Genomic DNA, 72089 nt, shown 5'->3' with positions numbered 1-72089 from the left:
ATACAAAGAACTTAGATGGGAAGCGTCAGAAAATGATCCATCCGGTGAGAAAAGAAAAGTCGCACGTAAGGTTTTATGGCATTTTCCACTAAAACCCAGGTTGCAACGTTTATTTATGTCATCTAAAACTGCAAAGCATATGAGATGGCACTCGGTCGTACTAAGGATGGTTATATGAGGCACCCTGCTGATTCCCCATCTTGGAAAACTTTCGATTATCAGCATACAGATTTTTCTAAGGATCCTCGTAATGTTAGGTTGGGATTGGCTTCCGATGGATTTAATCCATTCAAAAGTATGAGCTCTACTCATAGTACATGGCCGGTGATTTTGATACCTTATAATTTACCGCCTTGGATGTGTATGATACAGCCATATTTAATGTTGTCATTGTTGATACCAGGTCCACATGCTCCTGGTAATGATATTGATGTATATTTACAACCTCTAATCAAAGAATTGAAAGAATTGTGGGAGATGGGGATCAATACATATGATGCATCTTGCAAACAAAACTTTCAATTAAAAGCAGCATTATTATGGACTATCAGTGATTTTCCTGGCTATGCAGTTTTATCCGGTTGGAGTACTAAAGGAAAATATGCATGCCCTGTTTGTCATAAACACACAACTTCACAACGGTTAAGGCATAAGGATTGTTATATGGGCCATAGAAAATTTTTGGATCCGGCTCAAACTTTTAGGAAGAATTCTCGAGCTTTTAATGGAAAGGAAGAACATGGGAGAGCTCCTGAAAAATTGATGGGGTCTACAATTTTATTTGAATTGAAAAATTTTCAAATCAGATTTGGAAAATTAGTTGATGATAATCTAACATTGCCATTCAGTTGGAAAAAGTTGAGCATTTTCTTTGATCTTCCTTATTGGAAAGATAATTTAATTCGTCATAATTTGGATGTCATGCATATTGAAAAGAATATTTGTGATTGCATTGTTGGGACATTGTTGAATCTGGATAAAAATAAGGATGATTATACTGCACGCTGTGATTTACGTGACATGGGTATAAGGCCGGAACTTCATCCAGTTCAGAAGAAAATGGTAGATTTTATTTGCCTCCAGCTTGCTTTACAATGGACATGAAGGAAAAAGAAATTTTTTGTAAAGTGCTAAAAAAAGTGAAGGTACCGGACGGGTATGCAGCTAATATATCTAGATGTGTGAAAGTGAAGCCGCCCAAAATTTATGGACTTAAGAGCCATGATAACCATATTTTGATGCAGCAGTTGTTGCCATTAGCTTTGAGAAAAACATTATCGAAGGCAGTCTGCTCTCCATTGATTAAATTGAGTAGGTACTTTCGAAAGTTGTGCTCTAAAGTCCTTTGTGCTGAAGAATTAGTCCACATGGAGATGGAGATTGCTATTATACTTTGTCAACTCGAGAGAATCTTTCCACCATCTTTTTTTGTTATCATGGTGCATTTATCTATCCATTTGGCCACCGAGGCAAAAATTGGAGGGCCAGTCCATTATCACTGCTACACTGATAACAAAGGAGACCCATCTAGTAGTGCAGCAGCTAATATTATGGTAAGTAAAATCTTTCATTATGCTGTTTACTTGCTTTAAAATATATTAGAAAGATCTATCCATTACTTTCTAATCTATATTAGGATTGTACAAATGTAATCATTGTCTTACTCTTTACACTTTTGCAGCTTGCAATGAATGAAAAGGTTAGTCAATTGCCTCCTGATACTGAAGATCCTATTGGAAAAAATGATGTATTTGCACAAGTAGTTGGGCAAGACAAGCATGGGCATGTACGGATGTATGGTTTTGGTATATGTCCAACTGATGTGTGGGGTGATGAACCTAGTCGAAGTGGATCTCAGCGACTAATGTTGGATCAAAAACATGAAATATTAGAGATGAAGGCAAAATTTGCTTAGCAAGAGGAACAAATTAAAGATCAAGCAAGAGAACTTGCTAACCTGAGCTTATTTAGAGCAACAAAATGGTCATAACTTGCTGAATCAATCAAGAATCACTTCAACATCATCTAATCATATCTCAACCTCAAGTTCCAGTCTTAGACCTCTTAAAGTAAGTTTTTTAATATATTTGTTCGGTAATGCCAATCCTCTTTGCTTGATAATGATCTGATATTTAGGCATGTTGTGGTATTACAATATGAAAGCAATTTTAGTTTATTTATTTTTATTTTTATCTCATGTTACTCTTTGCATGAATGACCAAAGATTACTAAGATGATGCTGACCAAAGATTACATTTCTCTGTGCTGTGTTTATTACTTGAACTGTAATGTTGAAGCTTTTAATTTCTCCAATCTGACTGAAGCGTAGAGTTGATGGAAATATGCTAACTGAGTATCCCAAAGGCTATTCGATAGACATTTGATATGCGCTGCTGGCTGTATCAACATTAGTAACACTTTTGCTGTTTTGCTTGAAAGGGATTTCCTTGAAATGGTCCGACCATGTAGATATGTTTTGCTATTACAGTTTGAAAGCAATTTTAGTTTAGTTATTTTTATATTTGTTACATGTTACTCTTGAGTAGTTGTGGACTTTTGTAGAAGTATGGACTGGAATTTTGATGTGACTACTTTGCATATGGTTAGTTTTCTGATGTTTCGAGTTTTGCATTTTCATGTAGGAGGGAGACTGGATTTCTCTTTTTAGCTTAGATGAGCCAACAAAAGTTGTGGCAATTGGACGGCTTCAATCCCTTGATCCTTCTACAATAGTTGGAGGCCAACCACTAGGTTCGAATTGGTGTGAAGTGCTAGTTCAAGTTGTGGTTGAACGTGATGAGCATTTGATTAGGCCTTATGTGCCTTTGCAGACAATTGCTAATTCAATTGGTGCTCCTATATCTTGGCCAACAAAACTAGTATGTTTTTCCTTTTCTAGCTTTCAAATTATGTTAACTGTTAATATCTCATATGTTTGTTTCATTCGATAATTACGATAGATTTTAATACATAATATACTTATGCTATAGGTAAAAATTTGCGAAAATTGATGTGCTGAAATTCAAAAGTGGACAAGGTGTTGCAGCATATGGATACTTATCCACTTATATGGAAGTGCTCTAACTATAAAAGGACAAAGTGTTGCTGCACATATTACAAGAAGTTGGTCTACTAGCGGTTTAGTTGATTTTAATTTATCTGGTGCTATTTAGGTGAAATCGTGGCAAACAATTAGTAGGCCATTCTAGCTGTTTGATGAATGTTAAAACAAATATGATGTTTTTCTTTTCCAAGGATGAAAGTTTAATTGGTTGGTTGGAAAACTACCAGGAGTTATAAGTACTTTAATTGTAATCATTGGTTATGGTGACAATTTGAAAGTGGATTTTCCATCAAATATTGCTGGTTTTGGTCATTGAATGTGAGATGTCCAATATGAATGTACGATTATATTGACACAATAGGAATGTTATATTCATAGCAGTACCTGTGGCTGGGCATAAAAAAGAAAAAAAAAATCCAGTCTATTGAGGCACTTGAAAGTGTCACGATAAGGGTTTTTCGTAATAGAAATTTTCTTGTTACATAGCAGGTTTTTGAGGCATTTTAAAACACTTTTAAAGGTTGATATAGAGGCATTTGCCAGTATCTACATTAAGCTATATAGTGGCATACTTGCATGCCTTAATAACAACCATTTTGTGACAAATACTACTATCTCAAGAACGGACTGTTAAGGCATTTTTAAGTGTCAACTTAAAGTTAAGATGGCATTGTTTTGTGCCTCTAAAAAGTTGAGTTCTTGAAAGTTAAATCCCAATTAAGGCATTTTTTGGTGTAACCATTATAACCTTGTGTTGGCACTTCTAAATGTCTGAATTGTTTCCTGTGTCGTGGCACTTAATTGTGCCTTAAAAAACTTTTGTGACATAGGTTTTACATGGCACACTAAATATGTGCCTCAATATATTAAATGCCTCAATAAAGCGTGACTTGTGACATTTTGATGCGCCTCTATAAGCAGTTTTTCTTGTAGTGAGTAATTCCTTATACTCCCTCGTATTAATTTACTTACATGAAAGTCTGCTTTAATCTTATTTATCCTCATTACAGTATTTTCTTACAATGCATCTTTAGGAGTCTGCACGACTGCAACGTATAATTAGTCATCAAAAGGGAGGAATCTACAATTTAGGTTCGCAACTAAGTGTAACAGGATGCATCTTTCATACAGTAGAAAGAGTCAATAACTCAATGGAATATTGGGAATCTCTTTTCCTTTGGAGAACTTTCAAAAATAGACGAATGATTGACCTTAACTCTCTTGAGTTTTGATGCTATCAAATTCGATAGAAAGTCTTTCTAATCCAAGCATTACATGCTAAACCTGGCTTTATGGATAAATAGTTACAAATAAAGGATTGGCTACAAGTATACAACCTTAGCCTTAGGGCACTACATGAAATTTTATCTATTTGATATTCGTTTTTGGAGTAGATCACATTATGCTTATTGATAATAGGGTCGAGTTGACTTGAGCTTGACCCATCGTCATTCAAATTAAGAACTGAGCTTTCTTGATATATGGGCCGAGTTGAGTTTGAGCTTAAAATCTAGGCTCCACAATTAAATGAGCTAAGTTTGTACACCACTGAGCTTAATCCAATATAAGTCCAACTCTTACTTACATATTAAGCTATGAAAAATGTAAATATAATTTTGCAATATATAATAGTATTTACAATATAGCTTCCACGTTCTTTAAAAATTCAATTCAAAGTTTATAGTCCTAATTAAGATTAATCTTGTGTTAATCATGTAAATAATATATTACACTCAAAAATTTATATTTTTAGTGATATATAATATTTAAAGAATGGATGATTTAATTTGGACTAGCTCAGACTTAAGCCCGAAATTTGATAACTTAAATGATTGAGCTTGGGCCCTAGTATTTCAAATCCAAATAGGTCAAGTTCAAACTGGATTATTATGTTTTTAATTTGGTCAAAATTTAGACATTTCAAAACCCATCCCACTGGTAGAGCTGTTAATCGTGTCGAGTCAAGCTCGAGCACATGATAATCGAGCTCGACTCGAACCTCTAATCAAGCTCGCTCGATTAGTAATTCAAGCTTCACAAGCTGTTCAAAATCGACTCGGTGTACTCAATCGAAAACTCGAGCTCGAGCTCGAACTCTAGTTTAAAATCGAGCCGAGCTTTTCGAGCTTGAGCTCGTTTGGGAGATGAACATTAAGGCAAGACAGAAAGAGGAATGAAAAAATTAGGGTTAGAAACGGGAGAATGAATTAGGTAAAAGTATCAAACACACAATAAAATGATGCTAATGACTCTACTATTTGAGCCTATTGAGCTTAAACGAGCCGAGCATAGCTCGACTCGTCTATTAAACGAGCCTAAAGTTTAACTCGAGCTCGGCTCACGGGCTACCTGGTTTGATTAACATCTCTACCCATTGGGCACAATTAACAGGCTTACTTTCCTCAGGCATATTGTAACTCTCATGGTAGACTGTAGGGCTGCATACGAATAGAGTTGCTCGCAACTCGATTGCGAGCAGTTCGAGTCAAAACTTGACTCGAGTTCGGTTAATATTGACCTTGAGTCGAATTCGAACTAACAAAATCGAGTTCGAATTCGAAATTGATTTTAAAAATACTCAACTCGTAAGTTAGCTTGATTACATATATATAATTTAATAGTGAAATTGCACATATATATATATATATATATATCCATAATATTTTATTATTTGTTAAGAAAAATTCCTATTTTGTTCATTTTTTAAATATAAAATAATTATTTTTAATTTTTTTAATTTCGAACTCAAGCTTGTCTCAGCTTGAATTTGAGGTCAAGCTCAAGCTTTGCATTAAGAACTCGTTGAGCTCGAGTTCAATTTTGAGTTTGATAAAATTAAGTCGAAACTCGATTCGATTAGACCAAAATTCAACTCGACTGCTCTCATTTGCAATCCTAGTAAACCCTAATTTTTAAACTTATATTGACATTTTCTTTAAATTCTACATCATTCATTTGGCACGAGATGATAAACCATAGTTCGTCTATCTTAATGATAGCTATATTATGAATGATAGCTATATTGAGATGGACTAAATTTGCAAATCTTTGAAGATTTTGATAGCAATTAATTAGATTATACCTTCACTATCTTTTGTTTATTATAACATGGATTTGAAACCACTAAAGTCGTAGTCACTAATTTCCAAAATTCAACACTTTGAATGTTCATGGTTGAATCTGATTATAAATTTTTTTTTCAATATTCCATCTTCTTTACGGCCATACTCACATTCTTTAACCTAAATTTCTCTATTAAACATTTAGGCAAATTCTTTTATAGTTTACTCAATAAATACAAGTGGCATACTATTTGGGTAATTTTCACATCCTAAATACATTAGCCATGACAAATCATAAAAAACAACTCGGGTGTGCATTTAGGTATCAATAGACCTCTGGGGCAGATGGCAACTTGTGTAAAAAGTTTGGGGTTTTATTGCATTTAACCCTTTCATATATATTACTATATTTTTTTTGTCCTACAAAATTTTCTGGAAATTTCAAGGTTTCCTATCTTTTTCATAAGCGCTGCTTTTTCTTTCTCTTCCTTCCCTATCAGGTAAGGCGAAGCAATTCGAAATCCTTTTTGCTGTAAATTTAACTGATTGATTAGCTGTTCTTAGTTGTCTTTTTCTTTCGCTTTTGTTATTGTTGCAATCTTCCTTGTATATGAGTTGAATTTTGATTTATTATCGTTTAATTAATCCTATTTTCCCATAGTTTTTAGGGCTCTTTTTTTTGCCCAATTTTATCTTCTTTTTTTTCAATTGATGAATTAATTGTGTAATGGAGTTCTTGAATTCTTGCTGCAATTCGTATAAGGATTTTTTTAACATGCAACAGAAGCAAGTTTCTCTTCGTCTTTTTTTCCCCCGTGTTTTCGTCAGTGAATTAGATAGCTCCCGGGGGCTGGGGGGGGGGGGGAGGGATAGTATTCGAGATTTTAGTGGGTGGAGAACATAGGTATTTGTAGGGATTCAGTAGCAATATTCATGCTGTTTTAGTTATTCTGGAAAAGAGATGAAAAGTCAGTAGAAAGTGCTTCTTCACTGGGAAATTATAATCCAAGCTCGTTTTGGCGTTCTATAGTTGGATGGATAGGGTTCTTGTGCTTTTTGCTTTCTTGTACCGTGAAGACTTTGAACCGGCTGAATTGAAGTGCAATGCGGTTACGACCAAAGTTCAATTAGCATCAAATATGGGAAAATGGAAAAAGAGGATAAAGAAAGAAAGAAAATTATGTGAGGGAGCAGAGGAATGTAAAATAGTCTCTAGTAAAAGTTTCTGTTTTCGAATTTATTGACCCCCCCCCCCAAAAAAAAAAGAAGAAAATGGGTTGGTTCAATGGATATGTATTAGTTGGACTCAGCTATAAGTGGCTAAAAGCATTTAGTCGTTTAGCGAAGAAAATTGTTGCTCATGTTTATGATGTCCCAAATTTGGCTGTTTGATTTAATTATTGTTTCTGATACCTATTCCTCTTAGATAATTTTCTTAAACTATACCTTGAGGGATGTTAGTTAGAGTCCCTTTCGAGTTTCATTGCTGGTTACAAAAAAAATAGTACTACCTAAAATTTATCAAGCTTAAAAGATTGTACTTTCCTTCTCTTTTTGAACCAATGGGAAATTAAAGAATGCTTCATCGGCTTTGCTGTTTTCTATTGCATAAGATTGAAGTTATCAATGACAGGTGTCAATCTGTGTGGCCAAAATAGTAATAAATCTATACAAAAGCAGATTCTTAAGAAGTTTCCTATAAATCAATTCATGGTCCATATGATATCTGAAACCGAGGATGGATAAGTTGCTTCTACTTATGTTGCAGATTGGTTGGGAGGATCATATAATTGGAAAAAATTGCAGCCTCTTATGCATGCAGGCAGATAAGGCAGAATAGCTTCTAGAAGAATAGTATATAGCAGCTGTTCAACTGCTATAATATTTAATTTTACTTATCGTTTTGATATATATACACAATTAAACTAACAAGTTATTGACAATCAAGAGTTGAAACAGTACCTTTTGTCATGTCTGTCTATTGAGCTTTAATATTTCTATTCTTATTACCTTCTGTGCATCAAATAGATTAAAAAGTTGGCCAGTTTGTTTGTTTATCAGATTTTTAAGCCTTGAATATTTTGTAGTTTTCAATCATAATTACAAAATGTAACTTTTTTTGTGTTGCATCTTGACTGACAAATTCTTGTGGAGGTACTTTGCAACTTCTTCCTTTACTGAAGTCCTTTTGATGTACGTCTAAGTTATTTCTTTTCAATTATCATGCATATCTAGTGTTAACTTTTTTTTTTAGTGTTTTATTTTTCATTGCAGTAGTTCACAGAAATATCAAGTTGAAGGAATGTTTAAGAACACCTTTCAGTCTGGATTTTTGTCCATTTTATACAGCCTGGGGTATGTGGAATTTAACTTTTAAATGGATTTCAGTTTATCATCAATCTACTCTTAACCCCAAACTGCTTTTATCTGTCATGTTCATTAGGAGCAAGCCTTTGCAGATATGGGATAAAGAAGGTGAGTAACTGCAAAAACTGTTGTACTTCATCTCTCAGCAGTAAAATATTACTAAAATTTTTGGATTGATTACATGACCGTCTCAGGCTCTTGTAGATTGCTTTTAGAAAATTAGTTCTGGTTATTGTTCCCCTGTGGAGAGCTATGGAATTGTACCATGGATTTTGATGTCACAAATTGCAGATTTAGATTTGTGTTTGTCTATCATTGGCATGCTCAACCTCCATAAATAAGTGGTTGTGTTTGTTCTTTTTTTAACACAGCTTGTCTTAGATTAGTGTTGAGATGCTAGCACAGGGAGCTATTTTACTAGATGCAAACAGCTAGTGTGTTTACTAGGTACAAACTGTGTGAGAAGATCCATCTTTAGGATTCTTTATCTTTACATTTTTACATCTCTGTCTTCATAGATATTGTAATTTTCCAATTTCTTGTAGTTGTCAATGGCCAGATCAAGCGTATTCAAGATGAAGACATACAGTCCAATGTCCTTGAGATTGTAGGATCAAATATTCAATCAACATATATTACATGCCCAGCTGATCCAAATGCAACACTTGGTATAAAGCTTCCATTTCTAGTTATGATTGTTAAAAATCCGAAGAAGTACTTCACTTTTGAGATTCAGGTGCTGGATGATAAAAATGTTCGCCGGCGATTTCGTGCTTCAAACTATCAAGTGTGTAAGTCTTTCCCAGTGGTCAGCAGGTTAATAGAATAAACTAACAAAAGCATAACAGCATTGTGATTTGAAGAATTGTCAAAGATCTAAAAGTTTTGTTGAAAGATATGTTGGCCAACTAACATGAAAATGGAATTAATTTTTCTACTTTTTTTAAAAAGTATTGTAATCTACTATTTGGAAAGGTGTATTCTTATTGCCTGCTGAGTTCAAGTCATACCAAAGATGGAAATAATCTTGGTGCTTTATTTTGTGTTATGTAAGTAGTCTGCCCTCTACCTTTGGGCTATTGACATGGTTAGAACAGAAAGGTGTAAAGCATTCATGTCTTGCCAAATTCTACTTGAATTGTAAGGGCAAATGACTTTTCTGGCCTTTGGTGGAAACCATTTGGCTAAACTAATGTCCTAGCTAGGTTGACACCATCTGGTGTTAAGATGTCATGTGACACGAATTGATGCATTAGTAGTATTGTTAGTCCTGTAGTGACTTAATTCTTAACTTTTGCTCCACATTCTTTCTCAGCATGTTTACCTCTTGCCTTCTTTCTTTTAGATTTTTTTATCATTTCATATTACAGTAAGGATTTATGCATATCCTTGTATGAGTCTCACCTATGCATATGATGGACTCATGGAATTTTTTCATTGCTGGGAATCAGGGAGCAATGTTGTTTTGATGAGTTTGAATACTGAAGTATCCATGCCAGCCAGACAGGGAAAGAAAAACCCGAATAGAAAAGAGGGACATATTCTGAAAGAGGCAAACTATAAATAAATATTAGAAAATAATAGATTTTGGCGGTATCTTATTTGTGTTGGATGATGGAACAGCTTTTGTGCAATTTTTTTTATCTTGATTTTTGGTTCTTATGCTGGATTACTTTTGTTTTGGAGGCTAACTATGGAAATTTCAGAAATGTTGCTGAAACCTAAATGAGATTCTTTGCGTGAGTGAAATGAGAAGAGACTGAATTTACATGTCCTTTTTGTAGGCGGTTACCAGGGTGAAACCATATATCTGCACCATGCCATTGAGAATGGATGAAGGCTGGAATCAGATCCAGTTGAATCTAACTGATTTGACAAGACGAGCATATGGAACCAACTATGTTGAAACTTTGAGAGTTCAGGTTCATGCCAATTGCCGCTTGAGAAGAATTTATTTCTCTGACCGGCTGTATTCCGAGGAAGAACTCCCACCAGAATTCAAGTTGTACCTTCCGATGCAGGTAAAATTTAGCTACAGTTTGCATCACTACAGTTTTCAGATTTGATATAAAACCTCTTTTCATTGTAAAACTTAAAGATTTTCATGATGCTTTATTTTCAGAAAGCCTGACATGCTATTCAGAGGGTCATTGGTGCTTGACAATAGGTTGGACAAATGCTTCATGCTTCCACTGCGCATTCTGCTTGTACAAGTTTTAGAAGTTGTGTGTGATGAGTTCATCGGGAGCTTAGGTATTAATACAACACGTTTAGTGTTAGTGCCATGATGCTGGTCTTTTATGTTCCAGTTGCTGTTGGATGGACTTTGAAATAGATGGTAAGGATTTGAACTTGCTGCTGTTATATATGTAATGCTATGACTTCATGAATTACTCAACCACTTTACTGGAGAGCCTGGTGTCTGGAAATTAAATCGTCTCATCAAAGTTTGGCGAGTGCTGATTAATGTTCCCGTGAAATACTTGATCTTCATGGGAAAATAGACTTCTCTTTTTGTAATCAATCATCTGATATTGGAAACATCGTGCACACAACAGATCGTTGCTAATTGTGGCAGCAACAAATCAGGTTCTGCATCTGTTTTACGATGACCAAAAATTTTTACCTGAACTTGACTTGTATTACTCAATGAAACCAGTGTGAGGGTTTCAAATGTTTGGAATGGAAAGGTACATAAACTGCACGCAGGAGCTATGCTTGCAGCTTTCCTATCTCATTGAATCTGGTGCTTTGAGTGGCAAAAGTTGGAGTAGGGAATATTGGTACAATAACTGTTGCAGGTTGACTACATTACGTGAAATAGTTGTGGTTTATAGCCTTGAGGTACATCGTTTTTTGAGATTTTGATTATGCCATTTTGACGCAATACAACATGGGTTTTTTCATGTTTGCATGTGGTGAAGTACCAGTTGGTGTTTTTTCCCTATCCTAGCACGCAAAGGTTAAAGCTGCTTTCAGTGCTTAGTGCAGTAGAACGTTTCCGAGCATGGATATGACACACAGATTATATGCACTGCTGCAGGTTATGCACCCAATGACGAAATTGATGGTGGGACTTCTTTGTGTTAAGTTTCCTCCATCATTTGCACAGGTGCTTTTAATATCAACAACAGATGAATACATCTAATATCGTAACATTGTCTAATGAAGAGGGCAATTTTGTTGTGACGATATCTTTAACTACTAGTCTAGTATTTAAATGAGTACGTTGACAAGGATGTTCCGACAATAGCTTAACTGAGTGATTTGAAAGTATATTAATTAAGGAGTGTGGATCTTGAGGTATGTCCTCTCTTCGGGTGCTTCATGCAAATAAATTTGGGACTTAGTATTTAACCTAACTGAACCCTCCAATCTGGATTGCAAGTGAAATAGGCATTGACCTGCTTAACTAAACTTAATTGTGGCCTTATGTAAAATATCACTGTCCACATTTGTTCTAAATCCCAACAAGGTCTAAGTAACTCTCTCCAACATTGTCCAATTAAAATTTTGTGTCCCAAATCAGATACCTTGATTACCCTGACTAATTTGAGCAAATAGCGCATAAGGACCACTAATTCTCTATCTTTTTCCTTAAAATTGTCACTCGCTAGGAAGAACAGCATTTTTTTGACTCCTTAATATGATGTAATTTTCCGACAACTTCATTCATGTGCATCCGATCATTTGGCAATTTTTCTGAGCATTTGAGCCAGATTTTCAACAGGGAAATAACACAATCCATGTCTCTTCCACCATCAGTTTTATCCCCCCAGGAGTCATTCTTTTGTTTCCATCTGCTGCTTTAGAAAGAAGCAAGTGGTCCACGATCTCATAAACTTGTCCGGCCAAGGCCCTATTAACATAATTATGTAGATCTAGCTCATCCATGAACATATCACCTGTTGGCCTTTTCCTTGTGATCATCTCTAGCAAAAGAATTCCATAGCTGTAGACATCCCCCAGAATTGATGTCCCAACACCCATTCCGTACTCTGAACTTTTGGTTTTAGACATATAATTGTTACATTGTACGAGTAAAACTTAAAAAAAAAGGGAAAATTATTTAAGAGACTTAAACTGAATAAATTGTTATATTGGAGTAAATTTAACATAGCTACTAAGTACTAATTCGTAAATGAGACTTAATTAAAACTTAACATAGCGAAGGGTCCACGATTTACCAAACTTGTTTAGGCAAAGGCATCTTAACATGGTTATGCAAATACTGGTCATCTACAAATGTAATAGCTGTTAGTCCCCTTCCTGAGAACATTTCTAGCAAAAGCATGCATAACTGTAGACATCCCGTTGAGAAGGCAAGTTCACAATTAATGACATAGATTTTATTGTAATCAGAATGTAATTAGGAAAGATTTTGTAAATTGATAGCATAGCATAATTTAGCACAATTATAGGAACTAGCAGAAATAGATATTGTAATTCTATATAAAGTGTATTATCCTGATTCAATGACTGAAAGAAACATCCCTTTTTTTCAATCATCTTTTCATGGTATCAGAGTTGTGAATGATGTGCCTTTTTGACAGTAAATACGGAATAATTTACCTTGGATTGTACAAAACCTACAGATTGAATAGCTGTAGAGAATTTGGCAAACCATTAGCAAGAGGCTTGTTTCAAACCAAACAATGACTTGTTGAGGCGACATACAAGATTCTCCCCGTCACTGAAAACCAGGAGGTAAAGACATTTAAATATCTTCGTGAAGATCGACATGAAGGAAAGCGTTATGAACATCAAGCTGGTGAAGAGACCAATTTTGAGTTTAAGTTTTAAATATATAATTTAAAAAATATATATTTATCAATATAATTTGATTAGGGTGATGTATTTGAGTAAAGTCAATTTGATTTCTTTTCTTATTTGATTTTTTTTGTATTAGTTAGAAATTAGTTTACAAATATATTTCTTTCTCATTTTTATTAGAAATTGTAAATTTTAATAGATTTTTTCGAGTAGCACAACCCGAATCCGAGACCCGTCGGATCTGGATCCGAAACATACAGTAGAAGATCCGTCGGATAAATGGATTGAATCCAGGTCCGATATGATATGCCGGATCCGGGTCCAGAATAATGAATTCTGGCCCGGACCCCGACCCGTTGACAGGCCTACATGGAGCCAAGTAAAACTTAAACTTAATATTGGTCTTTTCACCATCTCAAGGTGAAAAGACTTAATAGTACTTAGTACTTAGTCTCATTTACGAATTAATATTAATTTCACCATCTCAAGGTGAAAAGACTTAATATTGGTCTTTTCACCATCTCAAGGTGGATTTCTTGAAAAAAAAAAAAAAAAAACAAAGGAAACAGAGCAGGCTGTCACCCTTGAGCAGACTTGCTGAAAAATGCAGGTTAGAAATAGAAACGCTTAGATTTGTGATTCTGACTTCCAAATTCATGTCTGTCATCATTCGTAAAATCTTTTTTTTTTTAAATTGGTGTATATGCCATTTTCCAAATTGATAGAAGGTGATACGTAAAGGACCAATAACCATTTTCCCTTCTTTTTAGTTTGTTTTTGTCAAGCTTTATAGTAGTCATATTGTGGGCTATCGTCCCCCCCAGCTACCAATACCATGGTTTGAACAGAACTCGCATAAGCCGACCGACAGATTCTAGCATACCAACATTCTTGTGGTTGGTGTTAATTGGGAAGATAGGCTTCCTGTTGATCATCTCTGGTAGATGAACACATTAAACAGCAGGATGACTACGGAGTTTCCTTGTACAATCAGGTCTAAACAATGGCCCATGGTCATTAATATTTAAGACATCGCACAATACAGCTTTTTTTGACCTGGTAAGAAAACCTTTAAACACTTCACATTAATCCTATTGGAAAGCACATAATTCAGGAACTTCCTTTTTCCTTTTTCTTTTCCTTTTTTTTTTTTTTTTTGGATAAATCGCAACTATCCACAGAGATACACTCACTTTGGCACCATGAGGTATCAATGATAAATTGGCTGGAGATAACTCCTGCTTTGATTCTTGGTTAATGAAACTGAGGTGAAAATTAGCTAGTCGAATGAATGATCCATAATGCAAAACATTTGGAATTGAGCTTCTAATTGTGCCTTCCCATAGTACAAAAGATCACGGTGGATGGACTAGATTAGATATCGATAAATATGTTTCATCTCTGGTCTCCTTTATAAATTACAAGTTCATTGTCATGGATCGTATGAGTTCTTCATTAGTGAACTTTTACTTTTCAATCCCACCTTTCACATTTTGAAAAGTTTTAGTATCAGGACTTTGCGTTATGGTCGATATGCTTAAGTTCTAAGTTGCTGGCTATTTCTGTATTAAGTTCTGACAACGAACGTTTGCTCATTTTCCTCGAAAGTATACCAAGAAAAGCAAGTCCCATTAGTTCCAATTGTTTGGGCTGTATAAGCAGAACTACAAGAACTTGTAAGGCTGTAACAGCTCAAATATGTTCCCAGTACACAAAAGCTTTTACCATTCAATCATCAATTTGCTGCAAATTAATCCATCTTTGCTTTTACAACTAATGGAATTTCCAAAAACCATGTGGGGATTCCGGTCATCAACATTAGCAAACATTTTTCTCCTACTCTTGGTTGCCATGAAATTTCCAGTAAACCATGTTTCAGCTGCTAAACAATTTCAAAATGAGACTGATCGCCTTGCTCTGCTTGAATTCAAGCGTCAGATATATGATGACCCGTTTGGAGTGCTGAATTCCTGGAACCATTCACAACACCATTGCCAGTGGCAAGGAGTCACATGCAGTACCCTACATCAGAGGGTCACAGCCTTGACTCTGAGGGATAACCACTTGTCTGGAACTATATCTCCACATGTCGGAAATCTAAGCTTCATGAGGTTCATCCATCTTGCGGAGAATCAATTCCAAGGTGAAATTCCCAAAGAATTTGGTCGCCTCTTCAGGCTAAGAGTCTTGAACCTGTCAAGCAATGCACTCGGTGGAAAAATCCCAGCAAACCTGAGCTACTGCTCAGAGATGATTGTTATTAGCCTAGAGAGCAACAGGCTGGAAGGGAAAATTCCAATTGATCAGCTGAGCAATCTGAAGAAGCTTGAACTTTTTTATCTTATGTCAAACAATTTGACAGGAGAGATTCCCTCCTCCATTGGGAACTTATCATCACTGATCAGACTCGGTCTCAGTTTCAACAATCTGGAGGGAAACTTACTCATGGAGATGGGGCTCTTAAAAAGGTTAGCTATATTAGCCGTTTCAGGAAATAAACTATCTGGGATAATCCCTGCCTCTATCTTTAATATTTCAGCCATTGCTGTCATTTCAGTATCCGCCAATTCCTTTCATGGCTACCTCCCAAACAACATAGGTCTCACCCTACCAAATCTGGAAAAATTATATGTTGGCGTAAACAAGTTCTATGGAAAATTTCCAACTTCAGTCACCAATGCTTCTGGGCTTGAGATACTTGATCTATCCACAAATAAGTATGAAGGCCAAGTTCCAGCTAATTTAGGAGATCTGACAATTCTTCATAGATTAAATCTTGAAGATAATCTCTTCGGTCGTAATTCTACCAGAGACTTGGATTTTGTTGCATCACTCACCAACTGCAGTAATCTACGCACTTTTTCCTTGAGTACCAATAATTTTGGTGGTAAAATACCTAAAATCATGGCCAATCTCTCTAATCAACTCATTGAATTGCTCTTGGGAGGAAACCAACTGTCAGGAAGTATTCCAGAAGGATTTGGAAATTTTGTCAACCTATATAGACTTGGCCTTGAACTCAACTCTCTGTCAGGGATTATTCCAAGAGATTTTGGCAAATTACAAAATTTGCAAGGTTTGCGTCTAGACGAAAATGGGTTTTCAGGACAGATAGTCTTTCCTCTATGTAATGCCACCACTCTATACTATCTGGACTTATCATTTAACCACTTTGAAGGGGGCAATATATTTGACAATGTTCTTATGAACTGTCAAAATTTGCAATATCTGGATATATCTCGAAACAACTTTACTGGAATTATATCACCACATTTTTTGCGTACGCACTCATCACTGATGTACATGAAAATGGGTGAAAATTCGTTTGGTGGTTCTCTGCCTCCCGAAGTTGGAAAGCTCAAAAACTTGGTGGATTTCGTTGTTTCCAGGAACCAATTTTCTGGAGATATACCCATATCATTTGCTGATTGTAAAAATCTGGAGAATCTTTATATGCAAGCCAATTTTTTCCAAGGAACAATTCCACCAAATTTGGCTTCTTTGAAGAGCATCCAGCAATTGGACCTTTCAAGTAATAACTTGACCGGTCCAATACCAAAAGAACTTGAGAAGCTTCAATATTTGAGATACTTAAACCTTTCCTATAACGACATTGAGGGCGAGATACCAAACACAGGAATTTTCAGTAACGCGAGTCAAATATCATTGATTGGCAATCACAAACTCTGTGGTGGCATTCCAGAATTAGAGTTCCCACCTTGCCAAGTGATTAAGGGGAAAAACAGAGGAAAGTTCAAGGTTATCATATTGCTGTCCATTGTTTTACCAGCAACGCTTCTGGTTCTCGGTGCATTGTTGGTATATTTCTTGGTACATGGAAAAAGAGAAAGAAGAATGGTGGCCGGATTCTCTAGTATGCAGATATTGTTAATTTTCTAGTCACTGACAAATTTCCTACAGGATGGCCTAAGGCAAAGAGAGACAAGTTGAGGAGCGATGCAAAGTTCTACATTTGGGATGATCCTTACCTCTGGAAGCGGGGTGCCGATCAAATCATCCGTAGATGTGTAAGTGAAGTTGAATTTCAATCTATTCTAGCATATTGTCACTCTTTTGCATGTGGAGGTCACTTTGGACCGAAGAGAACGGCTCGTAAGGTGCTAGAGAGTGGATTCTATTGGCCAACTCTATTCAAGGATGCCTACTCATTTTGTAAGTTATGTGATAAGTGTCAAAGAGTGGGTAATATCTCTCGTAGGGGTCAAATGACTCAAACCCCAATGATTTTTGTTGAAATTTTTGACGTTTGGGGCATTGATTTTATGGGTCCTTTTCCTTCGTCCTGTGGTTTTTTGTATATATTGCTTGCTGTAGATTATGTTTCGAAGTGGGTAGAAGCAAAGGCCACCCGCACTAATGATTCCAAAGTGGTTGCAGAATTCGTTAAGTCTAATATTTTTGTCCGCTTTGGGATGCCACGAGCAATTGTAAGTGATCGGGGTACTCATTTCTGCAACAAAATGATCGCTGCAATGTTTAGGAGATACGGTGTCTTGCACAAAGTCTCTACATCCTACCATCCTCAGACAAATGGTCAGGCGGAAGTATCGAACCGAGAGATCAAATCAATTCTAGAAAAGATGGTCCGACCCGATAGGAAGGATTGGAGTGTGAGACTAGAGGATGCACTATGGGCATATAGGACGGCATACAAGACACCCATTGGCATGTCCCCTTACCGATTGGTATTTGGAAAACCATGTCATCTCCCGGTAGAGTTTGAGCATAGAGCGTTTTGGGCGGTCAAGCAATGCAATATGGATATCGAGGAGGGCGGAATTCAAAGGAAGTTGCAATTACAAGAGTTGGAAGAAATCCGAAATGAAGCGTACGAGAATGCAATGATCTATAAAGAGAAGAATCGGATCTTTCATGACCAACAGATCTCTAGGAAGACATTCGTCTGCGGGCAAAAAGTTTTACTATACCACTCCAAATTGAAGTTATTTCCAGGTAAGCTACGTTCTCGTTGGATTGGTTCCTTTGTTGTAACTAATGTCTTTGATTATGGTGCAGTGGAGATCCAGAGTCTGAAGACGGAGAAGAAATTTGTGGTGAATGGTCATCGTCTCAAGCCTTATTATGATGAGGCTCCAGTTGAGCGAGTAGAGATGACGCATTTGGAGGACCCAATTTGCTTGGTTTAAGCAAATTATGGGTTATGTCTAGTCAAAGACATTAAAGAAAGGCGCTAGTTTGGGAGGCAACCCAAATATTAGTTTTGTTATTTCTAGTTGTTTTGTTCTTTCTAGTTGGTTCTTTTGCATTGGGTCATTTACTCGTTGGGTAGTATCAGTACTCATATTTCCTTTACTGAAATCAGGAAGTGAAATCTTGGCGCGCCCACGCGGCGTTGGTGTCTCCTGAGGTCAGGGGACGAAGGCCAATCTTGGCGCGCCCATGCGGCGTTGGTATCTCCTGAGGTTAGGGACGTTTCGTAATCTTGGCGTACCCACGCGGTGTTTGACGACCTGAAAAAAAAAATCCTTCTTTTTCTTCTTTTCTTTTTCTTTCTTCTTTCTTTCTTTCTTTCTTTCTTCTTTTCCTGTTTTTCCCTTTTCTCTGGTTCCTTCAACCAGAGCCGCCGCCGCCCCAGGTCTCCTTCCTTCCTCCTGCTCCACCGACGCCATCGCCGCTCCTCACGCGCGCCACCTGGAGCCCGCCGCTCCCTCGCGCGCGCTACCCCAGCCCGTCGCCCACCACCCGCAGTCGCTGAGCACCACCAGATCCAGCTGCCGCAAACTCTTCTCTCTCACAGCCACCACCTTCATCGCACCACTGGCTTCGTATGCACGCGCCTGCTTCAATCTCTTTCTATTATTTTTTTTTATTTTCTTATTTTATTATTGCAGTATGTTTTTATTATTTTTATTACAGTACGTTTTTGAAAATTTTGCGTGTTTGAACTACCTGACATTTCTATTCATCCTTAGTTGGATACTTCTGTGTTACTTTGCTTGTTTCTTTTTACTTTGCTTGATTTTTATTTATTTAGTACAATTTGGAAAGAATGGTGAAACCACGATCCCGACCCTTTGACCTCCGCTCCGCCTCCTCCAACTACAGGTGCTAATAGCTGGCACCAGCTTCAGGGGAGTTTCGTTGTCCTTCTTCTTATTTTTACTGTTTCATTATCACATTGAGGGCAATGTGTGATTTAAGTGTGGGGGGGATTTGGGTTTAGTTTTGATTGGTGTTTCTTTAATTTACTGCCTTTCTTACTAGTGTTTTGATGAATAAATATGGCAATTCATTCGTTTATTGCTGGTTGTGATTTATCCTATGAATTTTGTTTAGATGGCAAGTAAACGCATGTTATCTTGGTGAATATCATGAGTTTAATGACTTGGTGCAAATTGTGATTAACTTGTTTAGGCAATTTAAATATTTTATTAGCAATTGTTATGTGGATTGGGCAATTGTTGATCTTAGTTCTCCATATTAGGAGATGACGTGGGCCATGATCTTTAATTATCTGGTATTCTGATACTTTAATTGTGATTAATAAATGACTCTACTCCGCTAGTGCCGTCACCCAATAACCGGGAGTCTTCACCACAAGTGTCGACTTTCGCGTCAAAAAGTGGCGATATCTATGAGTAGTTAGTCCTGAAGCTGTGAAAAGTTGAGTAACTGGGCTCTTTCATCTAAAAATGTCAGAGTTCACGTCAAAAGACTTGAATAGCTTGGGACTGAGCATTTTTGAAAAAAAAAAATTAATTGTTAAAAAAAAAAAAAAGAGAGAGAGAATAAAATAATGTGTAAACTTATGATCATATTGGCCTGCCGATCCTTGTTCTTCAATGTTGAGATTTTGATTTTCAGTTGACCCAATTGCTAACTTTTGCTAGTTTAATATTTTAATTTCTTAGACGAGTTAGCCATGAATTGGACGAGTCTATGATTTCAGGAGCTAATCGGGAGAAATATGTCTTGACACTTAGCCACTAAAACTTGATTTTGGGATAAGCATAGCTTGGCAGTAAATGAAATGAGAGTTAGCCATTGTTGAATTTAGTTGTTCCCATGCTTGAGGACAAGCATGATTTAAGTGTGGGGGGAATTGATAGGATGTTAATTGTTAGTAATTTTATTGTTAATTTTCCTTTTTATCCTTGCCAAATATTGCTTTAATTTGTTTTAATTGTCAATATATATTTATATTTGGTATTTGGATATAATTTCAGAAATGGGAGCAGAAACCTCTTGAGAAGATTATTGTGGAACTTTGCACAATTTTGGTGCAAACCAACGTAGAAGAATGGAATTGCATTTGGGAATTCAATTTGGCTAGACAACATGTCAAAGTTAGTGGGGACCGCAAATAAGTTGTATTGTCTAAAGTGTGCTTTCTTTGCACATTTTTTGTTTGCTCTCTTATTTGTGAACGTGTGCACTTGGTCAAAGGGAACCGACAAACCATAGTTGGCTTTGCTTTTGTTTTCGGTGGAGTTGATTAGGTAGGGAAGGAATGTTTTTCTTTTGTGAGCGTGGAGTGAAGTTTGGAATTGGCTTGTTTTTATGCGGGGGAGAGCCGCACATTTCGGGGGTGAGTTTTTCTTCCTCTCTTCCGTCTGGGAAGAGGAGTTTTAGTTTTTCTCTCCGAGGGATGTTCCAGAGGAGAGAATAGGGAGTTGTTTTGGTTTGTTGAATTCTAGTGTGCAATTTTCTTATTCTCTTCCGAGAGCTTTGTTATTCACTCTCTCAATTATCGAAGAAAGATGATGTCTTTAAATTCAATTGAATTGTGTGAAGATTTTCTTATGAGGCGTGGCTAATTTTCTTCTCTAGTCAAGGATCAACGCGAAGACGCAGTCCCAAATATCTGTGAGATCTAATTAATTTTACATGTTCCTTAATTTGTTAATATTTGCATGTTTTCTATTTTAATTTCCATGGGATTATTTTGTTAATTGGATATCAAGGGCCCGATGTGCAATTTGACTTTTTAATCTCTTGTCAAATTAATCAATTAAATCCGTAATTGTTTAGTTGGTTAATATTAGTGGCAACTAGTATTTTCACATATTAGGAGAACATGCAATCTGATTTAAATAACCCTCGTAGCGTGTTATTAATTTGGGTTAGGCTTTTCTAGTTTTTAATGCAATTAGGAAATTAATTCCTACGGTCGTACCTAGGAGTATTTCCTAGTTAGAGGTAATCAACGGTCGTACCTTGGTTATCAATAAATTAAGGAAAAGCTGGTCGTTAGAGCTTATCGGCGACTATAACTAGCCTATTAATTAAATTAAGTGAACCTTCTTTGCATCAATGATCGGATGAATGGACTGTGTCTGCGTAGTTGTATCCTTGGCTAGAATTTATTTATTATTTATTTAATTGCTATTTACAATTGTATTAATTAATTATTTATCTTTGGTTAAATTGTTTAATTATTTTTAGTTAAATTGTTTAATTATTTATTTTTAGTTTTATCTGATAAAAATCCCCCGTGTCCCGAACTTGAAAAGAATCGAATTTTTTTCCAGTCCCTGTGGATTCGACCCTACTCACTACTATACACAGAAAATTCATTTTTCTCGAGTAGGTATTTATTATTGCACAGGCTCGACACCTGTCAGTAGTAATTCTTCCAGAGACTTGGATTTTGTTGCATCACTCACCAACTGCAGTAATCTACGCACTTTTTCCTTGAGTACCAATAATTTTGGTGGTAAAATACCTAAAATCATGGCCAATCTCTCTAATCAACTCATTGAATTGCTCTTGGGAGGAAACCAACTGTCAGGAAGTATTCCAGAAGGATTTGGAAATTTTGTCAACCTATATAGACTTGGCCTTGAACTCAACTCTCTGTCAGGGATTATTCCAAGAGATTTTGGCAAATTACAAAATTTGCAAGGTTTGCGTCTAGACGAAAATGGGTTTTCAGGACAGATAGTCTTTCCTCTATGTAATGCCACCACTCTATACTATCTGGACTTATCATTTAACCACTTTGAAGGGGGCAATATATTTGACAATGTTCTTATGAACTGTCAAAATTTGCAATATCTGGATATATCTCGAAACAACTTTACTGGAATTATATCACCACATTTTTTGCGTACGCACTCATCACTGATGTACATGAAAATGGGTGAAAATTCGTTTGGTGGTTCTCTGCCTCCCGAAGTTGGAAAGCTCAAAAACTTGGTGGATTTCGTTGTTTCCAGGAACCAATTTTCTGGAGATATACCCATATCATTTGCTGATTGTAAAAATCTGGAGAATCTTTATATGCAAGCCAATTTTTTCCAAGGAACAATTCCACCAAATTTGGCTTCTTTGAAGAGCATCCAGCAATTGGACCTTTCAAGTAATAACTTGACCGGTCCAATACCAAAAGAACTTGAGAAGCTTCAATATTTGAGATACTTAAACCTTTCCTATAACGACATTGAGGGCGAGATACCAAACACAGGAATTTTCAGTAACGCGAGTCAAATATCATTGATTGGCAATCACAAACTCTGTGGTGGCATTCCAGAATTAGAGTTCCCATCTTGCCAAGTGATTAAGGGGAAAAACAGAGGAAAGTTCAAGGTTATCATATTGCTGTCCATTGTTTTACCAGCAACGCTTCTGGTTCTCGGTGCATTGTTGGTATATTTCTTGGTACATGGAAAAAGAGAAAGAAGAATGGTGGCCGGATTCTCTAGTATGCAGATATTGTTAATTTTCTAGTCACTGACAAATTTCCTACAGGATGGCCTAAGGCAAAGAGAGACAAGTTGAGGAGCGATGCAAAGTTCTACATTTGGGATGATCCTTACCTCTGGAAGCGGGGTGCCGATCAAATCATCCGTAGATGTGTAAGTGAAGTTGAATTTCAATCTATTCTAGCATATTGTCACTCTTTTGCATGTGGAGGTCACTTTGGACCGAAGAGAACGGCTCGTAAGGTGCTAGAGAGTGGATTCTATTGGCCAACTCTATTCAAGGATGCCTACTCATTTTGTAAGTTATGTGATAAGTGTCAAAGAGTGGGTAATATCTCTCGTAGGGGTCAAATGACTCAAACCCCAATGATTTTTGTTGAAATTTTTGACGTTTGGGGCATTGATTTTATGGGTCCTTTTCCTTCGTCCTGTGGTTTTTTGTATATATTGCTTGCTGTAGATTATGTTTCGAAGTGGGTAGAAGCAAAGGCCACCCGCACTAATGATTCCAAAGTGGTTGCAGAATTCGTTAAGTCTAATATTTTTGTCCGCTTTGGGATGCCACGAGCAATTGTAAGTGATCGGGGTACTCATTTCTGCAACAAAATGATCGCTGCAATGTTTAGGAGATACGGTGTCTTGCACAAAGTCTCTACATCCTACCATCCTCAGACAAATGGTCAGGCGGAAGTATCGAACCGAGAGATCAAATCAATTCTAGAAAAGATGGTCCGACCCGATAGGAAGGATTGGAGTGTGAGACTAGAGGATGCACTATGGGCATATAGGACGGCATACAAGACACCCATTGGCATGTCCCCTTACCGATTGGTATTTGGAAAACCATGTCATCTCCCGGTAGAGTTTGAGCATAGAGCGTTTTGGGCGGTCAAGCAATGCAATATGGATATCGAGGAGGGCGGAATTCAAAGGAAGTTGCAATTACAAGAGTTGGAAGAAATCCGAAATGAAGCGTACGAGAATGCAATGATCTATAAAGAGAAGAATCGGATCTTTCATGACCAACAGATCTCTAGGAAGACATTCGTCTGCGGGCAAAAAGTTTTACTATACCACTCCAAATTGAAGTTATTTCCAGGTAAGCTACGTTCTCGTTGGATTGGTTCCTTTGTTGTAACTAATGTCTTTGATTATGGTGCAGTGGAGATCCAGAGTCTGAAGACGGAGAAGAAATTTGTGGTGAATGGTCATCGTCTCAAGCCTTATTATGATGAGGCTCCAGTTGAGCGAGTAGAGATGACGCATTTGGAGGACCCAATTTGCTTGGTTTAAGCAAATTATGGGTTATGTCTAGTCAAAGACATTAAAGAAAGGCGCTAGTTTGGGAGGCAACCCAAATATTAGTTTTGTTATTTCTAGTTGTTTTGTTCTTTCTAGTTGGTTCTTTTGCATTGGGTCATTTACTCGTTGGGTAGTATCAGTACTCATATTTCCTTTACTGAAATCAGGAAGTGAAATCTTGGCGCGCCCACGCGGCGTTGGTGTCTCCTGAGGTCAGGGGACGAAGGCCAATCTTGGCGCGCCCATGCGGCGTTGGTATCTCCTGAGGTTAGGGACGTTTCGTAATCTTGGCGTACCCACGCGGTGTTTGACGACCTGAAAAAAAAAAATCCTTCTTTTTCTTCTTTTCTTTTTCTTTCTTCTTTCTTTCTTTCTTTCTTTCTTCTTTTCCTGTTTTTCCCTTTTCTCTGGTTCCTTCAACCAGAGCCGCCGCCGCCCCAGGTCTCCTTCCTTCCTCCTGCTCCACCGACGCCATCGCCGCTCCTCACGCGCGCCACCTGGAGCCCGCCGCTCCCTCGCGCGCGCTACCCCAGCCCGTCGCCCACCACCCGCAGTCGCTGAGCACCACCAGATCCAGCTGCCGCAAACTCTTCTCTCTCACAGCCACCACCTTCATCGCACCACTGGCTTCGTATGCACGCGCCTGCTTCAATCTCTTTCTATTATTTTTTTTTATTTTCTTATTTTATTATTGCAGTATGTTTTTATTATTTTTATTACAGTACGTTTTTGAAAATTTTGCGTGTTTGAACTACCTGACATTTCTATTCATCCTTAGTTGGATACTTCTGTGTTACTTTGCTTGTTTCTTTTTACTTTGCTTGATTTTTATTTATTTAGTACAATTTGGAAAGAATGGTGAAACCACGATCCCGACCCTTTGACCTCCGCTCCGCCTCCTCCAACTACAGGTGCTAATAGCTGGCACCAGCTTCAGGGGAGTTTCGTTGTCCTTCTTCTTATTTTTACTGTTTCATTATCACATTGAGGGCAATGTGTGATTTAAGTGTGGGGGGGATTTGGGTTTAGTTTTGATTGGTGTTTCTTTAATTTACTGCCTTTCTTACTAGTGTTTTGATGAATAAATATGGCAATTCATTCGTTTATTGCTGGTTGTGATTTATCCTATGAATTTTGTTTAGATGGCAAGTAAACGCATGTTATCTTGGTGAATATCATGAGTTTAATGACTTGGTGCAAATTGTGATTAACTTGTTTAGGCAATTTAAATATTTTATTAGCAATTGTTATGTGGATTGGGCAATTGTTGATCTTAGTTCTCCATATTAGGAGATGACGTGGGCCATGATCTTTAATTATCTGGTATTCTGATACTTTAATTGTGATTAATAAATGACTCTACTCCGCTAGTGCCGTCACCCAATAACCGGGAGTCTTCACCACAAGTGTCGACTTTCGCGTCAAAAAGTGGCGATATCTATGAGTAGTTAGTCCTGAAGCTGTGAAAAGTTGAGTAACTGGGCTCTTTCATCTAAAAATGTCAGAGTTCACGTCAAAAGACTTGAATAGCTTGGGACTGAGCATTTTTGAAAAAAAAAAATTAATTGTTAAAAAAAAAAAAAAGAGAGAGAGAATAAAATAATGTGTAAACTTATGATCATATTGGCCTGCCGATCCTTGTTCTTCAATGTTGAGATTTTGATTTTCAGTTGACCCAATTGCTAACTTTTGCTAGTTTAATATTTTAATTTCTTAGACGAGTTAGCCATGAATTGGACGAGTCTATGATTTCAGGAGCTAATCGGGAGAAATATGTCTTGACACTTAGCCACTAAAACTTGATTTTGGGATAAGCATAGCTTGGCAGTAAATGAAATGAGAGTTAGCCATTGTTGAATTTAGTTGTTCCCATGCTTGAGGACAAGCATGATTTAAGTGTGGGGGGAATTGATAGGATGTTAATTGTTAGTAATTTTATTGTTAATTTTCCTTTTTATCCTTGCCAAATATTGCTTTAATTTGTTTTAATTGTCAATATATATTTATATTTGGTATTTGGATATAATTTCAGAAATGGGAGCAGAAACCTCTTGAGAAGATTATTGTGGAACTTTGCACAATTTTGGTGCAAACCAACGTAGAAGAATGGAATTGCATTTGGGAATTCAATTTGGCTAGACAACATGTCAAAGTTAGTGGGGACCGCAAATAAGTTGTATTGTCTAAAGTGTGCTTTCTTTGCACATTTTTTGTTTGCTCTCTTATTTGTGAACGTGTGCACTTGGTCAAAGGGAACCGACAAACCATAGTTGGCTTTGCTTTTGTTTTCGGTGGAGTTGATTAGGTAGGGAAGGAATGTTTTTCTTTTGTGAGCGTGGAGTGAAGTTTGGAATTGGCTTGTTTTTATGCGGGGGAGAGCCGCACATTTCGGGGGTGAGTTTTTCTTCCTCTCTTCCGTCTGGGAAGAGGAGTTTTAGTTTTTCTCTCCGAGGGATGTTCCAGAGGAGAGAATAGGGAGTTGTTTTGGTTTGTTGAATTCTAGTGTGCAATTTTCTTATTCTCTTCCGAGAGCTTTGTTATTCACTCTCTCAATTATCGAAGAAAGATGATGTCTTTAAATTCAATTGAATTGTGTGAAGATTTTCTTATGAGGCGTGGCTAATTTTCTCCTCTAGTCAAGGATCAACGCGAAGACGCAGTCCCAAATATCTGTGAGATCTAATTAATTTTACATGTTCCTTAATTTGTTAATATTTGCATGTTTTCTATTTTAATTTCCATGGGATTATTTTGTTAATTGGATATCAAGGGCCCGATGTGCAATTTGACTTTTTAATCTCTTGTCAAATTAATCAATTAAATCCGTAATTGTTTAGTTGGTTAATATTAGTGGCAACTAGTATTTTCACATATTAGGAGAACATGCAATCTGATTTAAATAACCCTCGTAGCGTGTTATTAATTTGGGTTAGGCTTTTCTAGTTTTTAATGCAATTAGGAAATTAATTCCTACGGTCGTACCTAGGAGTATTTCCTAGTTAGAGGTAATCAACGGTCGTACCTTGGTTATCAATAAATTAAGGAAAAGCTGGTCGTTAGAGCTTATCGGCGACTATAACTAGCCTATTAATTAAATTAAGTGAACCTTCTTTGCATCAATGATCGGATGAATGGACTGTGTCTGCGTAGTTGTATCCTTGGCTAGAATTTATTTATTATTTATTTAATTGCTATTTACAATTGTATTAATTAATTATTTATCTTTGGTTAAATTGTTTAATTATTTTTAGTTAAATTGTTTAATTATTTATTTTTAGTTTTATCTGATAAAAATCCCCCGTGTCCCGAACTTGAAAAGAATCGAATTTTTTTCCAGTCCCTGTGGATTCGACCCTACTCACTACTATACACAGAAAATTCATTTTTCTCGAGTAGGTATTTATTATTGCACAGGCTCGACACCTGTCAGTAGTAATTCTTCCAGAGACTTGGATTTTGTTGCATCACTCACCAACTGCAGTAATCTACGCACTTTTTCCTTGAGTACCAATAATTTTGGTGGTAAAATACCTAAAATCATGGCCAATCTCTCTAATCAACTCATTGAATTGCTCTTGGGAGGAAACCAACTGTCAGGAAGTATTCCAGAAGGATTTGGAAATTTTGTCAACCTATATAGACTTGGCCTTGAACTCAACTCTCTGTCAGGGATTATTCCAAGAGATTTTGGCAAATTACAAAATTTGCAAGGTTTGCGTCTAGACGAAAATGGGTTTTCAGGACAGATAGTCTTTCCTCTATGTAATGCCACCACTCTATACTATCTGGACTTATCATTTAACCACTTTGAAGGGGGCAATATATTTGACAATGTTCTTATGAACTGTCAAAATTTGCAATATCTGGATATATCTCGAAACAACTTTACTGGAATTATATCACCACATTTTTTGCGTACGCACTCATCACTGATGTACATGAAAATGGGTGAAAATTCGTTTGGTGGTTCTCTGCCTCCCGAAGTTGGAAAGCTCAAAAACTTGGTGGATTTCGTTGTTTCCAGGAACCAATTTTCTGGAGATATACCCATATCATTTGCTGATTGTAAAAATCTGGAGAATCTTTATATGCAAGCCAATTTTTTCCAAGGAACAATTCCACCAAATTTGGCTTCTTTGAAGAGCATCCAGCAATTGGACCTTTCAAGTAATAACTTGACCGGTCCAATACCAAAAGAACTTGAGAAGCTTCAATATTTGAGATACTTAAACCTTTCCTATAACGACATTGAGGGCGAGATACCAAACACAGGAATTTTCAGTAACGCGAGTCAAATATCATTGATTGGCAATCACAAACTCTGTGGTGGCATTCCAGAATTGGAGTTCCCACCTTGCCAAGTGATTAAGGGGAAAAACAGAGGAAAGTTCAAGGTTATCATATTGCTGTCCATTGTTTTACCAGCAACGCTTCTGGTTCTCGGTGCATTGTTGGTATATTTCTTGGTACATGGAAAAAGAGAAAGAAGAATGGTGGCCGGATTCTCTAGCATGCCCACAAGAGTCAATAAACTCTTACGGCTTTCCTACCATGAACTTCTTCGTGCAACTTCAGGATTTTCTCCGGAAAACTTAATTGGTTCAGGAAATTTTGGAGCTGTCTACAAAGGAAGGCTAGAAAAACATGGCAATAAGCTTGTAGCAGTCAAAGTTCTTGATCTTCGAAAGAATGGGGCATCCAAGAGTTTTAAGGCCGAGTGCACAACGTTGAGAAATATTCGCTATAGAAACCTCGTTTCTATCGTGAGTTATTGCTCCAGTATTGATTCCAGGGGTGATGAATTCAAAGCTCTAGTCTATGAGTTTATGGAAAATGGAAATCTGGACCTGTGGCTGCATCCAGAGACAACTGATAAAGCAACAAGCTCAAGAAGCCTTAATCTTTCTCAAAAGCTGAATATTGCAATTGATGTGGCTTCAGCATTGCGGTATCTTCACAACCACTGTGAGGCAGAGATTGTTCATTGTGATCTAAAACCAAGCAACATTCTTCTTGACAATGACCTTGTTGCACATGTGGGTGATTTTGGATTGGCAAGGCTTCTCCCAAAACCCGTCGACATATCTTCCGAGCGAGGAACCAGCAGTACTATTGATATGCAAGGATCAATCGGTTACGCAGCCCCAGGTAATTACAAATTTTTATGGTCAAGGTGTTACTTAAATTTTGCAGAGACTACAAGGTTCGGAGTTCAGACATAAACAAAACATATTACTATTATTTGGCTCTTAAACTCATTCTGTTTTTTATTGTGAAGCAGAGTATAGAACTTTTGGGAGACATAATCACCGATCCTCTCTATTTTATTTTTTTTCCTTCTCAATTTTGTCATGTCACACTTTCTCTCCACTCATACCATTTAGCGTGTTTAGAACAAATTTTTTAAATCACTTTTAACTCATTCTTCAATTTTTTTTAATATATATATGTGTGTGTGTGTGTGTGTGTATTGTTCATTTGTTATTTCTCATTTTCAACCCTTGATTTATTGTATCATTTGATAATAGCATGAATAATCAAACTCGCAGAGTATAGGTTAACAAATGTATTCATATGGAAATAGTCGTACTGTTGATTTTTTTTTTTTTTTTTTGGATAACGCTATTTCGTTCCTTGAGATTCTTCTTCAGAGATTTGAAAAGAAGAAAAAAAAATTAAAACTCTTTCTCCCAAGTTCCGTGATCTGTTGATCTCATTTTTATATCGGATAACATGAAAATATACATAGAGCATTTTATGCTAAAGCACATTTTTAAGTAATAAAATATAATAATGCAAAAATTTTTATTCAATACTTTAAAATGCTAATTGAAACTAATATTAACTAACAATAGGGTAAAACAAGAGGATATAGATTGTATACACTGAGAGTGTGTACATAACCAAGATTAGATGTGTGGCAACTAGAGCCGACAAAGAAACTCAAAACCCAACAACCCACCCAACCCGTCTATTAATTTTAAATAATGAATTGGATCAGCTGGGTTATTGGTTTTGTTGGATTGAGTAAGCATAACTCAACTTATTCATTAGGTGGGTTGAATTTTTTATTTGGGGACCTAATATCCAACCTATTTAAAAATAATTCAAAACAATAGATACAAGATTCAATATACATATGCTCAACCACTTGCATTTGGATATGTGTTAACAATTTATTGACCAATTTGTATTCACAATTCTCAAATATATGTTTACAATCAATTTTTTAAAATTTTTATTTAAAAGAAAAAAGAAATTTGAAATAAAAACTCATGCTTATTTTACTTTTACAACAATATTTAAACTTGTTCAACTTCTATAATAATTTATTATGCCTTATAAGAGTATGTTGTTTTCCTCCCCCTTTTTTTTTTCTGTTAGGTTGTTGTTCTCAAGTTGCTACTCACTTCTGTTTGTTAATATTTTGTGTATGTAGAATAGAGTTTTAAATTTGTTCTAATTGCATTCTTTTACTTCTCTCTAACTTGTTTTATTTCATTGTTAATGATTCCTCATCAATATTATAATACAAAAAATTATATGTCTCTTAATTACATTTTCAAGCATAATATAATCTAGCATAAATAATTTAAATACATAGACTATTACAACTTACAATAAAGCAGATATGAATACTAAAAGTGTTAAATAAGTTTCAATCAATTAGTAATATTAAAAAGTATAAAGTAAACAAATGTTTTTAGCTAATCTATTTAAATGCACAATTTATTATCTAAAATTCACAATACAAGCAATATAAAATATTATTCTATTTATGATGCATTTCCAAGGAGCTTAAGAAGTAAGTGTGTGTTTGTGTGTGTAAAAGTGTGTTAGTGTGTGAAAATATATTTATGTATGTGAAAATGTATTTATATGTGTGAAAAAATCTTTTTGTATGTTAAAATGTATGTGAAAATGTTTATGTATCAAAATGTATTAATTAATATGTTGGGTCATATTTGAGTCATGAGTTTGAGATAACCCAATATGACCCAACCTAATTTAAAGTTGGACAGGTTGGATATAACCCATATAACTGAAAATTCAATATCAACTCGCTCAATTGTGAAGTATAATGGCAACTAATAAAATTTGATATTGAATGTTATGTTTTACATGTGTGGCATGCATTTAATTCCACTTATGTATACGCTATCAGTGAATACAAAATTTATCCAAACACAAAAAATATACATATTATTGAAACAAGCGGCAAGAAAATAGTGGCATGTCCACTATGGAGAAGAAATAAAAAAGCAAGCAAAAATGAAAACGAAAAAAGATGAGAAATAGCAAATAAATTCGTGCCCTTAGTTTAAAAAAAAAATTATAAATGACTTTTTGATCAGGTTCTTGGATGATATATTCTATTTAATGACAGTTAGTTTTAAGAAGTGACTTAATGATAAAACGATTTGAGGGAACTATAAGCAATTGACCGAGGCTTGTAGTGATTCACTTTTAACAATTTCAATTAAGTCTCACATACGAATTAGTACTTAGTAGCTATGTTAAATTTACTCCAATCTAACAACTGATTCAGTTCAAGTCTCTTAAATAATTTTCCCTTTTTTTTAGTTTTACTCTACAATGTAACAATTACACGTCTAAAAACAAAATTTCAGAGTACGGAATGGGTGTTGCGGCATCAATTTTGGGGGATGTCTACAGCTATGGAATTCTTTTGCTAGAGATGATCACAAGGAAAAGGCCAACAGATCATATGTTCATGGATGAGCTAGATCTACATAATTATGTTAATAGGGCCTTGGCCGGACAAGTTTATGAGATCGTGGACCACTTGCTTCTTTCTAAAGCAGCAGATGGAAACAAAAGAATGACTCCTGGAGGGGATAAAACTAATGGTGGAACAGACATGGATTGTGTTATTTCCCTGTTGAAAATCGGGCTCAAATGCTCAGAAAAATTGCCAAATGATCGGATGCACATGAATGAAGTTGTTGGAAAATTACATCATATTAAGGATGTTTTTCTTGGTGTCAGGGCATATCAAAAAAATCTTGAAGCTTAATAGCCACATGCACATACAAGAATTTAATACGGTTCACAAGTTGGAAGTTCATTTCTTCTATATTTTAGATAAGCAATTTCATTCTTGATATAGTCTTATAAGCTAAATCATTCTCTTATTCAGAATCTATTTTAGCCTAAAGAAAAAAGAGAAGAAAACCAAAGTTATGTGTTGTGCTCTGTAGCATGGAAAAGGACGTCTCCTTGCTCGTACTAATGCATAAAATATTGATTTGCAGCTGTTTTTTTGTTGGTCTGAATCTCCAAGCTGAAGTTGCTAGTTTGATGAGTTGAAAACGAAGACACCTTTGGCTTGTTAATTGGAAAAAATGGATGAATGGAACATATATCTGCAGTCTTTTTTTTTTTTTTTTTTTTATATATAGAATGGATGTTTTGAAAGGCAGCCAATATGCTTTCGTATTATCTTTTGGTCTTATGCTTCCGTAATGTACTTTATTACAAAGGCATACTCTTGCTTCTATTAAGTATGCCCTTCTTTTAACGTTGATTTTGCTACCATATGAAATCCTACTTATGATGAGAACGACACCGAGGGATAGAAGGTGGGAATCAATTGCACGAAAATTACCCTGATACATTGGGAGATGATCGGATGCCTATGAATGAAATAGCAAGAAAATTAGATTTACTCAAAGATCTGGCATTTTCTTCAAATCAGATCCCAGGGCCGGATCCTGTTCTGAGAAGTAAGGAAAATTGTCCTTGCCAAATTTGTTAGGAAATTGGCTTAATTTTTTTTAGAGAGGTTTCTTATTTTGTCTGGAAATAACTAGTTTCCTAATTAGTTTTAATTACTTGAAATAATAATCAAAGAATTTTCTATTTTGTTTAGGATTTAAAAGTTATTTCTTATTCTATATAAATTTAGGAATTAGTATTGGTTTTCTATTGTTATTTAGCTTTTGACCAAATAATGTTATTTATAAATAAGTGGATTGACATATTACAAAGAGACACACAAGTGATACACAAGGGGCACATAAGGGCGGCATGTAATCTTATACATAGGGTGAGGGAGGATTCTTGGAAAATGAGAGATGGTATATAAGGATTAGCTTTGGATTCAAGTTGTATTTTTCTATAAAATTTTCCTTTCATAATAAAGAACGGGTTTCTCTCCGTGGATATAGATTCAATAGTCGAGTCGAATCTCGTTAAATATTGTGTGTCATTTATCTTTCATGGTTGAGATTTATTTATCATTAAATTGTCGTGTACTTGATATTTCAATAGCTGTTTATTCCGCGTTTGGATCTTAACAAGTGGTGTCAGAGTTTTGGACTGCTCACAAGTGTTTGGATCCCAACAAATCGAATGATTGGGTTAAGAGTTTGGTTGTTAAGCCAAGGTTGGATCCTGATTAACTATTGAGATTAAGTGGGTTGGTGGCTGTTACTAATTAAACAATTTAATGGGTGGTATTTTTATTTCAAGAGTTTGGTAAGAAGCATTGAAGGTGAATGATGGAAAGTCAAAGAGCATAGAGATACTTGACGGTAAATCTAGGTAGATGATTCAAGAGTCAAAGAAAATGTGGAATCCAATGTTGATTTTGAACGTGGATCGGTGAAAACTTTCTCACAATTTTAACGATTGATACTTTATCCCGAATGGTTGTTAGATTTGGACTATGTTCTTTAGGTAGTGTGGCATGTGTCCTAAAGAAACAAAGGAATCTACTTTCCAAATGCCAAAAGACTCTGATGGCTACAAGTTTTATGTTACAAGTGGAGTCTTGGAAACCACATGTGGCGAAACAGTCTTGAAAATGGGAAAAAATATGGTAATTTTATCACTTGGTTACCTCAATGATTAGGGTTAGAACTCACAGAAGGGGATTTCAAATTGCAAGTGTTGGTGAGAAAAAATCCTGCTAAGGGAGATGGTGAGTTGAGATACTTTTTCACAAGTCAACTGGAAATTGGATTCAGGGTAACTGCACAAATTCATTTGCCGATTGAATTAATTTGGTATCAGAATTCTATTGATTCGGGTGTGTAGTTCGGTACTGTATTATTTAGTAGTTGAAGGTAAATGGTTATTAAAAGAAATATTCGCCAAGGTAGAGATTTGTTTGGAAATTGACTTAATTTCTTTTAGAAAGGTTTCTTGTTTTGTGTGGAAATAACTAGTTTGCTAATTGGTTTTAGTTACTTGAAATAGTAGCCAAAGAATTTCCTATTTTTTTTAGAATTTAGAAGTTATTTCCCATTTTGTATAAGTTTAGGAATTAGTATTGTTTTCCTATTATTATTTGACTTTTGGTCAAATAATATTATCTATAAATAGGTGGGCTGACATACTACAAAGAGACACATAAGGGACACACAAGGGACACATAAGGGAGACATGTAGTCTTATACATGTGGTGAGAGAGGGTTCTTAAAAAATAAGAGATGAAATACAAGGGTTGGGTTTGGATTCAAATTGTATTTTTATTTAGGGTTTTCCTCTCATAATAAAGAACGGATTTATGTCTGTGAACGTAGATTCAATGGTGGAGTCAAACCACGTTAAATATTATGTGTCGTTTATTTTTCATACTTGTGATTTGTTTATCATTAAATTATTGTGTACTTGATATCTCAATAATTGTTTGTTCCGTACTTGAATCCTACAAAATTTGACACTGGATATGATTTGTTTCGAGCCAGATCTCAGGACCGAACTCACTTTTGAGAATTGAGAAGTTTCTTTTGATTTGATTTGGCTTTGGAGCCAGGGTTGAATGCTTGTTAACAGTTAAAATTCTTTTAAATTGTTTTCGTACCTTCGGGGCTATTTTACCACCAAACGGTGCCTTAACTTTAGAGTTTTTTCTGATTACTTATATTTCTTATGTAAACACCTATTCTGATGAAACAAAACTTTGAAGAATTGTTTAATCATTGATTATAAGATACAACTAGTTTTGTACCCGTTCATTGAACGGGAATCGTCGAAAAAAATAAACTATTTAGTCAATTTTATAAAAATATCGATATAAAATACAAATTTAATGTATAATCTATTATAACTTGTCTTAAGTATATTACTATGTGTGTATTATAATATAAAGTATTCTTATAATATAAATTTGAACATCTAATTCAGTGCATAATAATTCAAAAATAAAAAAAAAATAACATTCAACAATACCATAACATTCAAAAACTTGAAAATAAATAAAAAGTGCAGTAAATAGTATCAAATAATATTTTATTTTTCAAAAACTTGTTTTTGTTTTTCTTCTGTTTGAACATTCTCCTCGATTTGTCTGTGCAACTCAACATTTATTGATTTTCCATTATCACTGCATGATAGCAAAGCAGGATAATTAAGTATAACAAAAATAAATGATTTATCGCATTCAAGATTGTGTATAATAATACGTAAAGATTATAATTTAATAAAGTAAAATAGTATATTAAATCTACCTTCTCATGCAAATCTTTTTATGATTATTCCCTTCCTCTGTGGCTTTTGTTGAACCCTCTGATGAATGATTCATATGAAGTGTATTGAAATGTTGTTGATTAGAATCATCTGTTGTACTAATTGGGATCTGGGAAGAAGATGCTTCAGGTTGGTATTGGTTGTCGGTTCTACCAATCTGATAATGATTTATTAAAATGAAAGGAAAAATATTTTGTGAGATATAATATGCGAAACATAAGAAAAAATTATTGCACATTACCTGTGAAAGCATGAAATGCATTTTCCTCCCGAAATCACAATGGAACCATCTAGTCACTGTAAATCTATTACTATCTTGTTCCAGATTGTAATTGTTCAAATTGATTTGGAACACAAAAGGTTTCCACGTGATCTTATTTATAATTGTTAACACGACTTCATTGCTAAATCCTTCCTGGAAATGAAATGCGTAATAGATTTTTTTTGTTAGAATATTCAACGGCTGAGATAAGTGTCAGATTGTCTACTATTATTAAAAATATTTTAAAAAATTAGATATAAGTTTACCTTGTTAAATTTTTCAAGAACAAAAGAAAATTTGTGTTCTATTATTCTTTCAGCCCCTTGATCAAATATAACAAACCAAGCACTACTAGTCGCATCACTTACCAAGACTTTTAACATATACCTGTATAAATACACATATTCTAAAAGTTATGTTTATGTAGATATTGTAGTAATTAAAATGATAAAAAGGTTAACACCTACGACATACCTCAATTTAGGATACTCCACATTTTGATTACAAGCAGTACACAGTTTAGGATACTCCATATTTTTCTTACAATACAGGGCCTTGGATGTCGACTACTGATAACATTTGAGAATACTCCTTGGATATCGACTACTGACAGCATTGATAGTGGTAGCTAATATTCTGAATGTAGATAGAATTTGCTTCTAAACTTCTTGATTATGGGAGCAAGGAATTGATGTATTCTGCAAAGCACTTTCATGGCGCTATTTATGAAGTATAGACTATAAGTGTATATAGCCAATAGTTGCCGGAAGTTCATGTTGTTTAAATGATCAGGTTCCTGACCTCTCTTCTATTTAAACTATGTTGGTAAGACATAAGGCTGGATACTTTTTAAAAAACCTTGTGAAACCATTCTCAAGTGAATGAATATTCTCAAGTGGATTAATTAAGTAAACGGCTAGAGTCTTTTATTTAACTAATGAATTTGCAGATATATTTAATAGAGATATTTAAGTCTCTTGTATTTATATCGCATTACTTTCCAATGCCTTTTGTTTTTGGTTGTTTTTCCTAAAGGCAAATTAACAAACATCTTAGCATATGATCACAAAAATTAATTAACAAACATGTTAGCAAGAATCCTACAAAAATAACGATGAAAGTACTTGTTTAAATCCTATGTCTTCATACAAAACAAACAGAAAAAAGAAAACAAAATTCAAGATATGTTACTAAACTCTTACAATTGAAGATCAACATGCCTTTTAAAAAAAATATGTATTGAAAGAAGATGTACCTGATAATCAAGAGGAGTGGAAATCCAAAATCGATGCTTTATGTGCCAACCGCTTGCACTGAAAATACCTAACCATGAATTTGAAGCTTGAAATCAATATATTAGAGGCTATATGTAGTGTAGGCATAAGAAATAAGAATTGATAAGAATATAAAGAGATATTGATAAGAACATTAAAAGTAGATTTATCTTGTTTTAAGTTACTTAAAGTACATAACTTTGGATAGAAAATAACAATCCTATAATATTAAGAATTCTTATAGGAAATAAGAATTGATATAAATTCAAACAAAAAAGAGCAAGTCGCGTAAGAAACTACTTGACGTCTCGTTAAGCCATGTAGGAAAGAGAAAATATGAAGGGATAAGAATGTGAATACGACTTTATTATATATATATATATGATTCTTGAATCACAACAATTCTAACTGTACAAGATTACTTACAAAAAATAATTTTTCACATTTTAGAATACTCTAAACCTACGCTCTATTGTTCTAACTGATTTATCATGTTAACATATATCGTAGACAAACTAATTTTATCTGATCCTAAAAGATATTTATCCTTTGTATTGGACATTAATAATAGACAAATATAGCCTAAAGGAAAGTGATTAGTATAATTTATGATTTGAAACCTTTTCTATCTTTGTCCATCTCCCTAGTATTTACACCGACAGACTAAAGTATTCTAAAAATTGCAGATTAGACATGCAATGTACTAATATACAAGCTTAAAATCTTAAAAGTAAGTCAACAGCAACCATTTGATCCCTCCTAACAAGTAGTTGAGTGAAGTGGATAGAGACTTAAAAGCAAGTCACTACCAATAATTTGATCCCTTCCCACTTATTGTAGACAAGTCATTTAGCAGGCGGATTCGGATTGGTCCAACAACATAAACATAGAAATTGAGAGGATTCGGAGTGGTCAATATTGGCGACCTAAATGATGGGTCAGCAAAACTTTGAAAAATGCCTAAGGGGGTCTCTCTAATTATGAGAGTTTAATTTCATTTAGGCCAGGAGGGTCTGAAAATTGAATAGTCTCATTTTGCTGAAAATCGTAAGCAGAAATTTCTTTGTTGCTTATTCCATACCCATTAAATGATCAGATTCTTAACTGTCTTGACTGCAGACTGAAGTGGAAAGTGGGGGCAAAGACCACAACAAAGCAGAATGGACAATGTCATCCCAAAGTATTGTCAAAGTGTAATTTATTTCAACAAAAACCAGTGCCTTGTTCAAGTTTAAGTCATGATCAGGGTATGCAAGGAACAAAGAAATAAAATAGAATAAAATGAAAAAAAAAATTATACTCCCTCTAGTCGTATCATGAGTTTTGGATAATTTAGAGTGTTAACAAGCCCAAACTACCATTCTCTCCATTAACTCAATCCATTTTATAATAGCCTGTATTTGTAATCACAAAAAAAAATCTAATCATTTCCATAATTATCAAACAAATTTCTCTCCCCTTTTGTCGGCTATATACAACCTCCTCCCGGGGTTTGCCATTGCCTGATACTTGAAGCAACTCAATTATGCCATTCCGTCTATTTTCTCGGTATTGATCAATTGCAAGTGAAAATAATGTATGTTTTTCTAAAAGTCGACAGAGGATAAGGTGGTGTAAAGAAGAAGAATAAGCTCTAACTGTTAATCAAATTCTAGCTAGTATAGCATCACTATGGAAAGCAAAGAAGAAGAAGAAGAGTGTTGAAATCTTTTTTGAGAGGTTTATGTAATTCAAGTATGAATAATAAAGTAGCTAAACATTGATAATCTCATATATTTAAGATTCAGGATCTTATCAAATGATTTAATTTTCTTGGACAAGTTTGGATGCTAGGGTTGAAAATATCCAGTTACTCAAGCTATATTTTTCTTGTGCAAGCCGAAAATAGACATCATTAGTGGTCTACACCCAATGATGGAGCCCAGGGGGGCAGAGGGGGGCCATGGCCCCCCCTAAGTTTTAAAAATTTTAATTCATAATATGTAAATATGCGTGTAAAATAAAATTGGCCCCTCCTAAATTTTTACAATTTTAGTTTATATTATGAGGGTTGATATATATATATATATATATATATATATATATATGAATTAGTCATCGAGTGGATATATTCTTGCAACAATTGATTATCAATTGCAAGAGCTACATAGCAGGTTTAATGATCATACCGTGGAATTGCTTGTTTTGAGCACTGCTTTAGATCCTAGAAATGGATTTATGCTGTTCAAGATTAATTATATTTGTAAACTTGCAGAGAAGTTCTATCCGAATAATTTTATGGAGCAAGAACTAGTACGTCTAAGAATAGAACTTCAACATTTTGAACTCGGCATTCCAAATCATCATGAATTGCAAGAATTATCTTGGTATTCATGAGTTATGTCAAGACTTGGTGAAGATAAGAAAATCAGTGATATATCCTCTTATTGACAGATTGATTAGACTTGTTCTTACTCTTCCTATATCAACTGCAACTACAGAGCGGACATTTTCAATTATGAAAATAATTAAGATAAAGCTCTGAAACAAGATAGAAGATAATTTCTTGAATGATTGTCTAACTGTGTATATAGAAAAGGAAGTTGCTGAAAAATTTAGCAGTGATTCAATCATGGATGAATTTAGTTCTATGAAAGAGCGTAGAACTCAATTTACTTCTAAGAAAAGATGTTGAAATTTCAAAGTATGTTAACATAACTTTTATCTTTTTTCAATTGAAAATAGTTACATTTATATTACATGGTTATATATATATATATATATATATATATATATATATATATATATATATATATATATATATATATATATATATATATTGCACGGGTGACATATTGGAGAGCATCTTCTCATAATGTGCAAATTGGATGGTTTGTGATGTTATAAAATATTTAATCAAAAGTTATTTTTTTTGTTAGTTTTTGTTATGACTGTACCGCATATTTATGAATAGACATACCTTTATAATTAAATTTAATATTTGATATTTTTAGATGTCATATATTTAAATAGAAGAAAATTATTTTGAACATAATATATTAAGATAATTTTATTAGGAAAAAATTTTGGCCCCCCCCCAAAAAAAAAATCCTGGCTCCGTCACTGTCTACACCTTATGCTTCTTCATTAACATATAGAATCCAAACTCTACTTCATGTAATGTTTGAAGATATTTTTGAGTTTTATGATGCAATTTTTGTTGATTTCTCATATCTATTGTATCTATTAGATTTAAGATGTATTTATATGCTTTGCAAGTTTAGTATATTCTACCATTAGTACTGCATATTTATTATCAACAAAAGAAAAAGGGGGCTTTAGATATATATGTATAGCTGGAAATAGCAAACCAAAACACCTCGAAATATCTTATAGTTGAAAAGGAAATATCATGATGACCGTAGCTCTTAAGGTTAATTATTACGCTTTAAGAATAGTCATCGGACTAATATGCCCAAATGATTATTTTCACTTGATTTCAAGAATCGAAACAAAATTTCAATTGTGCAATTTTGCCATAGCCTAGGATTTTAGTGAAACTAGTTAACTACATATGCAATTGTCGAAGTCTGATATTAAAATTTCGTATAGTGCACTTCACGCTAGTGACTTGAATCCTAACACTTTCACTAGAGTTCAAGAATCGAGACAAAATCTCATAGTACAATTTTGCCATACAGTAGGTTTTTAGTGGAACTAATTAATTATAGGATATAACACAAAAAAACTCCCTATAATTTGATAAATGTTCAATTTAAATCTCTCTGGCTTAAAAATCTACACGATAACTCCTTGTAATTTTGACTAAATTGAAAATTGGACAGAAAACATCCAATCTCATGGTTATATATGAAATGTCTATATTACCCCTACTATACATGAAATGCTTTCCATTTAATTTTCAATTTAGTCGAAATCATAAGGAGTTATAGTGTAGTTTTTCAAATCAGGGGGAATTAAATTGAATATTCGTCAAATTATAGGGAGTTCATTTATATAGAGGCAATATTGATATTTCACATATAATGGTTAGATTGGATGCTTTTCATCCAATTTTCAATTTAGTTGAAACTACAGGGACTTATAGTATAAATTTTTAAACTAAAGGGATTTAAATTGAATAATTTGCAAATCACAAAGAGTTTTTTTGGTATTTTACCTTTACCTATATATGCAATTGTCATAGTCTGATAGTATAGTTTCATATAGTGCAATTCATGTTAGTGTCTTAAATGCTTACGCTAACAACGGTTTAATTACAGTTACATCTGCATTTATGTTAAGTTACTTACATTAAATAGTACGTTGACTTCAATAACTTCTTCATACAATAAATGATTCGACAAATTTATTAACTATAATTGACTTTCAACACCAACATAAAGGAAAAAAATATAATAACCAGCATGGATCTCAATTTGTTATTGACTGTTTATCCCCATGGAAACTGAAAGTCCTCATCACAATCCATCTATTTAAGTTGACTCCCACTAGCCATATGACACAAAACTACATTCTTTATTGAGCTCTTTTGTTTCATCACAGAAGTGGAACTCGTTATACTATGCTCTATTCTTTTTGTTATTTTTTATATATAAAATTGTTGAAATGATCAAATCAAGATCACAATCGGATTTTCATTTGTTTTTATACTCTAAAGTCTTTAAAAATTCAGAACTCTTATTTAAAAAATATGAGACCAGACTTGACTAGATGATTGCTGATCTGAACATCAACTGTACAAAAATTCATAACTCTTATTTAAAGAATATGAAAACTCATCTCCCACTTTCCCACTCGCTATATTTGATTAAAACCATAGTTATTAAACTCGGTCCGGAGAGGAGACCGGTGAAGGAAGTGGGTCAACAGGTTACTGGTTCAATCGGTGGGTGAGTGGATGAACCAGTGGGTCACTAAATATATTTAAATATTATATCTTATAAATTTTGATATAGGATATATGATATAAATTATAATAAATAATGTCATAACAAATATTCGTTTAATTTAATTTGCTATAGAATATTTAATTCATATAAGAATTCACAAAACATAAATTTAATTAGTAATCCACCAAACTTCAAGTGTAAAATTTTATATGTTTACTGTAATCATCTAGGTTATTTACGAATTTTAAGTGCAAAAAATTATTAAAAACAATATTTGTCTTTAAAATAAATTATGTAATATGTTATTTTTGAAATCTATTTTATAATTTATAGAATATAGGGGTCATAAGTTTTATTAAAAGATTCCAAATAAATTTGTTTTGGAGAATTAAAAAAATAAAGATAAAATAAACAAAAAGTTCATATAGCATAAGAATGCCCATTAGTTAACAAGTGGCAAAGTGGCCTGGTGGCGAGCGTTTTATAAACAAGATTAAAGGTCTTGGGTTCGACTTCAAGCAAAGGATTGGAAAGACCTTTTTCCCTCAAAACCGGTTTGCCCATAAAACCGGCCGGGTTTCCGGTTTAATCCGGTTGAATTGCTGAACTGTTGAAAAGTCAGCGATTCACTCAACAGTTCAGCGATTCACTTGCAAAAACGATCTAATTAGAGAATCGGTCCGGTTTCATAACCGGTTCACCGTGTTGACCGGTTGAACCGTCGAACCGGGCCGGGTTTAATAACTATGATTAAAACCTTCCATTTTGCCCCACACTTGCAAGTCTTTATATTCTACATTATTTCATATAAAACTATTTAGATTTTGCGTTCATTTTTTACTCTAAATTGTTTAAGACATGGAAATTTATATTTTAAAGAATAAGAGAAGTGATTCTGAACGGATACAATGACCTGCACATGAAATGCAAATGGTGGCGGCGGGTGCAGTGTTATGAAACTTGGCTTGACCCGACTGTTCAATCAGTCAACTCAGTGAACCAGTAACTGAGTTGGGCTGAGTCTTTAATTGGATATTTTAAGATGTTGAAGTGATGGTTTTAACATGGACCTCACATATAGGAGTCGAGTGCAATTATCACTAAACCAACAATCTATTTGTTGGTTGTTTAGTTCTTCTATATTATATATCAGACCTTTATTTTTTTCTTCAAAACAAAATTTATTTGGAATCTTTTAATAAAATTTTATTATTCTTCAAATTCTATAAGTTATGAAATGGATTTAAAAAATAACATATTATACAATTTATTTTAAAGGCAAATATTGTTCTTAATAACCTTTTGCACATAAAATTCGTAAATAAACTAGATAATTACACTTAGATAAAATTTTATACTTTGGTGGATTACTAATTAAATTTAGGTTTTGTTGATTTTTAAAAGAATTAATGATTCTATAATAAATTAAATTAACTGAACATTTATTATGGCATAGTTTATTATAGTTTCAACCATATCAAACATTATAAGACATAATATTTAAGTATATTTAGTAACCCATCAGTTGAACCATTCACCCACTGATTGAACTAATAACCCATTGACTCATCTCTTTTGTTGGGTTTCTCCCCGGATTGGATTTAATAACTATGGGTAGGTGTCAATTCACGCTCGAAGAGGAAGTCAACTTAACGTGCTAGTATGTATTAGGGCTAATTAAATGGGGCCAATCAATATAGTCAATTCAACATAGATTAATAATAGTGAAAGTAAGGTTAGTTTTTACATAAATTTAAATGGGAGAGAAACTTGGAGAGTTAGGATATTTTTTTTTTGTGAGAAATTGGAGGGTTAGGCTTCTTAAAGTTAAAAAAAAAAATGATGAGCCCCATATAACTGTGTTGGATTAGGATCTTTGAATTTTATTTGCTATATTATTAAGGGGTTTAGTACCAGAAAAATATGAAAATGTTCTACTCCTCTTGTTTGGGGGTCTTTTCATCTTGATCATTGTTTTCTCCTGGTAATTTTTATTAAGGAAGTACAATTAGTTTTTGTAATCATGTTTATTGGCACAAATTATCATCATCATTATTGTTATACAAACACACACATACACATGCACAGAGAGAGTAAGCTCTAACTATCGATCACATTCTTGATAATATAGCCTTACCATGAAAAGTAAAAGAAGAAGAAGAGCGTTGCAATCTTTTTGGGAGGTTTATGATATTCAAGTATGAATAAAGTAGCTAAACATTGATAACCTCATGTATTTAAATTCTTGTAGAGAGAAAATTAAATTGAGACTCTGAAGTTTGGGAAACTTTCTATCTTTGATTGGATTGGATGTAACTCATGTGATCAAATTTATCATTGTAATCCAATTGAATAAAACATACAAGAAAAAACTCAAGAATAAAGATGGGAGAATGGGATACAATGCGGGAGTTGATGCTTGCAATTGAAATTCATGTGGCACTAAATACATTTCTGCAGAAAAGGTTTTAAGAAAAAAGTTATTTTGGCAAAGAAACTCCTCACTGGACGAACTCGAATGATTGGATTCTTGATTTCAAGAAACGATGCAAAACTTAACGGTGCAAATTTTTCATATTGTGGGACTTTTACTGACTTAGAGCCTGGTAGTGGAGTTTATCTGTATTCATGTTAGGAGTATGTTGAACCACCATGACAAAGGGTTTAAACCTTGTCTCCCACCAAAATGCCACATTTAAGTGATTTGCTTCAAAAAATTCAGGCGGGTGTGTTGTGCACCCGCTTGATCCGATAGTGGTTCAGTCCCCTTCGGGTTATTCCCAAGCTTTCTTAGGTTCGCCCCTCCCCCTTAATGTAAAATAGATTAAATTATACAACAATTGTCGTCTCCGGAAAAAAAAAAATGTTAGGAGTATGTTGACTTCAATTTCAGCAACAGATATTTGTAATCACTGTACTACAATCTCTTTTTCCTTGAAATGCTCATTCCATATTTTCTTGTAATCTTAATTATTTTTCAAAACATCTTAGGAAAGCTTTTCCCAACTTCATCCTAGAATGCCCAAACGAGTAAGAAGTCAAGTTTATCCTTATAAATCTTTTTACTCTATCACCACATTTTAGAATATTTGTGAGCTCGATTAATTGTTAAATGTATTTTTCTTAATAAATAAATTTTCTTGTATTTAAAATGATTTTTTCTTTTTCAATAGCAAACAAATATTTTAAGATATTTTATTCTTTAATGTTTTAACAATTATGTGAATTTTTTGTATTTCATATAAAAATGAAAACTTAATAAAATTTAAAATATATTGTATTTGTTTTGATTCATGTATTTTATATTTACATTGCTAATTAATTAATTATATTATATTACTAGGAGATGTAAAATTTTAACATAAAAATATTTATGCTAGATTGAATTAAATATTACAATTGAAAATTTTTAATATCAATCATCAATTATTTTGAAAGCAAAAAATGTCAAAATTCCATTTAAACAAACATAACATAGTATAACAAACAAAGCATGCTATGTCCTGTAAACTAATCCAGAGCAATTAAATCAAATTTGTATTAATTGTATTCTATTTTGACATTTGAATATGGATTGTACTAAAAACTGGAAAATAAATGAATATTCCATTCTGATTTGTATACTAGACACTGGAATGATAAATTTTTCTTTCTACCATTCTGGATGGAAAGGTATTTCGGGCGGAAAGACCTTCTCATTCTAACCATTACAACGAACCAAATGAGGAGCAAGAGTAATTGTCACTGCCACCTTCTACTACTACTATGAATAGTACTTTTTGTCTGATCTGAGGGTCGGTAGTCACTAGTTATTAGTTAAGTTTATGTTTAAAAATGATAATATAACCCCAAATTAGTAACATATAAAAAATTCAAAGCTAATTAATTATAATTACATATAGCCAATTAATAGTTTTATTCTAATACGAATAATTTTATAATTATTATATTATATTTATAATTATATTTATATTTATTTAAATGATGGCGAGGATGAAATTGAGGATGGGGCAAGGGAATGTTCTCTCGCCTTGCGCCCCATTTAAAATGGGGGAGAAAAATTGTGCCCCCTTGTCCGATTACACCCGTATTAGGCAGGCATCCGCGCCGCGCGTTGCTATTCCTATCTCTTAGGGGATAATATGGCACAAAGTAAATGTTGAGAGGTAAAGGTTTTTTTTTTTTTTTTTTTGAGGAAATATGAGCAGTAAAGTCAAAATCAAGATACATCTTAGGCGAATTTATTGTAATTAAGCCTTTATTTAGTTTTACTTTTAATGGTTAAATGCACTTAACCCCTTGAACTTTGCCCTTAGTTATAATTAACCTCCTGAGCTCATTAAATAAGCATTTTGTTTCTGGTTGATGTTTTAGGATAAAAGTGTCCCTTCTATGGTAATTATTTTTATAGTTATATTTCTCCCTATTTTCCGTTTTCTACTCGGTCCTTTTATTTTGGTTTTAAATTTTTTCTCCCTACTCTCTTGTGACTAATTATTTTTTTTTTCATTTTACTATCATTATCTATATATCATTTTTAATCTTGTTATACTTATTCTTTTTAAATTTATACCTTTTTGTTATTAGAAGAAAGAATGATCACGAAATCTATGCTATACAAAGTATATGTTAGTTTTGTGCAATAACCTTTCATATAGTATTTAAATCAAGACACCTAGAGCTTTTAATTATTAATTGTAAAAGTAACAAATAAGCAAATCGTAATAACATAATGTTTAATCGATTGTACATAATAATTTATTAGTTACTTTGCTTTAGTTGGTATATACTTTTAATTATTAAATATTAAAAGTTCTAGTTTGCTAATATCTGTTTAAAAGGTTAAATTGCTAGTTATATACGCTTTTCGTTATGATAGGCATAGTATTTTCTCATGCCATATAGTTTCTCATGAATTCCCAAATAATATACCTAAATAAATAAATAAGCTAAAATAAGAATGGAACTATAAGTAAAAGAAAATTACGATATTATAATAAGCATATAATTAGTAATAATAATAGGAAATTGAAGGAAATAGTGACACAGGGATGTGAGCAAAAGTTATCAAAAAAGTAAAAAGAAAAAAAAAGTGGCAGATAAGAAAAAAATAGAATAATAAATAACTAAAGAGAAAAAGAAAATTATACAGCAGGACAAAGTGCCTGGTTAATGAGTTTAGTTCGATCAAGCGTGACAGGGGTAAATTTCAGGGAGGTTGGGTGCATTTTTCCCCACACTTTCTAATGCATCGTGGCATAATCTAATTGGTGACGGACTAATTCGCCGCCGCCGTCCTACATACACACTCAAGAAGACACCTCCTCCAACTTCCTCCCCGTTGCGGCAGTCGGTCGGCTTCCCAATCCCTTTCTCGGGTAAAAAACAACACACTCGCTCACACTCTCGCACACACAATACACCATTTTAATTGCTGGTTTACTTGAAAGTTCCCATTTTGAATTCTGGGTTGTGTTTTTGGAAGACCCTCTTGTCCTCTCGTTTAATTTTATCTTTTATATATTTGCATTTGCAGTATTCCGATTATTTTCCATGGCCTTTAGATTTTGGTACAATTCTATTGAATTCAACTTTCTCAGTGTCTTAATTGTACATGATTTAATTTTTGTTTGCTGTATTGAATTACTTAATCTTAAGCTGGTTTTATATGATCAGTGAGCTAGTAAATGGGCATTGGAGAAAGTATATAATGGAAGCGGCTGAATTGTGTAGCATATTTTATGCAATTTATCGTTTAGTATGGGATGCAGTGCTGGACTAGCTTAGCTGTTGGAAGACTTAATGGATAAATAATAGGAAAATATAGAGAGTTAATATAGGAATTGGGGATGGAATGAGTACTGTGGATTGTTTCATGTGATTTTCAAAGCCAAGTATAGGTAATACGAATTTTGGACATTATGTGGTGGGCTGCAATATTCATTTTAGAACTGGCCAAATCTTGACGGGAGCCTTGAAGTTTGCCCTGTAAGGTTTCAGAGAAGGTAGTGGGTGGGAAGTTGGGAGGGATTATATGGGGCTTCGTAGCTGGATTACTTGGCTGCTGAATACTGAGGGACTCAGAGCTTTAAGTGTGGTGATTTTTCAGTTATGATACTATGTTGGTATAAAGCTATTGTCAAGATCTTAACCCTTGGAAGATCATTAGTTTATAGATGTTTGCTTATTTTGTGACTGTAAGATGTTGGAATTTTCATGCAAGTTTAATTTGGAAAGTTCTGAACTTTGTCTTTGCATTGTTTGGAGCATTATTTTGTGCTACACATTTGTGATTATTGATGCTTCAGGAAAACTTATGGAAGTATCCTATTTCTTTTCTGCTTTTCAGCTTGTTAAAGCTTGTGTGATAATTAACTCACTTTGTTTGTATTTTGGAAATTTTGAGGCAACTTGTCTGCTGATGGGCTTAGTGATCTGAAGTTAAAGTCATATTGCTACTAATGAAAATTATCAGAGAGAATTATTATGTGGTGGACATTACAAAAAAGTTGGATGCATTAATGTATTTTGCTTGGTTATGGAACATGAGCTAGTTTCTTGACTTACATACCTATTGTCTTTGCACAGTCCGAATTATCTTAAAACTTATACTATGTCAAACATTGAATGGTGCTTCATGTCTGGTCCCTTTTTGCGTGGGCTTGGAAACCTAGATGTTATTACTAAATCATTCTTCTTTTCCATGAAGGTTTTATTGGGAACTGGTTAAGTCTGAAATATCAGAGCATCCAGCCTGCCCATAATGGCAACAGGACAGTCACCATCCTTGGAAATCCTTGTGAGAGAACCAGATGGTTTTTTTATTTGGAATGGACCCCCTTTTGCAGATGGTCAACCCAGTGTCAAGCTCGATAAAGTCCAGTGCTCCAGTGCAAAATTCAGTGAAGATGGATTGAAACTCATGGTTATGAAGTCTGACTCACAAATTAGCATTTACGATTGCAAAACGTGGAGAGAGATTAGGTCTTTTCAAGTTCCAAATGTTCTTGCAGCCACCATGTCCCCATGTGGTACTTATCTTCAGACTTTTCAGAAATCAACATCACCACAGGATAAAAATGTGGTCTTGTGGAGGATAGACCATGGTGATTCTGTTCATCATCTGTCGCAGAAGAATATGACCAAAGCAACATGGTATTTTTTTACAACTTCCTCTGCTTGCTAAACTTTTGACTGCATGGATGTTAGATTTCAGGTGATTTTTTCCTGTGATCTTCAGGCCTTCAATAAAATTCAGCCTTGATGAAGCTATTGCATGTCGTCTTGCAACCAATGAAGTTCAATTTTTTGATCCTGAGGACTTCTCTAAAGGTATAGTCCATCGGCTTAGAGTTCCTGGAGTGGCTGCCGTAGAGCTTTCGAAGACACCTGGAGCATATGTGGCAGCATTTGTTCCAGAATCAAAGGTACTTAATCCACTGCTTAGAATTGATTCTTGGAAGCATGCTGTTAGAAATGGAATAAGTGGTTACTTGTTTGATATTGCTGGAGAGATTGCATCTGTTGTTCAGTATTCTATAGATATATAATAGTGACTTTCATATTTATTTCATGTTTAGAAAATTGTTTTGAAAGCTCTTACTGTAGCTTTAGCATGATGATATCCATTTCAAATAAAGAGAATTGAAAGAGTAAGGTTACCTTAAAAAAAAAGAGGTTTAGATTACCTTTTTAGATCATAAAGATCAAAAAACATATAAAGATAATTCAGAGCCCTAGGATGCCGTACTTCACTATGAATTGTTATTAAATTTATGCCGTACTTCACTATGAATTGTTATTAAATTTATCTCTCTGTAGGGAATGCCAGCTAGCGTTCAAATATTTGCTACTGGAAAAGATGTGCAGAGCCCTGTTGCTCGACGAAGTTTCTTCCGTTGTTCAACCGTGCAACTGAATTGGAACTCTGGTTCTACAGGGTTACTTGTCCTGGTACAGTCAGATGTTGACAAGACAAACCAGAGTTACTATGGAGAGTCAAAGTTAAACTACTTGACTACGGATGGAACCCATGAAGGACTTGTCCCCCTGCGTAAGTTTCATAGCAAGCTTCCTCGTCAACTGATACTTCTGTATTCTAGAAATGAAGCTGCAAATAACTGACACTTTGACTTGCTGGCAGGTAAAGAAGGCCCTGTACATGATGTTCAGTGGTCATGTTCAGGCAAAGAATTTGCGGTTGTTTATGGATGTATCCTCATCTTTTTTCTTCTCACGTCTCTAGCCCCAAAGCTGGAAGAGTTGCTGTTTTGTCATCCTAAACTATTTGTGAAGTACAATTACTATAGTCAACCTGATATATGAATGATTGAAGATGTTGCCTTTCTCAGTTTAATCCGATGGCTTCAGCTTGGTGTTATCACACCCTTCTGCTGCTTTTCTTTTCATTTTGATATCTTGTACAGTTTTACTGATTGCATTGTTCCATCACCGTATCCTAATTTCCATATAATCTACTAAAACTAAAAGGAAGCAGCCCAGCAAGAATAAAATGCAGAGGCATTGGTCTATTAGCAGCACATTTGAGATGTGCGCTTATGTTTGTTTTCACTCATTTTCTTGTACAAATCCCCAAGCCCAAAATTCATCAAAATCTGCATTCTTACTGCTGTGAGAGGCAGATCATGTAAACGTGATATACCCATTGTAAGCATTGCCCTGCAATTCATTGGTTGTGAACTTCTTTTTGATTACCATCCCTTATCAAATCATAACTAGTGTGTGTATTCTTTGAGATGGGATAGTCGACCATGATTTCTATGATTTTCCACTCTACCTATAACCACAGGCTAATGTGGACAACCAAGTTTTATGGGTGTGTTTGTTGTGTTGGGGGGGGGGGATATAAAACTGGAGGCTTTATCTTTCTAGTGGAACCTTTTTTTGGGTCAATAATTGGCTGTAGTATAAAGCAGAGTGAGGACATTGTGGAAGTAGTATTCTATTACTTGCAAAATATCTCTGATGAATAATTAGCTTCTTGTCATGTGCTCTAAGGTGGGAAGGATAAATTTGAATTCAACCTACCATAAAACTATTCTATATTGACCCTTGGAATTTTGGGACATACCAGATGAATTTCATTCTCATGAGCCCATTGTTCACTACTTTTTTGTCCTTAAAAAATTTATTTATGTTCTGCATAATGTATATTACCCTGTTTCCTTTATATGTTGTAGTTGCTATTGTTCAGGATGTTTTAATGCTTGCTTGTTGGCATATATCCTATAAAAGGAATGTAATTGTAGATTTTGCTTGAAAGCAAAGAAATCACGAACCTGTAGATTTCCTTTGTTAACTATGTTATTGCCCATCAAAATTTGGGGCCTGAGTTCAATTTTCAGTTTTATTTTTTGCTTACACATATAGACATAAAGCGCTAATTTTCTCACATTCAGAGGTTTTCTACTTTTTTGTAATCGGTTATTTTATGCATGATCTATTTATTTGCTTGTGTGATGTAATTGCAAAAGCTTCTCTCCTTTCCTTCAACTTAAGAAAGAAAATAAGACTTCTATACTCCAAAAAATTCTGCTTCTCTGTCTCAGTCTGTTGATATTTATTGAGGAAAATTATTAGTTAATCCATCTCCCTTATTCCATTTTACTGATTTTTCTCCAGTTGTTGCACCTTCCCTACTTTAAGCATTCCTTGACAGATGTCTAGTTATGCCTGCGATGGCGACGGTCTTTGACAAGAAGTGCAATCCTCTTCTTGAGCTTGGAAGTGGCCCTTATAATACTATTCGCTGGAATCCTAAAGGAAAGTGTATCCTTTATATAGAATTGTTATTAAAATCATGAAGGCTGTAAGTTGGCCTCGAGAATGTATTCACGTCTTCACAAGTTTTATCGGTTTTGCCTTAATTCTACGCGTTGCAGTTTTATGCTTGGCAGGGTTTGGAAACTTGCCTGGAGACATGGTATGTTGCTCTATTAAGTTTGCTTTTTGTTTTTACATTATTTACCAAGGAAGTGTCTTCCATTTATTAGTAGTTCAAGTGCTGTCAGGTTTTTGTACCATTTTCTGTGTAGATAATGCATCTTACTACATTGAGTTTTAATGGCTTGTAGTACTTCGATTTTCTTTATTTGCCGTGAATAATGTTCTTGAACATTTTGGTGAGGTCTGGAAGCTTTGGTTGTTATGCTGCTTTATTAATGCTATTCTTGTCATCTTCATGATTACATAAGAAAGGAGCTGCAGGGTCTTCCGGGAAGCTTCTTGGGGAGAGCCAAATTCTTTAAAGGTCTCTTGCTTTGTAATGACAGAGAAATTTAAACACGATTTTGGAACCATTGGTATTCAAGAAGAAGAAGAAATAGTGACAAATTGGAGAATATTGGAATCTGATGGTGTTGCTAGTTTCTTGCCCATACTTTTACAAAGAGAATGAGAGATAGATGTTAAGATGAAGTTGATCCCAGCATGGAAAAATAGAGAGAGAGGGATTAGTAGACTGAACCTGGTTTCTGCGCCACTGCTTTTGTTATTAACTGATCACGTGTTTGCAAGCAGACCTTAAGTTTATACCAGTTTGGGAGAAAAAAGTGATTTGGTTTGATCATTTGATCTGCAAGTAATCATTTTGAAAAGCATAGTTATAAATTGGTCGTTTAAGAATAAGAAACTAGTTGTCTGGAATCTAGCTCTTAGATTTTTTTTTTTGGTTGGCTGGACATCAAGTACAGAGTCAACAAGGGAGGTTATTCTGTTAATGCTGTATTGGCGTGCCTTTTGCTTTGGGATAAAACGATGCTTCCTAGTAGTCTGAAATAACACTGTTGTTGCTTTTAGCTGGAAAAGTATGTTTGACAATCTTCCCTACCGTTAGTCCTGAGTAGTACGCTCTGGATCTTCTATTCTACTCAAAAAACCTGATTACTATAAGTAGAATATCTGATGACTATTTTACATAGACTCTCTCTAGTAATACATGCTTTTGTTATCTGGACTGACAGATGCATTGTTTTGTAACTTTGTTGTGTGCAGTAAAGATAACATCGTTCTGGTATACAATATTGTGTAAGTTTAAAATGAGAAATGGTACCTAAATTAGCACTGTTAAGTAAGCCAAACTTCTGGGATGATATAATGTTAACCCCATCCAGAAGGCATTGGAGGCGATATTTCTTTGCTTTTTCTGCTTTTGTGGAGCGTTGCAGCTTCCTTTGATGATTCGCCATCTCTTTGATATGATAAAATATCCAGGTTCTCTTTGATACAAAAATATACTGATTGTCTTTCAAATTATATCTTTAGCAATACATCTATGTATGACATTTAGCTGTGTTGCTACAATCATGTATACACCCAAAAAGCTTAATGGTCGCTGGTCCAATCTTGTTTCAGTTTTTTCTTTTGCAAAATTTGTAAACCAACTTATGTCAATCTCTGTTGCTATTCTTCTCTACATAGGAATCATTGATGGTATGGATCACTTGCCTGCCCTTTTTAATGCTGAAAAAGCAATACAAAAAGAATTTGCATTTTCGTGACTACGCAATAAATGTGATGTGGTTAAACGAATTTGGAAAGACTTGTTTCCTTTAGCTGCAGGATTAATATTTGGTCTTTCCTTCCCTTTAATGAATTATCTACATTTTTGTTTGGTAAATATTGGTTTGCCTTTTGAATGGATGTATACTGTATAGGAGGGTTTGCTATGATGTGACAAGTCCTTTAATATATTTTGTTTTGCAGCAGTTTAAGTTGTACCACCAATTTTGATCTCTTCATGATATCCAGCTCCTTTATTTTGCTTTGTAGGCATTCTGGGATTATGTGGAAAAGAAGCAGCTTGGAACCACAAAGGCCGAATGTTCTGTGACAAGTGAATGGTCTCCAGATGGCCGATATTTTATGACTGCTACCACAGCTCCAAGGCTACAAGTTGACAATGGGTATGAGTATAGCTATTCATAGTCATTTAGCTTGTTGGAGGAGAAGTTTTGTAAGTTTACCATGTAATGATTTACCAAGCAAAACTTAAGCCTTTGATGTGGTAAAAGTTTGCTGCAAATTTCTTAAGACTACCTAGTGTATTGGTGGGGTATCTATCAAAGGACTTAAATTCATACACTGGCAGAAGAGTTTTTATTTTTAGTTATTATGGTTCATCTGGATTTGACTCCTAATTTTATCAAGATTCTGTAATTGTTTAAAATCCTTGAACAATGAGATAACAAGAGTGACATGAAATTGACCTAGTGAAACTTTCCCCCTGTTTAGTATGCCAATCTACATCTCTTTTCTGTGAACTTCATGCCTGTCTTGGTTTCTTAATGAAATTCATCAGTTGTAGTGGCGCTGAAAATATGAAAATGGCTTAGATCTTGCTTTTGATGTGGATATGCTTACATCAGTAAATTACTTTATGAAATGGAAAATTTGAAGTGCCAAGGTGGAGACTGTAGTTCCTTTGGAGTTATTAATCCCCCCCCCCCTCCTCTCTCTCTTCCAAAAGTGCAGTTTTTGGTGATTAATGCCTGATTATGGGTTTTATTGTCTTTTTAAAAGGATAAAAATCTTTCACCACAATGGATCTTTGTATTTCAAAGAGATGTTTGACAAATTGTATCAGGTCAGTGCTGTTGGTACTTATTTGTGTGGATTTGTAACAGAAAATTTGCTTTTTTTTGGGTTGATTATTCATGCTAGCTATAGTAACAGGCTGACTGGAAACCAGAATCACCAGATAGGTTTGGTGAAATTGCAGAACTGGGCAAGTCCGTGGAATCCTTGAAAATTGATGGAACAAAACCACAAGGTTCTTTTCCTTTGCACTCAACTCTGCTTTTCCAAAGCAGCATGACTTTTGTATCTTTTTCCTACTACTGAATAATTTTTCAAATTATGATGGAATTATCAGGACAAGGGTCAAAATCCTCCCAGGTTTCCTCAAAACCAGCCAATGCTCCTGCACAGAAACCTGCTGCTTATCGACCACCTCATGCTAAAGCTGCTGCAGCTGTTCAGGCACAGGTATAATTAGAATTTGCACATACTTCTTGTAACAATTTAACATAACCAAAACTCTAGTGGGACCAAAAGTTGTGTTCAAATCAAAGTTTCCAAGTTGTTTTCCTCCTGGTCTGCTTTTTCTTCTTTTAGGTTCAGTTGTTTTTTCCTCTCCCTGTTCTTCTTCAACAGTGATTCATTTATCCCTTTTTTTTAATTTTTCTTCATCTTCATGACCATATTTGACTATGATTTGAAACTTTAATTGGTGCCTTGGCAATCAAGATGAATTAGAGATATCCTGAAGCTATATTTCTCCAAAGGAACTACAGTATTAACATATAGGAAATATCTTTAAGTAATTATCTCAATACCATTTTACTTCAGTTGAGTCACTTGGGAAACATAAGTAACAAGTTGCTGCTTCATTTGGCTGCACTTGCATATAATCTTTGATATGATGACTACCATGACTGCCGTATGCAGTAGGTGAGAAGCTGTAAACTCTTCTTTACGAAACAGTTTTTAGATGCAACTAGTCCTAGATGGTAAGGGAATTGGAGCCACATATTTGAAGACGTAACAGTTAGAAGCATGCTAACATTGTTTATGCTGAGGGTTAGATTGCCCAATGTACTCTTTCTCAACACAAGTACTGCTAGCATCCTCACCAGGTAGAATTTCGTCAGGAAGATTACTGTCACTCTTGTTGGGGCGTCGCTCTATGATGATGAAACTGAGGGAATTTGGTGAAAAATGACGGTCACAGAGGATGACTATTACTGCTTCTTGTATTGATCTCTAAAGAGACTTGATGTTTCAGATGCATAAATTTAGGAAGCAGCCACACAACAAAGATAATTCAACTAAACATTTTGGACACGCTAAAAAAAAATGGATACATACGGAGATGACATTTATAGCATACAACTGATGTCCTATGCAGAGGCAGGACTTTCCAAAGTCTTTGAAATGTGCTTAATCATGAAGATCACGCATGGGTAGTGATCCTTGCTGATTTCAACGTAAAAGCTGTTGTTGATTACCTTGATGTGCTGCCATCAACATACTGTTATTGACCCTGTCAAAGATATGAATAATTTCTCTGTGGTACTTATACACCATTACTAACATAAGTTAGGTCCATACCTGGACAACATACAAGACCTTAAGATATCACCTAGTCGGATCTGCTTTTACTATTTCCTTGCAGGAAATTCAAGAAACCATGATTCACTTTTCCAGTTGTATCGTAGTTATTGCTGCATACTTTTCCAGTTGCAATTCTCTTATTAAGTTTTGGTAAAACAGATTTTGACAATTTCATGTAGCTTTAGGATTACAGTCAGAAGCTCTTGCTTTTGCATATTCATTATTCGTGTAATATTTTGATCGATTGCCGTATTTGACAATATTTTAAAATGTTTTTACAGCTATTTGGTGGAAGCCCTTCAGGGTAAGTATGCTATGCAGCTTGGATGCTGATTCTGGCTTCTCTCTTGATATTCTTATGAAGATTTATTTGTTGTCATAATCCAATTATTCCGCTTCGTGTTGCAATAATGTAGAGAATTGAGCAAGAATGCATTAAAGAACAAGAAAAAAAGGGAGAAACAAAGGGAGAAAAAAGCTGCTGAGGCTGGTGGTGGTGCTAGTGATGCATGAGGTGCAGGACTAGGATGTGTTTGATGATCATGATGATTTTTGGGCATTTGCTGATTGTTTCAAGAAATATGATGTGGAACTGTACAACCTTTCAAGTATTCCCACAGAGGAATGCACTGTAATATTACTCGTCTTTTTAGGGGGTTTTAACCCCATATTAACAATTTTGTAGTGAGAATAGCACAGATATATAGGTATGTTGGAGAAGATTGCATTTGCTGTGGAGTCCTTTCGGAAGGAATTTAGGAGAGGCGCATGATTTTCTGATTAATTATACTCATCTTCGTATGCTACAGGATTACTCAGCATTTTGGCGAACTAACATGTGGTTCCTTTAGTTCATGAAATGGTGTATTTAACCATATCTTAAGGTGCACTTTTATCAGGATCTGTCATAGTAGCCCATTTACTGAAAAAAGCTTTGGTGCAATCTCATTTGGAGGATGCGCTTTTTCTTCTTTTTGTACTAATCTAGGTTGTTTATGGTTGGATAGAAGGCGCATTCTATTCAAATCTGAACCAATTTTCCTTAAATGGATGGTTGACTACATTTAGTTTACTGAGGGTTAATTTATAAAGTAAATATCCTGCATTTAGCTTGAAAGTCAATCTGTCTATTATTTTCTTCTCTCCTACCTCTACCCTTTTCTTTCTACATGCAACATAACATATGAATTATGATGCTTCTTGATGAACTAGGAAATCAATACGAAGCAAGCTTATATGTTTCCATAATTCCATTATACTTGAAAAACTTTTTTCATGCTATTGTTGTAAGAGGATGGGTCCTGTTAGTTCTAGTCCAAGTCTACTGGAAGCAATAATACGTGATTACAAGAGAGAGAGAGAGTGACCTTTCAGAAAAGTCCCAAATACTTAAAAAATTAAAATGATTTTTGGTGAAAAGTTACAGACAACTTTCTAAGAAAACATAAAACAAATGACCCTTCAAAAAAGTAAAAGTTACAAACGACTCTTCAAAAAAGTAATCACACCTCACACCTGACAAAGTTACAAACATGACTAGGACCTACTTGTCCCTAGACTAGACACACCAATAATACTCATCATCTGGGGTATCTGAGGGAGTGGTATCTGGATCAGTGATGTTGTACAGCTCAATGTGATCTTCATGTGCTTTTCTGTTTCTTCTTTTATTATCATCTCTTCTTGCTTCTGATCTTTCTTTATGAACATAAGAAGATGAGGGACCTGCTTCTGATTGAGTTGTCTCATAAGGATCTTGGGAATCTTGCATTACAGTGTCATTCATTGTATCTGGATACTGTCTTTTGGCCATTTGCACTCTAGTCCAGTGAGGATGACTAGTTTGATAGTTTCATGAACCATAATGTCCTGACCAAATTTCTGGTGGAATGCATCTGTTTTCCTGGAATATATATCTTTTTTGCCTCTTCATACTCATATTCAAGATCTAAAATAGTATGACACATTTCTTTATTAATGACTGCACTTGAGAGAGAATGAATTTGGTTATTGATCAAATGGCTGGGTCGGTGAAAATGGAAGATAACGTGATTTGGGTTTGTTGAGAATAATTTGGACCAAAATATTAATGGTCTAAACCATTGCAGAAAAACTTGAAGGTTCAGATTAATGGCTGATTAAAGAACGAACTCTGGAATTTCATTAAAATATGATATTGATGGCATAAACATCAAAAATACCATAACATGGTTTTGAAAAATCATGACGGTTGATTATGAAAATCTGACAAAAAGGATATTCAGGATTTATTCCAAAGGGATTTAAAATTGATCCACCATATGAACTAAAAACCTCTAATTCATATTGGTTTTGGATTCTTTCTATATCTTCTTTTTCCCAAGGATAAGGTATTTCATGGATGTCTGGAGGTTCTGAGCAAACAGGTATAAACATGAAAAAGGTTGAGATTTCTTTTGGGGTAGAAGCTTTTTAGTTGGTTCTTTTCTTGAAAAGAAATCAGCTACAATATTTTTCTTTCCTTTGATATGTTTAACATCTTCTGAAGAAGAAGAAATACCGGTTATAAATATATGGCTACTGAAGCAGAAGTAGTACATCTTCATGATGAAGAAGATGGTGAAGGAGAAACTTCAAATGCTTCTAGAACGCAGAGGACTACTTTTTCAAAATCAAAGGGAGTTCAAATCTTTACTATTGATGATATCCCATCAGAAAAATGGGAAGCAAGATTTCAAGATTTTCATGCTTGGATGGTTATCCAAAATCTTACAGAAGAATTTCATTTTGAAATCTTGTCTGACTTCACTGCTCATTTTTCAGGAATCCTCAAGGATTGGTGGTCAAGTTTAGGAGAGTAGGACAAGATGTATTTTTTAACTCGTCAAGACTTCTCTGAAAACATTAATATTCTGTATTTAATATTTATTGGAGATGTGAAAGAGAGCAAAGAAACGAAGAGAAAGGAATTCTTCCAGATGAAATATTTTTCTTATGATCATAGAGATATTAATAAACATTTCAAGAAGATGACCAAATTATTTTTTGCTCTTGGTGCAGATATAAATCTTAAACAAGCTTTTGTGCTTGGTGATGGAGCTGAAATGTACATCCATAATCAATATGGATCTATATTAAATTTGTCCACCGGATAAATAAAGCAAGCAGCTCTCTTATTTTTGGATGATCTTTGCAACAAGAGGAAAGTTATTTGAGAATATCTCAAAGGAGATGTTTGCTTAGATCAAGCTTGCAAGAAACCAGAATTGATTACCAAAGGGAAGTGTCAAACATGTGTTCCTCAAAAAAGAAGGAAAAAGTTTAGAAAGTTTAGAAGTTTCAGTAACTGTTATCCTAGACGAACCTTCCAAAAAAGATGGAGATACTTCAAGAGAAAAGAAAAGAAATTCAGAGGAAGAAAAGGAAGCCGATGTTTCATCTGTGGCAAGCCAAGACATTTTGCGAAAAATTGTCCTCAGAACCAAAAGGGAATAAAATTAATTTCAGAGATTCAGGATGAATTTCATTTTCAATTTTCTGATTTAGAATATGAATTTTCTGAACAAGAAGACATAACTGATTATACTCTTTCGGCCTTGCAGGTACCTGATGAAATATTTACTATAGGACCTCCAAACAACAAAGGATCTTATCCCCAGACGCTTGTTCATATCCTTTTGGATAAGTATTCTAAACCAATTCCTGTAATTGCTTTCTTTGACTCAGGTGCATCTTTATCAATTATGAAAAAAGATATTTTACCTGATTCTAGTTGGATTTCTCATATTCATAATTTTAGAGCAGCAAATGGTGAGCTTTTTCAAACAAAGTTCATAACTAAAGATTCCATCACCATTAAGCTTCTCCCAAACTGTCACATAAAATCAAAGTTTTTGGGAGCAAATTTTACTGGAAAAGATCTTATTCTTGGATTTGACATATACAGAACTAACCAATATCTTGTTACACCTACTGGGATCAAATCTCCTTAGTATCTTCGTAGGGTGCATTTTCCAACTAAACTTTGATAAGAAACTACGTGATGACTCCTGTTCAGCAATATCCTTTTCAGGCAAACAAGGTGATGACTCCTACGTGATAAGAAACTACAAATCAGATCTGTAACTATAGTCCCAGCAGGAAGACCATAACCATGGAACATTCATCATAAACAAGCCGAGATATTATGTTTGGCATATGCTGGTCTTTGTTAATTTTTTTTTTTCATTAATAATCTACCTCTCATTTCATGACTGAATAACAAAGTTGCGATTACAACTCTACCCAAAAAGCATTTTCAACAGGGGAAGTTTCTTACCGCTGCAACAACTCAGCCTGTAACAGTGGCAATTTGCGACGTAGAAGCAAGAAAAATAGAACTAGTCCAGAATTCAAGAGAACGTCTGAAAAGCTCATAAACTACACTGTACTGCCACCATTATAACTAGTCCAAATGTTTCAAGCAGCGACCATGAACTAAAGCGCCAGCTGGTTACATAACTAATCTCTCAAGAATTATAGTATTAAATTTAGTTGCTTGGAACCAATCAGTGTTAACTTCTTTTGGCTCATATCTTCAAGTCTGTTGTCCATGTACCTTGAACACTGGGGTGCTTGGTAACGTGTCTCGTCTTCAACTTGACCACCTTTCTTCCGAGTGAATTTCTTAGCCTGGTTGCACAGAGAAGTATATCCTCTGGTGTCATGTTTTTAACTGATACAACCCTCTCATTCTTGTTACCTGGTTATAAAGCAAATGAAAAGCCATCTCAAAAGGGAAACTCACGAAACCTAACTGTTGCCTCAATGAGACTTGCCAAATTAATTCAAAAGGAAAAATATTTCAACTAGCTGCAAAGTTATGTTTCAAGAAGCCACAAAGGCATCCTCCCGCCTGAAAGCCACAAAGTTATGTTTCAAGTAGAAGGCAACTGCTCTTACCTTCAAGACATATTAAAGTGCAGAAAAAGCAAAGTGTACATATGCCACATATAATAACTTTGACTGTCTTTAGCAATTAAGAGATGAAATAGCTATGCTAAAAATATTTGTAGATAAATTACACTTCCACTTGGAGCAGTGGATGCAATATAACACATTTTGAGAGATGACAGGACAAAGGGACCTAAACCAATCCCATCCATTAAATCTCAATAGGCTTTGACTGCCAGTGTCATGATCAGCAGCTCAGGGTAATTTAGTATACAAAAATGTTTCTGTGGTGGTAAGGTACAGGATAACCTCTGTCCAGGTGCATTCATTAGTTTTGCAGCTAGATAGGCATAATCAATGAGATCAACAGATACAACTTCATTAATTAGTCGTGTTGACACAAAGCTCAGAAGGTGCATTTACAAAGACATGCATGTTATTTCAACCTATTACTGAACTTTGCAACCATATATCCTTCTGATCCGTGTCTAAGGGGCTAAAATTACACAAAGTAGAGAGATAGAAATGAAGTGAAATTCAAGGCATAGACTAAGAATGAAAACATTAATTACACAAAGTAGAGAGATAGAAATGAAGTGAAATTCAAGGCATAGACTAAGAATGAAAACATTAATTGCAGAGAACTGGTTTGTCAAGATTGTAAAGATGTTCTTACGGTATAGTCCCTTCAAATATGGATGCTGACCACGATTAAGCTCAGTTACCACCTCCAGCTGGGGATTAATCTCTTTAAATGCTGGCAAATGAGATTCCATGAATGCCCTGGTGTGTTACGGACATGGTTAGTCCTTTCATTGCGCTAGAAGATGACAGGAATCTACAACTTTTTATTTCATATTCCCTTCCATTTAGATTAAAGAGAATTGTCCTTCATCATTAAGATTATATTAATGATATTTTTCTTATCAAAATTGTTTTTCTTTTGGTGGAACTGTGCTTGTAAACTAGCAGATAATTAATCTAAAGCAGGGAAAACTCGCTTTTTATATAAGCTAAACAAATTGTATCATAAGACCACATCCTGGACAGTCAAAATGCCATTCAAAAGCAGCAAAAATGCCAAGTAGACTATAATTTAACCATTCCTTTAATACATATTTAAAAGATTCGACAGAAATAGTAGCATAGGAACTTGCACTGTAAAGTTGGAATTGGCCCAGATATACAGATTTTTGGAGTATGATTGAATTAGGGCCTGTGTCATATAAAGTGTCCTCTTACATAACAAGAAAAATGAGAGGACACAATTTAACTTAGAGTTCCTGATATTGCCACAAGTAGGATTTCTAATGACTATCAATGTTATCCCTTTTAACTTCTATAGTCCTCACAGTAATGGAAATTCGTAACCTACAAAACATTGTGGTAGCAGTCAATCTACATGCATTTAGATATGTCATGTATCCATTGCTCTGGTGAAAGAAATCCAGTACTATCTATAGACTTGAAAATCACTTTGTATCATAAGATAACCAATGACATTGACCATACATATCAAATGAACATTCAACAAACGAAATGCAAAAATAAGAATCTAAAATCACTAAAATTGACTTAAGATAATACATCGAGGAGCTATAATTGGAACATTCTCCTCAGAATAGGCTAATCTAAACTAAAGAGCTATCACACGGTCAAGAAGATAAATTTGTGATGTACAGATTTACCGATTCTCAGGTGATTGCTAGTAACTGGGATTTGAAAAGTATAAAGATCAAATTTTTGTCCTTTTGAGTATATTCTGTTATTTTCCTGTGGTTGAATCAACGACAAAATCATATCGTACATGTAATCAAGTCAAGTCATTAAAGAAATTTTGTACAGGTAAAAGTTCTAAATACAAAAGCAAGAAATGCAAAAGCAATTAAGAAAAGCATACCTGAGGCCTCTACTACTTCCACCCCAGTCACTATAGCTCACAATCAGCTTGTTTAACTGCCACACACCTCTTAGGGCCATCTGGTTATCAAAATTATGCACCCCAACATCAGCAATAACCATTAAGGGCATAAAACGTGCACCATTTAATCCAATAATAAGAGAAATTTTAACTTGAAAAGGTAGGTAATTTTATTTTTTCTTTGTCCTCAATGTTTTGTAAGGGGAATATGCGGATGTTTCAAGTCTGCAAAAGCCAAGAATTCATTATTATTCCAGTAACAGCATGAGGGAACAAAATAATAGCAAAGAATTTGCATATAAACAAGAGAAATGAAGTAATTATTTCCTAAACCGATGATATTTGCCCTCTTGAATAAGAAACAAGACTGGATTTTTCTCTGAAAATGTCAAGAGTTTGGGTTCACCAATAAATTCAAACTCTAATATCATGAAAAGGGTTATACCAACATTTAATATTTCAGTAAAAGATAAGAAGTTTAATATCAAGATGAAAGGAACAGGAAAAGTCTCAAACTCGAAATGTACCTCAAACGGCAATCTGAAGGGAACCTGTAACAGGCACAGGGAGGCTTGCTGTGGCGTTGGGGTTTTATGGGTTTATCAAACCCAATTAGTAGAAATTATGAGACTTAAACGGATAAATTATAATAAAACCCTCAAAGATATGTATATGTGACGATTGAACCCACAAATTTGACCCTCGAAAATGGGGATGATTTTAGAAACCTCCCCTAAAGTTTTCAAAAATTTTATTAGACTCCCCTGAGGTTTCAAACATTACACCTACTACCATTTAATTTAATTGTTTTTGTAATGAAAACTCTTTTTTTTTTTTTTAACTCTATCAGGATAGAGGTGGGATTTAAAAAGTGAAGACAAACCCAAATCCAATAGGGGAGGAGTGAGATTCAAGAAATAGAAACGGAAAGGAGAAATTTGAATCTAAAACATCTATGATTTCGAATCTCATTTTTAGCAAGTAGACCAAGTCATCCTCGGTTTATAATAGAACTCTTTAAAAAAACTTGACCTAGTAAAAAAATATAACTGAATAGCCTAAAAAACAAATTGAGGCATACAATGAATTATTTTTTGTTTAATTTGAACTTGAAACGCATGTCAAATTAGCAATGGCTTCTTTCTACTTTATAACTGCTGAAAATAATTCTCACTCTAGGAACATTTTGCAACAATTTTCTTCATCTTCTAAAATCTGTTGGCATTTTACATACTTTCCTTAAAATATCAGGGCTAACTTGAAGAATTCTAGTCTAATTTGGAAATTTAGGAGATCGCTCAAGGGGAACATTTGCATGCATTTAGGCAGAAGCCCGAACCAGCAAGATCATCAATACGTCTATAAGTGGGATTAGCCGTAATTTTTTTTTTGGGGGGATTAGCAATTGGGTGTTTCTTTAGAATATGATTTATTATTACGTTTTTTTTTAAAACATGTTTTTCTAGAATACCATTCTTTGGTTCGAACTCTACTTATAGAACTTTTGTATCCTAGCATAAATGTGTTTTTATTTTTTTAATTATCATTTTTTCATTTCAAATGCATCACAATAGTAGGAAAAAAGTGCCAAGTGTTATTCTAATTTTTTTTCCCAATTGATATTCGATCAAAAGGGACTACATTTTTCTATTACATTTTTGTGAAAAAGCCATCTGGAAGAAGCCATATTCACAACTCATTCCCAGTCTCTTGCATTGCTCAAGTAAATTCATCCAGTACCACATCCATGAGTGATCTATTTGTTCTGGTTAGGGCTGCAAATGAACCGAACCGCTCGCGAGCGGCTTGATTCAAATCTCGACTCGAGTTTGGTCAATATCGAACTCGAGTCGAGCTCGAGTTGGCAAAATCAAACTCGAGCTCAAGTTTGAGTTCAAAATATTAAGCTCTCGCGAGCTCAAGTATATATATATATTATTTTTAATTTTACTATATATATTTTTATTTTAATAGTAAAATTACATATATGTCCCTAATATTTATTATTTATTAAAAAAAATAATTATTTGTTATTTTTATTAGATTAATTTCTAGAAACTCGAGCTAACGAGCTGCTCGCGAGCCAGAAATCGAGCTACATTACGAGCAGCTCGTGAGCCAGAAATCGAGTTATAACTCGCAAGCCTTGTCGAGTCGAGTGTCAGGATTTAACCTGATAGTTTGCGGAAGAAAGAAAGAGAGAAAGGGGTGTTCATGAGCTGAGAGAGAATTGAGAAAAGAGAAAAGATATTTTCATTTGAAAATTTCTGGTTATGAATCTGATTACTGCCTTCCTTCTCCCATTTGCTATTTATAGCATTATTTACACTTCATTAGTGCTAACCGCCTTTGCAACTAACTGAAACAATCTAACAGATTTTCTAACTAACTTCCAGTGCAACGGCACCGTTTCTAACAAGAATATGAATTCCCAACCAAAACTACGTCGCGCTACCTATTCCTCCTGGCAATCTCCAAAACGACGCCGCAATGCTCCAAAATTACATCGCATCACTTATGATTCCTGACAATACCCTCACCTTCAGAGCATCCTTGTCCTCAAGGATGGAATTTTGGAAACTGGTGTTTAATGAAATCAAGGTCCTCCCAAGTGGCTTCTTCAAATCCCAGATTAACCCATTTGATCAAGACTTGTGACACTGGTTGATGATTTCGCAGTATGACCCTCCTCTTGAGTACCATTTCAGGAGCAACCTGAATCTGATCATCAGGACCAACTAGTGGCAATGCAGGCATGACTACTTGAGAACCTCCCAACTTCTTCTTCAACATAGAAATGTGGAATACAGGGTGAATTCTGGAACCCTGAGGTAACCCCAATCTGTAAGCTACTTCTCCCACACGAGCAAGGACAGGAAAAGGACCCTAATACTTTGAGGCAAGGTTCAAGGAACGCCTCACCTCCACAGACTGTTGGCGGTAAGGTTGAAGCTTCAAATAAACCATGTCACCAACTTCCAAAGTTCTTTCACTCCTCCTCTTATCTGCAAAAAATTTCATTTGCTGTTGCGCCTAAGTCAGGTTCTGACGAAGAATTTGCAACACAGTCTGTCTATCACGAACAAGATCCCTGGCTGCAGGAACAATAGTATCAGCAATGCACCCTAGAGGTATCTGGTTAGGTTTGTAACCATAGAGGGCCTCAAATGGGGTCATTTTAAGGCTAGTGTGATAGTTAGTGTTATACCACTACTCAGCCATATGCAACTAGGACTTCCACTTCTGAGGTCTATCACTACTCATGTATCTTAAGTATGTCTCAACGCACTGATTAACACGTTCACTTTGACCATCTGTTTGTGGATGGTAGGCTGAGTTGAGGTTTAAGCGAGTACCAACCAGTCTAAACAGCTCTTGCCAAAAAAGACTGGTGAAGAGCTTGTCTCTATCTGAGACTATCACATCTAGTAACGTATGGAGTCTGAAAACATGTGTTAAGAATAGCTTGGCAACTTCCACTACTGAGAAAGGATGTTTGAGCGGAACGAAATAGGAGAATTTTGTGAATCTGTCCACAACCACTACTATCGTGTCAGAACCTTCAGAATTTGGCAAACTCTCAATGAAATCCATACTGATTTGTGACCATGCTTGGTTGGGCACTGGTAGAGGCTGCAATAAGCAAGGGTAAGGGACATTCTCATACTTGTTTCTCTGGCAGACATCACACTATTTGACAAATTCAACTACATCCCTCTTCATCCTAGGCGAGTAGGAGACTGTACCTAGTCTCTTCAGGCACCCCAATTGACCAGAATGGCCCCCTACTGCAGAAGAATGTAAATGTTGAATGATTTGAGTCCTCAGATTACCATGATCTCCAACATAAATCTTTCCTTTGAACCTTAAAATCCCATCTGCATACTCATAGTCAGCAACAGAAGTAGGATCTATCAGCAATTGAGCAATCTTCTCCTGGCATGTTAAGTCACCCTCATAACTCTTAGATACATCTACCTTTTTATCGGGGCTTTATGCAAGAAATGGCACATACTGCCCTTACAGAATCCTCACTGACACAGGCTTTTCCTGCCGTATCCTCCTCCTGAAATCCCTTTCTGGACAGGGCATCAGCAGCTTTGCTCTCAGCTCCCTTCTTGTATTGGATTTCGTAATCCAAGCCTAAGAGCTTTGTTAAACACTTATGCTGCAGTGGTGTATTCAACCTTTGCTCCAATAAAAATCTCAAGCTCTGGTAATCAGTCCTAATGATGAAATGGTATTCCAGCAAGTAATGTTTCCACTTTGTTACTGCCATCGCCACAGCTAACAACTCCTTGTCATATATAGATAGTCCCAAGTTCTTAGGACTTAAGGCTTTGCTGAGATAAGCTATGGGTTGCCCTTCTTGCATCAACACAGCACCTATGCCTTTACTACAAGCATCAGTCTCCACTACAAAAGGTTTAGAAAAATCTGGCATTCTTGCACAGGAGTGGTACTCATGATATCCTTCAAATTCTAGAAGGCTGTGGCAGCTGATTCATTTTAGCCAAAAGAGTCATTTCTCAACAATTCAGTCAAAGGCTTGCAGATCTGCCCATAGCCTTGCACAAACCTCCTGTAATAACCTGTAAGGCCCAAAAATCCCCTCAAACCCTTAACAGTTTCAGGCACTAGCCAAGTTCTTATGCACTCAACTTTAGCTGCATCCATTTCAACCCCATTGTAGGATATGATATGGCCCAAGTACTCCACTTTCAGTTGAGCAAACATACACTTGGACATCTTTGCATACAACTGGTGAGATCTCAGAATTTTCAACATTGTTCTCAGATGATTTACATGGGATTGTAGGTCTGGGCTGTAGATGAGTATGGCATCAAAGAAGACAAGTATAAATTTTCTGAGGTAAGGCTGGAAGATCTCATTCATGAGGGATTGGAAAGAGGCAGGGGCATTAGTGAGGCCAAGAGGCATAACTAGGAATTTATAATGGCCTTGGTGAGTTTGAAATACTGTTTTATGGATGTCACAAGCCTTGACTCTGATTTGGTGATAACCAGACCTGAGGTCAATCTTGCTGAAAAACTTAGAGCCAAATAGTTCATTTAAGAGTTCTTCGAAATTGGGAATAGGGTACTTATCCTTGATGGTGAGATTATTTAGGTACCTGTAATCGACACAGAAACGCCAGGTACCCTCTTTCTTTTTGACTAGTAGGACAGGAGAAGAAAATGGGCTAGTACTAGGCTTAATGATCCCAGTTTAAAGCATATTAGACACTTGGTTTTCAATTTCTATTTTCTGGGAGTGTGGATACCTATAAGGTATGAGTTTAAAAGGTTGAGCCCCTGGTTTCAGGGGTATGGTGTAGTCATGTGCTCTTTTAGGTGGTAATTGTGTAGGCTCAGCAAATATATCAGAGAACTGGTGTAGTAATTCTGAGATTTCACTAGGAAGTGAATTTACATCATCTGAGTTGCTATCCTCAGGCACTGAACAGATTGATGCCAAGGTTCTGTGTTTCTGTTGCATGAACTTTTTTATTGCCTTTCCTCTTACCAGCTTTATTGAGGGTTGCTCTGCTGCACCTTTCAACACCATTTCCCCATCTTCCTCTGATAGTTTGATCATCAACTGTTTGAAGTCGAATGTGATAGGACTATATTGCACCATCCAATCTAGTCCAAGTATCATGTCCCATGTCCCTAGTTCCATGATTACCAAAGGAAAGCTAAAGTTGTACCCCTGGATGCTCCATGTCACATTGGGACAATACAGCTCACTGGAAATGGTGGTCCCATCAGCAATTGTGGCCCTTAGTGGTGTCATCTTAACTGTCCTTAAGGTCATGGTATTCAGTAATGTGGAATTCAGAAAACTATTAGTGCTGCCAGTGTCAACCATAACAGATATAGTTTTTCCTTTTAATAACCCTTGCATTTTTAGAGTTTTTCTCTTAATAGAGCTTGTCAATGCATGCAAGGACACATCGACTGATTGTCCTGGATGACCAGTATACTCATCTTGTTCTCCAATGGCATCAAGGAATTCAGGTTCCTCATCATCTTCCAGAATGAAATTCAAATGCCTAAATTTGCACTGATGATCAAGACTAAACTTCTCTCCACACTTAAAACACAGATGATTGTTCTTTTTGCGCAAGATCTCATGAGGAGAGATCTTTCCACTTTCCAGGTTAGTGCTCTCAGAATTTACCTTCTTTTGACCAAATGGTTCTGAAACCTTCCCCCCTGTGTTGGCTGTTGACAACTGGAGGACCTTGAATTTTCCCAAGGCTCCCAGTTCCTAGTGTTCTTGGCATACCTTCCATTCAATTCCAGTGATTGTTCCTACCATTCGGCAATCTCAAAAGCCTCAATCAAGGTTTTAGGCTTTAACATCTTAACCATAGGTTTGATCTCCTCTTTAATGCCACTGATGAAACTGGAAACAAAGTAAGATTCAGATAGGTGAGGATCCCTTACTAACATCAAGGAACTCAGTTCCTCAAATTTCTCCTGGTAGTCCTTGACAGTGCTGGTTTGGTGGAGTTTATTGAATTCCTCCACCTCATCTCTTCTTCCTCGATCTCCAAACCTCTTCTTCAATAATTCACAAAATTCTTCCCAAGAGATTCTTCCTTTCCTCCTCTTGACTCCATGAAACCATATCTCTGCTTTTCCTACCAGATACATCTCCATTACTTCCAATTTCTGGTCCTCAGGAAGTTGATGAATGAGAAAATATTTCTCACATTTCCTGATCCACACCTGAGGTCTGTCCCCTTCAAAGAATGGAAGGTCTACCTTAGGAGGATTCGGAACTATAACCCTGTGCTCCTTGCTTGCTGCTGACTGATCACACCATTCCTTGCATCTTACATACGGATTGGACAATAAAGGAGTCTTATCTAGTGGAGGAGATTCATCTGGTGCAGTTACTCTGTCTCTATTGAGAGCTTGAAGAAATGAAGTCAACTTTGTCTCCATTCCTGCCATTAACGCATCAATCTTCTTATCGAGTTCCTCCATTCGAGTATCTACGTGCGTTCGAGTTTCCTGTAGCTCTACTTGCATGGAATCTACTTGAATATGAATCCTAGTCTCAAGTTTCCTGAGTTGTTCATCCAAATTCTTGAGTCTAGTACCATCTGCCATCGAAAAATTATGCGAATTCCTCCGAGAATTGAAGGCTCTGAAGTCACTTGTCAGGATTTAACCTGATAGTTTGCGGAAGAAAGAAAGAGAGAAAGGAGTGTTCATGAGCTGAGAGAGAATTGAGAAGAGAGAAAAGATATTTTCATTTGAAAATTTCTGGTTATGAATCTGACTACTGCCTTCCTTCACCCATTTGCTATTTATAGCATTATTTACACTTCATCAGTGCTAACCACCTTTGCAACTAACTGAAACAATATAACAGATTTTCTAACTAACTTCCAATGCAACGACACCGTTTCTAACAAGAATATGAATTCCCAACCAAAACTATGTCGCGCTACTTATTCCTCCTGGCAATCTCCAAAACGACGCCACAATGCTCCAAAACTACATCGCATCACTTATGATTCCTAACATCGAGCTCGAGCCTGGCTTTTCCTTTGTCGAATTGAGCTCGAGCTCAATTTTCTTGGCTTGTCGAGCTCAATCTCAAACTCGAGCCCACCTATTATTAAGTCGAGCTTGGCTAGATAAGTCCAAAATTTGACTCGGTTCGGCTTATTTGCAGCCCTAGTTCTAGTGGAGGATTGAATTAAGTGATCAAATGAAAGAGATTGTAAGTAGAAGATTCTGAATTTAAAACCTTTCACTTGCTATAAAAAAAAAAAGAAGAGTGGTATGTTCGTTCTGTTGATAAATGCAAATCTAGGACGATTACTCATTCCGTAAGTATTCCAAACCTTGGAAGTCTTCAAGGTGATAACATCTGGCTAAAGGCCAAGCTAGTCCTCTCCAAAAGAGTAAAACCACATTGGTGAAACCGTTTGCCATGATTCGCCATGAACGACTGAACTAATTTGCCTCTCCTTCATAAGTGCTGTTGATTCTAAAGCCTAAAACTCCGTTAGGTAAAATGACTAATTTCATTTTGCATCCTTCAACTTGTGAACCATTTTCATTATAATAGAATTTAATTTTGGACAAAATATACCTTGAGATTTTTCATACTTGTGACATTTTGGTCTAAGTGTTAATAATGTTAATAAAATTAATCCTTCCAAGCACCTGAGGGATACACATAGTTATTTAGCAGGTCAAATTGTACTTTGCATCCTCAACCTATCACCCTTTTCAACTTTGCGTCCTTACCGTTAATATTTGGAGACATTGAACCGCCACTAATTTGCTTTTAGGGAAAATTATATTTTACCCTCTGTGGTCTAGTATTTTTTTACATAATCTTCTTATGATTTCAAAAACTATACATAATTTTCTCATGGTTTGGATTTAAATGTCAAAATGACGGAAATGATCATTCATAACGGAATCTTTAAAAATGTTGAAATTACCTTATAAATACATGACACACTAACCCTGTATGATTTTATATTTTACTATATAACCTCTTTATGATTTAATGTGTGGAAAAATTTGTATTTTTGAGAAGTAGAATATTGAGTAATAAAACCTATAAATTTGGAGAGATTAGTGGAGAGAAATTCTATATAACTATAACTGTGTATTAGCTGTAGAGGAGCTAATTTGGTGTAAAATCTTATTTCTAGAATTAAGGATATAATTGTGTATAGTTTCCTAATATATGCTGAAACCTGTTGTATATATTCTTTTGGATCAATGAAATAATTATTCCCCTTATTCATTATTTTCAAGTTAGTATCAGAGCATCTTTGCCTGATTTTTTTTTCTGTTTCATTTTTCCTCCTTATTTTTTACATTGTCCCCTGTCCCTTCATCATGTCTGAAACATCATCAGACTCTACCATTAATTCTCAAACTACTGCCTCTTCATCCAAAAACA

General features: G+C 35.1%; 4 protein-coding genes across 9 annotated transcripts; 2 read left to right on the top strand and 2 right to left on the bottom strand.

Moving 5' to 3' along the window:
* Positions 1–6508: 6508 nt before the first annotated feature.
* On the top strand, positions 6509–10949 carry LOC113735041 (uncharacterized). 4 transcript variants are annotated; one of them, XM_072082701.1, is made up of 7 exons: positions 6543–6626; positions 7895–8319; positions 8401–8481; positions 8570–8601; positions 9039–9280; positions 10278–10514; positions 10616–10949. In XM_072082701.1, the coding sequence occupies exons 3-7, from the start codon at positions 8429–8431 to the stop codon at positions 10622–10624; spliced, it is 573 nt and encodes a 190-aa protein (XP_071938802.1). In that variant the 5' UTR covers positions 6543–6626; positions 7895–8319; positions 8401–8428; the 3' UTR covers positions 10625–10949. The 4 variants fall into 4 exon arrangements, with proteins under 4 accessions (XP_027117753.1, XP_027117754.1, XP_071938802.1 ...); XM_027261952.2 differs by lacking the exon at positions 7895–8319 and having other exon boundaries at positions 6509–6626; XM_027261953.2 differs by lacking the exon at positions 7895–8319 and having other exon boundaries at positions 6511–6626; positions 8381–8481.
* A 36474-nt stretch (positions 10950–47423) lies between these two features.
* Positions 47424–57186, top strand: LOC113735040 (eukaryotic translation initiation factor 2A). 2 transcript variants are annotated; one of them, XM_027261950.2, is made up of 13 exons: positions 47424–47556; positions 48888–49333; positions 49419–49605; positions 50000–50231; positions 50322–50390; positions 51866–51967; positions 52081–52121; positions 53969–54102; positions 54719–54782; positions 54872–54968; positions 55071–55183; positions 56593–56615; positions 56728–57186. In XM_027261950.2, exons 2-13 carry the CDS (start codon positions 48942–48944, stop codon positions 56822–56824), a joined length of 1551 nt encoding a protein of 516 aa, XP_027117751.1. In that variant the 5' UTR covers positions 47424–47556; positions 48888–48941; the 3' UTR covers positions 56825–57186. The 2 variants fall into 2 exon arrangements, with proteins under 2 accessions (XP_027117751.1, XP_071938801.1); XM_072082700.1 differs by lacking the exons at positions 55071–55183; positions 56593–56615; positions 56728–57186 and having other exon boundaries at positions 54888–54947.
* A 3494-nt stretch (positions 57187–60680) lies between these two features.
* LOC113735039 (large ribosomal subunit protein mL43) lies at positions 60681–63770 on the bottom strand. Of its 2 annotated transcripts, XM_027261949.2 has the most exons (5): positions 63671–63727; positions 63296–63368; positions 63123–63202; positions 61899–62005; positions 60681–61031 (listed from the first exon to the last, which is right to left on the bottom strand). In XM_027261949.2, the coding sequence occupies exons 3-5, from the start codon at positions 63200–63202 to the stop codon at positions 60859–60861; spliced, it is 360 nt and encodes a 119-aa protein (XP_027117750.1). In that variant the 5' UTR covers positions 63296–63368; positions 63671–63727; the 3' UTR covers positions 60681–60858. The 2 variants fall into 2 exon arrangements, with proteins under 2 accessions (XP_027117750.1, XP_027117748.1); XM_027261947.2 differs by lacking the exon at positions 63296–63368 and having other exon boundaries at positions 63671–63770.
* A 2601-nt stretch (positions 63771–66371) lies between these two features.
* Positions 66372–70267, bottom strand: LOC113735925 (uncharacterized). The gene is made up of 6 exons (XM_027262890.2): positions 69518–70267; positions 68428–69416; positions 67723–68277; positions 67168–67642; positions 66885–67079; positions 66372–66776 (listed from the first exon to the last, which is right to left on the bottom strand). Exons 1-6 carry the CDS (start codon positions 70265–70267, stop codon positions 66372–66374), a joined length of 3369 nt encoding a protein of 1122 aa, XP_027118691.1.
* Between the last annotated feature and the right edge of the window lie 1822 nt (positions 70268–72089).

This window comes from Coffea arabica, chromosome 3c (genome assembly GCF_036785885.1).
Source record: "Coffea arabica cultivar ET-39 chromosome 3c, Coffea Arabica ET-39 HiFi, whole genome shotgun sequence".
NCBI lineage: Eukaryota > Viridiplantae > Streptophyta > Magnoliopsida > Gentianales > Rubiaceae > Coffea > Coffea arabica.
The sequence above is the reverse complement of the archived record's forward strand: the minus strand, read 5'-3'. Positions and strand labels throughout refer to the sequence as shown.

Excerpts from the sequence above, each read along its gene's own strand:
- LOC113735041 (XM_027261952.2), top strand. The coding sequence starts at position 8,429 with ATGTTTAAGAACACCTTTCAGTCTGGATTTTTGTCCATTTTATACAGC. Across the intron at positions 8,482-8,569 it reads TCCATTTTATACAGCCTGGG|GAGCAAGCCTTTGCAGATAT; the intron begins GTATGTGGAATT and ends CATGTTCATTAG. Across the intron at positions 8,602-9,038 it reads GCAGATATGGGATAAAGAAG|TTGTCAATGGCCAGATCAAG; the intron begins GTGAGTAACTGC and ends AATTTCTTGTAG.
- LOC113735040 (XM_027261950.2), top strand. The coding sequence starts at position 48,942 with ATGGCAACAGGACAGTCACCATCCTTGGAAATCCTTGTGAGAGAACCA. Across the intron at positions 52,122-53,968 it reads GAAACTTGCCTGGAGACATG|GCATTCTGGGATTATGTGGA; the intron begins GTATGTTGCTCT and ends TTTGCTTTGTAG. Across the intron at positions 56,616-56,727 it reads TTTGGTGGAAGCCCTTCAGG|AGAATTGAGCAAGAATGCAT; the intron begins GTAAGTATGCTA and ends GCAATAATGTAG.
- LOC113735039 (XM_027261947.2), bottom strand. The coding sequence starts at position 63,202 with ATGGCCCTAAGAGGTGTGTGGCAGTTAAACAAGCTGATTGTGAGCTAT. Across the intron at positions 62,006-63,122 it reads GGAAGTAGTAGAGGCCTCAG|GGCATTCATGGAATCTCATT; the intron begins GTATGCTTTTCT and ends GTAACACACCAG. Across the intron at positions 61,032-61,898 it reads ATATTTGAAGGGACTATACC|GTAACAAGAATGAGAGGGTT; the intron begins GTAAGAACATCT and ends CTTTATAACCAG.
- LOC113735925 (XM_027262890.2), bottom strand. The coding sequence starts at position 70,267 with ATGGCAGATGGTACTAGACTCAAGAATTTGGATGAACAACTCAGGAAA. Across the intron at positions 67,643-67,722 it reads CTTACAGGTTATTACAGGAG|CTGCCACAGCCTTCTAGAAT; the intron begins GTTTGTGCAAGG and ends AAAATGAATCAG. Across the intron at positions 67,080-67,167 it reads CCTGTGTCAGTGAGGATTCT|GAGAAGATTGCTCAATTGCT; the intron begins GTAAGGGCAGTA and ends TTAACATGCCAG.